At 41.2% G+C, this 72,089-nt stretch overlaps 1 long non-coding RNA gene across 1 annotated transcript; it reads right to left on the bottom strand.

Annotated features, from left to right (window-relative positions):
- Nucleotides 1-16,553: 16,553 nt before the first annotated feature.
- LOC133227409 (uncharacterized) lies at nt 16,554-40,598 on the bottom strand. Its single transcript, XR_009729808.1, has 3 exons — nt 40,450-40,598; nt 20,400-20,620; nt 16,554-17,484 (listed from the first exon to the last, which is right to left on the bottom strand). It is a non-coding gene; the product is annotated as an uncharacterized LOC133227409 (long non-coding RNA).
- Between the last annotated feature and the right edge of the window lie 31,491 nt (nt 40,599-72,089).

The raw sequence follows: 72,089 nt of genomic DNA, 5'->3' as shown, positions 1-72,089 counted from the left end.
ATTTCCTTCTCCAATGCTTGAAACTGAAAAGTGAAAGTGAAGTCACTCAGTTGTGTCCGACTCTTAGCGACCCCATGGACTGCAGCCCACTAGGCTCCTCCGTCCATGGGATTTTCCAGGCAAGACTACTGGAGTGGGGTGCCATTGCCTTCTCCAGTAATAGTAGGTGTGTGCTAATCAAAGCTTCTGATATGTTGAATTTAAATATTCCTTAGAAGGATGATTGAAAAATACATGGAACTTGGGGCTCCTAATCGCTTATAAGGAGAGCAAGATCATGCCGAGGTTGACTGAGACTCACACTGATGTTGCACACTGCAGTATTTTTTTTTTAATTTATAAGAATCTAACACTGAGTATCATGTATTTCAGAGGGTAATCAAATACAGAATGTTGTAAGATAGTTGATGAGATATTCTTCTGTTGGATTTTCTCAAATAAATAAAGTCTGTTGTTGATTCCATCAAGACAACTTTGCCTGTAGGACAATAACTAGCATGTGTTTTTATCTCTGTGAGCATATGTTTGTAATTGCACCCATGTACTTTCTGAGGAAGGGAAAGCTCGCTGGCCTCTGAAATGAGATCAGTACTTCCATAGCAGAGTCCAAAGCCGACAACATAGGAAACACGTATGGTCTTCTGAAAGGACCAGATTGGTGAATTAGTCAGGGATGGTGGCAAACACGGAGGCTCATAGAGTTGTCATAACTTCTTACAAATGTTCTCACCATCAGAAAGCATTAATGTGCTTTTGCTGTCGTGGTTAGATATCAGATATTACCAGAAACCTGTTATTGATAAAGGAGCTTAGAGTTTAAAAGGGGAACTTTTATTTATTTACTTTCCCAAACATTAAACTTTTTATTTTGTATTGGGGTATAGCTGATTAACAATATTGTGATAGTTTCAGGGGACCACTGAAGGGACTCAACCATACATATACATGTGTTCATTCTCCCCCAGCCCCCTTCCATCCAGGCTGGCATGTAAGGTTGAGCAGGGTTCCATGTGCTATACAATAGGTCCTTGTTGGCTATCCATTTTAAATATAGTAGTGTGGACATGACCTTCCTAAAGCCCCTAACTATCCCTTCCAAAAGGGGAACTTTTAAGTAAGTAAACAAATTAATAGATTTAACAATATACCAGTCCAACAATATTGAAGTACTGGAAAAATCTGAGTTTAAATGCTGGTTCTGTTAATGTGTGTGAATATAGGAATGTATTTTAATATTAAGGAACCTCAGTTTCCATATCGCTTAATAGCATCCAACCTTCCAGGTAAAAATCCGAAGGGTGATCCATTGTGCTTTGTTTTCCCCCATCCTTTTCCTCTGATTTACCAGCAAGCCCTATTGGCTCTACTGCAGATATAAGCCAGAATGATCCTTTAAGTATGCAGTGGATCACAGCACTTCCCTGCTCTAAACCCTCCACTTCTTTCCCACGCCACTGGGATACCATACAAACTCTTCTCCAGGTCTGTGCAGGCTCTTTGTGAGCTTGCCCCTGCCTACCTCATCCCCACCACATTTGACACTCCTTTCCCTCCACACTCTACTCACTCCCCTGTAGTCATCCAGTACCAGGAACTTGTTAAACTCATTTCTTCCCCTGGGAATGTTCTTACTCCATTTCCATATGCCTGGAATCTTCTTATGATATAAAATATATGTCTGGCTCAAATGCTACCATAAAAAGGACTTTCACCACCTTATCTAAACAGCAGCTGCCTTTGTCTCTCTCTCTCTCCTCTTGCTCTGTTTTCTTTTTTTAAGATTTTTTTTTAACGTGGACCATTTTTAAAAAGACTTTATTGAATTTGTTACAATATTGCTTCTGTTTTATGTTTTGACTTTTTCAGCTGTGAGGCATATAGGATCTTAGATCCGCGACCAGAGACCTGTATCCCCTCCATTGGAAGGTGAAGTTTTAACCACTGGACTGCCGGGGAAGTCTCCCTGTTTTATTTTCTTCATAACAATATGAAGAAACTTCATATTTCCATTTGAAACTTCATGAGTTTTAAATATATTTTTTTCCATTCTAGAAGTAAGTTCTATCAGGATGGACCTTGTCTTGGTCACTATTCTAAGCACATAATGAATACCCAATAAATATCTGTCAAATAAATAAATAGCTTTTAAATGAGGGTGATGATAAGATATTATATTTTAGGTACTATGATGAAAGAATAAGAGGACATATGCATATCTCTAAATCAAAGCTGTAGGTACTAAAATACTATTCAGAGACATAATATAACTAAAATGGTTGTAAGGTACACAAAGTGTTTGGACACAGTACTGTTAACTCTCTCCATGAGCTGAGACTTAGCTCTTATATTTAATTCTAATTTCTATCTTGAGAGGTAGTAAGTGACTTTCACTTTGTTGGACAAATACTCAGGACTTAACGCTTCGCAATTAGAATTCTGTATGCATTTTTGGTTGGTTGTAACAATTCCAGCAATAGCAAAATATTTTATCCCTCTGGGAGACTAGGGGAAGAGTGGAATGTTGTATCTGCAATAATGCTGCTTATTCGACAGCAGTGATTTCATCTTTTCCATCAGTTAAATGGGAGCAGCTTTTACTAATCATTTATTCTATGGGACTCAAATATGCACAAATTCTACACAGTCCTTAGTTCCCTTCCTACAGATTCTGATACCATGGTGCGACATTCTGTGAGTGTGGGATCAGCATGGAAGCAACAGGGTCATCTACCAATACAATGTTTGTAGCGCATTCCTTAGCTTTGCTCTCTAAATTCTCATCTTGTATGTCCCAAAGCAGAGATCAGTGTAAGTAGCTTTGCCAGATGTAGCAAATGGCAATGCAGAATGCCCAGTTTAATCAGAATTTCTGATGAACAAATGCTTCTCTGGTATGAGTATGTTGGGACATACTTATGGTGGAAAATTATAGGTTGCTTATTTGATATTCAAATTTAAATGGGCGTGCTGCATTTTATCTGGCAACTCTACATGTAGGATAAAAGCCAGAAATGCATTTCTTTTATTTTTTAAAATAATTTTAATTGGAGGATAATTGCTTTATATACAATGTTGTGTTGGTTTCTGTTGTACAACCATGTGAATCAGCCATATGTATACAAACAGAGGAATCATTTCTGACACCATCACTGGTCCTCTGACTCAGACCACAGTGTCCCTAGAATCAGTGAAGTGCAGTAAGATTGCTCAGATTACCGGATGTACTAAGGATTGTTGGGGTGGTCCTACACTATTGAATCCCAAGTAATAAGACTGTTTACTCTCTCTCTTTTCATCTAAGGGACTTTAAATGATGTCTGGCTAACTCTGAATGTCTCTCGTCTTTTTTGTGAACTCGATCACCAAGGATTAAGTCATCAGTTACTGCTCCCAAGGTTTTATCATCTGGTTCCGGGGTCAGAGGTGGACTTTCTGTGTATCTAGTGAAACTATAGCTTAAGGCCTTTACTTGCATAGGTCTTTTCTAAGACCCTATACCTCGTTTTGTGCACGTGTGTGTGTGCTCAGTCATGTCTGACTCTTTGCGACCCCATGGGCTGTAGCCTGCCAGGCCCCTCTGTTCATAAAATTTTCTAGGCAAGAATACTGGAGTGGGTTGCCATTTCCTCCTCCAGGGGATCTTCCCAAACCCAGGGATAGAAACTCTATCTCTTGCGTCTTCTGCACTGGCAGGCAGATTCTTTACCACTGAGCCACCTGGGAAGCCTAGTTTTGTCTTCTTTTCCTTTAAAAAGTACTCCCTCAACCAAACTGTACAAACTTCAGGCTCCATAAAAACCTAGATCTTCCTCCCTCAACCCCTAACCTGTCTAGGAATAAGAATAGCACCCTAGCTCTAGAGAATTGCTGCTTTGAATGATTCCCAGATAAAATGTCCAGATTGGCAAGTAAATGTTTTGCATTTAGACAAGTTTGGCTTATGTGTCTTAGGTTCCCAATAACCCAGTTCATTTCAGTTGTTGGCTTCTTTCCTTTTCCAGCAGTCACAGTTGTTATATAATGCTCTCAGGAAGATGGGGCAGGGGTCCAAACAGATCCTTATATGTCCATTTCACTGGGCAGCCCTAGTTCAAGCCAGTTATAGTTTATACCAATTTCAAAGCAAAATTCTGGCTGGCTAGGAGGGAGCAATAATGCCCTTTGACTGCAATGTTTGCATTATTGCTTTATTATCATGTCATTTAACAGCTGCTTTCTGTGCTTTGCTCCAGCTCTCAAACCCCAGGGAGGACTGTAGAAAACTACCATGACCTTGCAGGACACTAGCAACTTGGACATGAACCTGAAGGGGCCCCAGATTTCCTACAAAAGTATTTTCAACCCTACAAGTCCAGATGGCTTGGTTTTCCCTCTGGGGATATTTTCAGTTTCCTATAAGTAGGGCTGGTGAGAGATTATGTTGGAGTCACCCACGGCCCCATTCTTCAACCTCATCTCTATTTTTAGGTGCTCTCATCCCCTTGGTGATCTCATCTTTTGTCATAGTTTTAAAAAGAATCCTGATGCTGGCAGCTCCCTAGTTTATATCTGGGAAGTAATTGGAGGTTTTAGAGCAAAAAAAAAAAAAAAAAGATGGGATTCAATACAATCTTAAAGGATCAGCTCAGAATTTCTGCTCTGAACTCTAAACTTATTCACCTCCACAGCTAGACATTTGCAGGCATCTCGGCATGTCCAAAGCTGACCTCCTGGGCTCACCTCCCAATCTGCTCTCTCTGCCTTTTTCCGTATCTCAATCAATGGCAACACTATCCTTCCTCCTAGATACTTGGGCTGAAAATCTTGGAGCTATTTCAGATGCCCTTCTTAATCTCATATCATGTGCTCAAATTATCTAAACAATAATCTGTCTACTAAATACTTCTGGTCTCTGCCTTCCATGTATATCCAGAATCTGAGGATCTCTCATCATCTTCGCTGCAGAGTGCCTGGTCCAAACCACCTCATCTTTCACTTGGTTGAGTCATAACTTTCGTCCTGATCTTCTTGCTTCTGTCATCACCCAACTTGAGTTTGTACACAGCATACCAGCCAGGGTAGTCCTTTCAATAGATAACTATAGAAATGATAGAAACCCTGGGAGCAGTAACTATCTGAAGGATAGTGATAGCCTTCACTCAGAAACTTATAGGCGCTTCCCACCAAATCCTATAATGGCCCACAAGGTGGTACCCCTTGCTATTTCTCTGGCTTTATCTTAGAATGCTTTTCCCATCACTCACTCCACTCCAGCCACGTTGACCTCTATGCTGCTTTTCATGCAAGCCAGGGACATTCCCTGTTTAGTGCCTTCCATTTGCTATTCTGTCTGCCTGGATTTTTTTTTCCTTCAGATTTTTTTTTTTTTTAAAGCATGCTCCCCCAACTCCCTTTAGGTATTTTCTCAAATGTTACTTTCTCAGAGATTATCCTTGGGGTTCCCAGCTGGCGCTAGCAGTAAAGAATCCATCTGCCAATGCAGGAAATAGTAAGAGACATTAGTTGGATCCCTGGGTTGGGAAAATCCCCTGGAGGAGGAAAATGGCAACCCACTCCAGTATTCTTGCCTGGAAAATCCCATGGACAGAGGAGCCTGGCAGGCTACACTCCATGGGGTCACAAAGATTTGGACATCACTGAAGCAATTTAACACACACACCTTATTCTTATTCTCTGGTTTAATTTTTCTACATGTCATTCATTATCTGTAATGTGTAGTGTTTAATTTTTGTATTATATCTCCCTCCCTTAATTAAAATAGTAACTCCATGAAATCAGGGATTTTAATCTCTTTTGGTCACTGTTGTATTCCTAGCCCTTAGAATAGTGCCTGGCACAAGCCAGGGGCTCCATAAATACATATCGAATTAATAAAAAGAGATGAAAAACCTTAAACATTTGTGTAATGCGTCTACTCAGTAACTCTTAAAAGGTTCAAAAGCACTCAGTTTCTCTTTCTCTTCTTTTTTTTTTTTTTTCATTGCAGCTAAAATTTGGTATCTCTGAGTCAGGCCATTAAAGGAACTGTAGCTAGCTTTAGACAAATCTTGCATTGTATTTACTGAACTCCAAGAAGATGGTGTGTTCAGTACCAAGGATGGGATACAGCCAGTGGTGTTGATGGAGACTTGTCTAGGATGTGTGCTGACTCACATAGATTTTTGTTCACTGAATACATCTCTAAAGATATATTCATCAGAGTAGAATTTCAGTCTGGCATCAGCTAAATATATTGAAACATTAGTATTTATATTCCTCCAAAGTCTGGTCAAAGGCAACTTTGACACAAAATTTTAAAAAAGGAAAAAAAAAAAAAAAAGGCAAATTTGGCTAATTTGATTAGATTGACTGAAAACTCTAGGAAAACCATACCACTAAAACAATTTTTATCCACTGCTGGATAGTAGAATTTGCTGAAATTCACTACCTACTATCTTACCTAATAGGATCACTGAATCTGTATTATCATCTGTTTTTTATGGCCAAGAGAGGAATTAATACCCATGCCTCATGCTCAACTGAAAAATCCCCAGACCCCTGGCAAGTCGTCTATTGCATCCTGAATCTGGGGTTCAGTGTACTTACTACTCCTATTCAGAATTTATCTAATTCCCAAACATTCTAATTTTATCTTCCCCTCCAATACTGTGATGGGGTAAACATGTGAGGTATTGCAGAACTATCTTTTGTTTCTTAACATTTTATTGAATTTTAAGGTATATGCAGAAATATCTGCAGTATATTAACACATACAACTCAGTGAATTATCACAAAGTGGGCACATATGTAACGGTATTCAGGAAAGAATATTCCCAGCACTCAGAAATCCTCTGATGCCCTCTTCAAATCACTACTCCCTCCCTCCTCCTCTAAAGTAATTACTATGCTCATTTTTAACATGTAAGTCTATTGTCCCTCTTCTCCAACTTTACAGAAATCAAATCATTCTGTATGAATCTTAAATCTGACTTATTTCTCTCCATACTTGGAGAAATTTATCCATGTTGTTGACTATAGCTGTAGTTTAGTTACAGTTATTGATTTATTTATTTACTGCTCGACAGTATGAATTGACCACCATCTGTTGTTTCTAGAACTTTACTTCCTCAAATCATGATGCTCTGGATGTTCTAGTTCATTGAATCTGAAAGTCTTCAACTTTTCATAGGGGAACTGCAAACATTTATATTTATTGTCCTGATACTTGGCCTTATTTCTTGTTTTCAAAAACATTGTTACATTGTGTTTCTCTATTGAAGTGAAGTCCCAAACAGTACTTTTTAATTTCTCCTGTAATCTTGGAACATTCTTTGAACTGGCACATAGTAAAGACTCAATAAATAATTGTTGATTAAGTGATATGAACAGATGACTGGCTGGCTAGAATGGAATGGTACTGGTCTGCTGTAAGGGAGCAGATGCTTGTATTTCTGGTTGAGTCTTCACTCTATATTTTGAGCTAGATGTGCTCATGCACTCAAAGAGAGTTGGAATGCCTTCTTACTTACTTCTTTGCCAGCAAGACTGTTTTGTTCCCTTCCCCAAACATCCAGGTTTTCAAGTAAGATTCTTTACCTGAAAGATGCAGGTAAAGAATTGGGGAAATTTCCCTATTTCCCTCAATTCTTTTTCCTTCTCTACCCTCTGAGGACAGTTGTGTCTCTCAAGTGATTTTCTACAGCTCTGTGATGTCTAATAAGACTGTAGAGAATGAGATGGGGAATAAGTGACAGAAAGATTAGAGAAAAGAATTAACTAGTGAGGCCAAGTGGGGCTACTCAATAATGCAATATAGGAAAAAGAGAAGGATGGAGAATAAAAGCTGAATGGACAGAATGGAGAGGGAGAATTTGGGCTGAAAGTCAGCCAATTAGAGATTCCAGAAGCAATAGAGTTGAGAGTACTTAGAAGAGAAAAGCAGACGTAAAAAGAGTTGCATTGGCTCAAATGGGTACAAGCACTGGCTCAAATTGAATACCATTCTACTAAATGTAAAGAATGGAGTTCTATTTTCTTTTCCACAATGTTCCTTGAGAAGATCACCATTCAAGCCACAAGTCTCTGCTTTTGATAAGGTAGGAAAAACAGACCACTGCTATCTGCTCTGTTACTGTGAAAAAGTCCTCTAGGCATAATGACAAATTGCCAGCTGCTATGCTGAGTTTTCAATGTTGCATGCTTTCGTTTGCTATTATTGGTGCACAAATGTTCTAAAGGGAATTTTTTGAAGATGCCCATCGCTGACAGGAACTACTAGCATGATACCATTTTAACCAGTTTTATTTTGGAAGGGACGAATGTTAATGGATTGGAGGATGAGGAAGTGTAGCCCATAATGGAGAACCATCAGATGGAAACACTCAGAGGTAGGTAAACCTTGAAAAGAAGCCAAGGAGGCATGGATTTTAATTGCAACGGAGAGCAAATTATGGTATGTCAGTGTCCTAAAGTTAACATTTCAGTGAAGAAGGAAAATCCTGAAGAGTTGTGCTTTCTGGGTTCAGGAGAGTTAGAAGTTCTTTCCTCTAAGAGAGAGAGAGAGACACTTCTGTCAGAAGCACAGCAAGAGTCTCATTTCACTGTATTCTATAGCTCCTGTCTGGACATTTTGGGTTTCTTGTTTTCAGGGACCAATGGACAAGAAGTGGAGCCACCATCTTTTCAGAGTAACTGGCTCTGATTAGAATTGGAGGTAGAGTGACATGGACCTGGGTGTCTAATATACCTGCCCAATTGTGATAGCAAATGGACAAGTGTGGCACCCCTCACCTGATAAGGACATGGTGACCAGGGCCCCAGATGACTCAGAGATGAAGATCTAGCGTATGCCACTAGCTAAGCCATTAAACCAGCTGAGATGCTGCCTGAGGTGAGGAGAGTCTAGACTGGATAATGGAGAAGAGGGATGATGTGTATCAGTTGCAGCCCTAAGACCAGGTGTGGGAGCAGGGGCTGTGGTTCATTCCAGTGACTATCACCTCAGTTTTCCAGAGGATGAGATGCTTGGTTAGAACAATGGAAAGACTGCTCCTCAAATGTATGTGGAGTAGATTCAAGTGGCACAAGGAGTGGATTGGAATGGACATAGAGATTTGCACCCCAAAACTTCTTTCTGGAAAGGACATGCCTCTAGCTATTAATCTCAGCAGACAGTCTATAGTTCTCAGCCCCTTCAGGAACTGTCTCCACTGCAGAGACCTGCCTTGCCTAAAGTCATCCCCTCCTTCGAGCGAACCATGAACAGTGGTGGATGGAAGTAGCAGTATAAAAGCTCACTCATTTTAGCCCTGAGTGATTAACTCTGACAGGCTCTGGAGCTCCCTGTGGTGTTGGCTAAGCCTGTCAGGTCCATCCAGTCTGTATCACCATCTGCAACCATTCTGTTCCATCCTGCTCAACTTCCCGCCACACTCCCTTCCATTGGTGTTGATCCCAAGGGAACATGGTATATACTGCACGCTAAGCTCTATCTTGGGCTTCCCTGGTGGCTCAGAAGGTAAAGAATCCTAAAGAATCCTCCTGCAATGCAGGAGATGTAGGTTTGATCCTTGGAAGACTCCCTGGAGAAAGGAATGGTTACCCACTTCAGAATTCTTTCCCAGAGAATCCCATGAACAGAGGAGCCTGGCAGGCTGCAGTCCATGGGGTCTCAAAGAGTTGGACATGACTGAGTGGCTAACACATTTTAAGCTCCATCTCAGGTCTGCTGATGGACCACCCAACCTATAATAGTGCTGTGTGACCAAGGGGATTTTTGTAGGGTTAAAACTAGGAAAGAATATGAAAGCCTGGGACTTTATTATGTTTTACTTTATTTTTAGCAGATGCAGTATTCTGAGAAAGGGATTAACATGATTAAACATGGTGGCCAAGAAATATGATTCTTGTTGTTGTGTTGGAAGAGCTGGACATGTAAGAGACTAAAATATAAAACAGATCGGGAATCTGTTTTAGGAGTCTAAGAATGAAATCCACAGGCTAACACAGGGCTGTAGTTGGAGGGAAAGAATATACTTAAGTTATTTTTCAAAAGAGAATTGGAAAGATTTGGTGTCAACCTGGACGTGAGGAAGAAGACAAGCTGGCTAGAATAAATATTGATTTCAAAGCTGAGAGCAGAAGTTGTCTGAGAATGCCACTGATGGGAAAAGACAAGATGGAAAGGATTTGAAGAGGACAATACCCTCCAGTTTTAATATCTCTAATTTAAAATGTTGACAAGATAATTAAATATAAATTTCTTTATGTTTAGGTGCGATCTTAAGTATGTAGCCATATGGATGGACTTTTATACAGGGGTACAAGTAGATTCATTAAGCACAGCCATGTCAAACACTGCATGTGATACATCCAATATCTTGTTCAACTTGCTCAGAGCCTCACAGCTCGTATGTGATGGTATCAGAATTTGAACCCAGGTCTGTGTGGCCTCAAGTCACTTTTTCTAAGACCATGTAGATTTGAAGGATGGACTTAGGCTTCCTTCATGGTTAACTGGATGTGGCAGGGAGTAGGAGGCTGTGAGAAGGAGAGTGTTCTAGAATGATTTCCAGGTTTCTGATTTGGGTGGTCTGTTGGACAGTGAGTGATGCCTTACCCAGGACACCCTGGCTCCTAGAAATAATTCCAGCCTCTAATTAACATCAAGATCATTTTTAGGTTAAAAATGAGATTTTGGCCAGAGTTATGGGAATTATTTTAATTCTTTATTCAGATTTGCTTACAGCAGACTAGCTAAATGGTGAATGAGAGCCCTCCTATTAACTTGAAACTCTTCAACTCAAAACAGTCAAACGATTAAGCTAATGAATGAGCAGTGTTCCTGTTACCTCTCTGTTCATGCCCCCAGACTCTTTTTCCCAATGGTCACCGGATATCATGTTATGGCAGTGAAAGCTATTAGGCAGTGGTTACAGAAACTCTGAAAAGTAGAAAAGTCGAGCACACTGGAGGAGCCCTGACCGATTAAGGAGAGAGAAGTCTGGTTCTGATTACTGATAATTATAGATAAGCTGGAGCCGACAGTCATTTTCTGACCACAAACTCAAATCAATCAATTAGAAGCTGCATGTAGCTGTACCACGGCTAATCAGTCCCAGGCACTCAGGATGATCCATGACGTTCTACCTCTACCGTGTCATGGTTGCTGTATTCCATCTGCAACTCCAATAGTACATCAAATACACACCTCATTTTATATTCTCCGACTAATCAGGAAGGCTGTTAGCAGCGTCAGCCTTCCATCCACTTACTGAAATCACCCACCTTGTATAAGAAGCCTGGTGACTGAGTTATCTTTTCCTTTTTCTAAGCCGGGCATGCAGACCTAAGAAAAATAGTTACTAGTGAGAAGCAGTCATGGCTGAAGCATTTCACTCATGGTGTTACCCACTCATGAAAACAGACAAAGGAAGGACTCACAGAGGTGGGTGGCTATGACAGTGGGGGATACAGAAGTTAGGCTGTAGAAGCTGAAGCTGATGTTGCAGCTAAACAGTCTCAAAAAAAAGGGAGCTATTTGTGCTATTTACAGTAGCTGAGAATGGAAGCAATCTAAATATCCATGGACAGATGACTGGGTAAAGAAGATGTGGTACATATGTCTTATGGAATACTGCTGCTGCTGCTGCTGCTGCTAAGTCGCTTCAGTTGTGTCCGACTCTGTGCAACCCCATGGACTGCAGCCCACCAGGCTCCTCCGTCCATGGGATTCTCCAGGCGAGAACACTGGAGTGGGTTGCCATTACTACTTAGCCATAAAAAGAATGAAATAATGTCACTTGCAGCAACATGGATGGATCTATAGATTACCATACTGAGCAAAGTAATTCAGCAAAAGAAAGACAAATGTCTTATGACACAAATGAACACATCTACAAAACAGAAACAGACTCAGAGACACAGAGAACAGACTTATGGTTGGTTGCCAAAGGTGGGAGAGGGATGGATTGGGAGTTTGAATTGATAGATGTAAACAATTGTACATAGAACAGGTAGACAACAAGGTCCTATTGTAGAGCTCGGAGGACTATGTTCAATATTCTATGATAAACAAGAGTGGAAAAGAATATGAGGAAGAATGTATGTGCTCAATCACTAAGTTGTGTCTGATTCTTTTTGACCCCGTGGACAGTAGCACACCAGGCTTCTCTGTCCATGGGATTCTCCAGGCAAGAATACTGGAGTGGGTTGCCATTTCCTTCTCCAGTGAAAAAGAATATATATATATATATATATATATATATATATATATACATATATATATTCAGTATATATATATATTCAGTAGAAATTAACACAACATTGTAAATCAATTATACTTCAATAAAATACTTTTTTTCTAAAAGGGAGATGTTTGGGGAAAATGATGTCTAGCTTCAAAATAAGGCACGTTGGAAGAGAGAGAGTGATTCTTGATTACTCCTGGTGCATGGATTCCCAAAGAAACATGGGAAAAATAGAATGAAGAAGGTTTTTATTTCTGAGGTTGCACACTGGTAGCCCATAAGTTAAAAACTGCTAGCAGATGTGGGTTGTTGTACCCACAGAGAGTTTCAAACAAAACTGGAATTAGTTGCCAACATTTAAGGATCCAGGAGTGAGCCAAGATTTTAAATTTTGGCTTTTTTTTTTTTTTTTTTTTGAAAATTTGAAAGATTCAGCAACATGGAGACCAAAGTCCCCCTCCCCCTTGCTCCAGCTGGAGGCTGTTTCCTTTGGAAAGGGCTCGTGCTTTCCACCTCACCACATTCCCAACTACTTTCTTTGGACCTACATCAGCTTCCTTCACTCATGTATGTTGCTTCCTGGCTCTCGCAGCTCTTTTGTGCCTGTGACCCTTACTAAATACTGAAGCACCTCCTGGAGTGATGATCACTGCGCCTTTTGAAGTTTTTGAACACAGAGTTGGAAGAACACTTGCTAAAGATCGGCAGAACAGTGTACCCTTGGTTAAAAGTGATGGCCCCCTGTCCTGGGCACCATACTTCAGAAGGCCTGCATTGGTTCTTTTCCAATAGTGTTTTACCCATGGAAAGAGTGATCCATAGAGTCAAAGGAAGAAGTCCTCCTAGACCCTACTCTTCTGGACAATCACTGCTCACCCAAGGCCACCAGATGCGGCCCCATATTTGACCTCTTGAAAATGGAGTGTGCTATTGATGTACATACACCCAGGGGTGAGAGGTGAAAGAGGAGCTGTTAGGAAAAATGCATTTAGTGCATGGAGATGTGGCTTGTTGGGTCCATAGACATGCATGTGAGACCCCTTGCAATGCAGGACAAGATTGAGGGTGAGAAAGAAAGGGTGAGCTGGGGGCCTCTGTATTCCTTCCCAAAGCTTATATTTTTAAACTCTTGTGTGTTAGTCACTCAGTCGTGTTTGTCTCTATGCAGCCCCATGGACAGTAGGCCTCCAGGCTCCTCTATCCGTGAAATTCTCCAGGCAAGCATACTGGAGTGGGTAGCCATTCCCTTCTCCAGGGGCTCTTCCCCACCCAGGGATCAGACCTGGGTCTCCAGCATTGCAGGCAGATTCTTTACTGCATGTCCCTAAAACTCTCCCATGTCCCAGCAGTGGCATGAGTTCTATGCTTGGGAGAACACTGAGTAGAAGGTGTCCTCAAGAGATGTAAGTACACATCACTTCAGAAAACGATAGCTTTCCTTGGCAAGAAGAAGTGAAAGAAGAAACACTATGTTTTAGAACATCTCCAGGCCATTTTTATTAGGTCTTTACCCTGTTTATGAAGTTTTAAGTCACAGGCTATGATACTGCTCTGGCTGCTCGGAAACATATGGCCTTTTAACCCAGAGTGTGTGGTATTCTATCCTTTTTGAGCATGATTGCTTAGTTCGCATGGGTTTTCTCTATCTCATCGTGGGCACACAGACTGAGCATGCTTTCAGGGTTAGACTAACTCCCTTTCTGGGGTACCCTCACTATTATGATCAACTATATATATACTTTTAGGACTAGGAGAACTGTTTGCTAAGGCAGGTTGGGGTTTGCATGGTCCCCATTGCTTCTTGTCTCTAAAGAGGTAATCAGTCCCATCATCCCAGTTGTTTGCCAGACGTGAGTGGCTTTCCCATCTGAAGGTCGTCACAGAGCTACAGTGTCACCATAGTAAGCGCCTTCTCAATGAGAGAATTTAATTACGGTGACTTTTGCATTGTCTCTCGGGTTATACAAGAAACACGTGTGTGGTTGCTCAGTCACTCGGTTGTGTCCTACTCTGCAATCCCAAGCAGCCTGCCAGGCTTCTCTGTCCATGGAATTTTCCAGGCAAGAATACTGGAGTGGGTTCCCATTTCCCACTCCAGGGGATCTTCCTGACCCAGGGATAGAAACTGCATCTCCTGTGTCTCCAGCATTGCAAACAAATTCTTATCGCTGAGCCACCAGTGAGCCCCCATATGACAAACACATTATCCTTCAAGTGGGGAGACAAAACACACCAAAAATCTGGTCTACTGGGTGAATAGATTTGATTAAATTTGTTTTCATCAAAATTAACTTCAAGCAAATATGGGAGGTACAAATTAACCAGTTAGTAATTCAGTAAAATCCTGTCAAACTGGTTGGGCATATAAAGAAAGCCTCTGGCTATCAAGGTTACACCATTGTTTCTGGCAGCCAAAAAGGAGAGCCATGCTCCCACTGCTTCAAAAATGCCCCATTTCAACACTTTTCCTTTATCCCTGATCATGTTGGCTGTGCTTAAAATCACCACACCATCAAGTAAACTTGAATATTTGGCCACAAATCACAGGGTTGTAGAAACATTAACAGCAAATGGACTCTCATCACTTTCCATAATTAGAATAATAGAAAACAGATATGAATACGAGTCTTTGCTTTGCCAACTTATCCTTGCCATCTGAATTGACCTTAGGAAGAAAATACAATTCTGCCTATGACAGTATTGGCTTATTCATTTGCTGAAAGAATTGAAACTTACTACAAGCATACAATTTGTGTTTGGGCGTTTACTACAAGCCACTCCTGTGTCTTTCTATTTCTTTTCCACTCTTATTTTTTAAAAAAGATATTCTGCTATCATTTTCCTTGTTTGTTACTGTTCCATAAGTGATGTCTTTATAAAATAGGTTAGAAAACACTCCAAGTACCTTTGCCTTGTTTTGCAGAGCTAGGAAGTGATTCTCAAAAATCACAAAAGACAGAGCTTCCATCTCCCTTAGTGCTCAACATGGGCTGCATGTTGGAATCATCTGGGAAGTCTTTAAAAAAGACGCTTATCTCTGGGTTTCCAATCCCCAAAGTCTGATTTTATTAGTGTGGGTGTGGTGTGGGCACGAGTAGTTTTAAACGTTCCCCAGGTGATTCTAATGTTCAGCAACATTTGAGAAACACTGATGGAGCGTATGTAGCTTTATGTAGTCTGGTGCTTCTTAAACTTTAATGTACATACAGCTCTCCTGGAGGGATTATTAAAACTCAGATCCCTGCTCTGCACTCATGGAGATTCTGATTCTTCAGATCTGGGTGGGACTCAGAAATTTTCTTTTTGCACCAGATGCCATGCTTTTGGAGACGCTGCTGACAGTCAGGCTTTGAGTGGCACCGGTACAGCCCCTCATCTCTCTCTCTCCCGCACACAGAGCAAGCAGAGACCAGGGAGGAAAATGAATTGTCAAATGTGTTTACCAGCATCTTTTAAAGGACAAAATCCTATAAGGGAACACATCAGAAATGTTACATTGTATTGGAGGAGGTGCCAAACCAGTAAACAAACTCCTGAAACCCTGTGGGATTGTTCTAATGTCTGAAATGTCATCACAAAGCTTAATTAATGTAGGAAGAAACTAGGAATGCACAAAAATAGAAAATCTGAGCACATGCACTCTACATTTTCCAAACACTTTAGAATCCAATGAGAATGAGAAGCAGAGGAAGAAAATAGGACAAGACTATGAGGGACCATGGGGTCGCAAAGAGTCGGATACGACTGAACGACTGAATTGAACTTATGAGGGACATAAGAGGTAAATTTTTAGTATAAGAGCCTGTGTGAATTTTTCTGAGGCGTATTCACACTTGGATTCTGGATCTAGGAAGATTTCAGTTTGATTTTTGTTCTGAGATTATTTATGACCTGATAGGGTGACCAACCATCAGTTTGTCCAGGACATGCCTGGTTTGAGCATTGAGTGTCATACATCCTGGAAAACCCATCCCTCTCTTGCACACAGGAGTGGTTGGTCAACCCTAAAATGAGCAAGTAATTTCATTCCTCTGTAGCTCATTCTTTTTACCTGTAAAATATGGATCTGAATACTTATTCCAAAGAGTTGTTGAGAGGATTAAAGCAATAAAGTATGAACTATCCAGCACTTACCTGGCTCACTGGAGAAACTGAAAAATTTTGGCTGCAAGTAATAACTTTTTCCTGTCTGTGAGACTTCAGAATGGGATGAAGAACTGATAATTGCTTTAGGAAGTATCTATCTTGGTCTGAGGGACTATATGGTGATGACAAGGAATAATGGTTTTCTAGATTCAAGCACTAAGGAAAGATGGGAAAACAATGGAAACAGTGAGAGACTTTATTTTCTTGGGGTCCAAAATCACTGCAAATGGTGACTGCAGCTATGAAATTAAAATACATTTGGAAGGAAAGCTATGACCAACCTAGACAGCATATTAAGAAGCGAGACATTACTTTGCCGCCAAAGTCCATATAGTCAAAGCTATCGTTTTTAAAGTAGTCATTATGGATGTGAGAGTTGAACCATAAAGAAAGCTGAGCACGAAAGAATGGATGCTTTTGAACTGTGGTGTTGGAGAAGACTTGAGAATCCCTTGGACTGCAAGAAGATCAAACCAGTCAGTCCTAAAGGAAATCAATCCTGAATATTCATTGAAAGGACTGATGCTGAAGCTGAAACTCCAATACTTTGGCCACCTGATGTGAAGAGCTGATTCAGAAAAGACCTTGATGCTGTCAAAGACTGAAGGCAGGAGGAGAAGGGGGTGACAGAGGATGAGATGGTTGGATGGCATCACTGATTCAATGGACATGAGTTTGAGCAGGGGATGGTGAAGGACAGGAAGGTCTGGCGTGCTGCAGTCCATGGGGTTGCAAAGAGTTGGACACAACTGAGGGGCTGAACAGCAAGACTCAAGGATACTTCTGAGCAGTTGCTAGTTAATTCTTATAGTCTTCTAGACATGAATTTTAGGTCTTTTGCTTGAGATCATTCTGGTTCCTTTTATGTATGCACTTATCTGGTTTTCTCAGTTGTTGATCCACTTTTATACTTTGACTGATGCACTGGTGAGAGGTCTCCTGGGATCTATAGATCCCAAAGGATCAGTAACAACATGCTCTGAGTACATGCCAGTTGGGGATGTCCACAGTACTTCAGTGGACCCTGCAATGCCTTCTGCTGCTTCACCTTCAGTTGCTTCTCCTGTTGTTGGAACATTTTCATCAACCTCACTGTTTTCTGCTTCCTTTTCTACAAAATAAATAAAACATGCAAACTATGAAAAAAAAAGATGCTACAAAAAATTTAAGTTTATAGGAGTTCTCTGATAGGACTATGTACAGTTGCCTATTTTAAGACCTGGTGGGAGAATTTGCAGATATGTGGAATCTAGAAAAACAGTACAGATGAACCTATTTGCAAAGCAGAGGAAGTGTTTTATTTTTTTCTCATGCTGAAATGATTCAACATTTACATGTCTAGAGGATAAATGGAACCACAACTTTCTGCTCATAATTTGCACAGCTCCATTCTTTTACTGTTGACAGTTCTAGCAGATTTTTGGTGATAGTAAGTTTCCTGGCCACTCCCTTCCCTCTCTGTGAGAAGGGCATTCTAGGTAAGAAATGTGGTGAGAAAAGACAGGGAGATATGAGTGATAATTTCCAACATGTACTTATTATCATGCAATTTCACTCATCAAAACAATTTTGAGGACCTGTGGTGGAGGCTATAATGGGATTCTACCTGTATTTGATCCTGCCACCTCAAGTCAGCTGCTAATTAGACTGCGTATTTATCTTTTTCTAAGTGTCTATTGACACTGCAATGCCCACACACAAGAAGCCGATGCAAACAGCCTCTCTCAAGGCTCCTGTGCCTTCTGGTGGCTTTCCAGACCTCCCTCAAACAGTTTCCTTAATTATATCTTCCACCATCCCCAGCTGTACCATTGGAGCAGCTGCCACTAATCCTAAATAAATATTTCCTGTTCTCCTTAGAAACAATTAAACCCAGCCTTTACCAAACCTTTGGCATCAGAGGCTCCCGCTGATGGTGGTGCAACAGTTGCTTTTTGTCCTTAGGAGCTGAGTAGAGACCTATTCCAGTCTATTCTTACTAAAGTCCGTTGTCTTAAAACAAATAGCCTCAGCTGACATGTTTAAACTTTTGATGGCACAGAGTGAAATCAGCCCTTTTAGCAAATTGCTCCAAGGAGCATTCGGTTCCCCCCACCCTGGCCCTCCCCTGGCAACACAGAAACAGATGGGCTTTGTGCCAACAGATGTGTGTCAGCTCTGGGGTGAGGCATGCTGATGGCCTCAGCTGGCTTCCAGGGGCTTGGAGCCAATGAGGCCATGCAAAGCCTTCTTCCAACCTCTTTCATTCTGGTAGACCCTGACGGCCCAAAGTTCTGGTTCTCAAACTTGACTTCACTCAGGAATCACATGGAATGGTTTTGAAACTATGCTGATGGTTGGACCTGCTCCAAAAGATCTGACTTTTTTTAATTGATCATAGAGGTGACCGTGGCCATTCAGATGCTTACAAAGTTTCCAGGGGATTATAAGGGCAACAGTGTGAGATCTACCAGCCAAAATGAACTCCCATCACCTGTCTCCCTCTTGTCTCTTTGTCTGGTTGTAGTGTTTTCCTGTTTGCTGTTCCCTGATTGTCAGCAAGACCGAGGTGGAAGAGACTGGGCCTCAGACCTTGGCTGTTGGCTTGGCTCTGCTTCTAACATCAGAATTAGCCTAGAAGGAAGAATATGGAAATCTACGTCCCACCCCTCTCAGCATAAGCTCCACTTCCTTTCACTACTCAGACACCCGGTGCGTTTTGAGAACTTACCTATGAAGCATGTTTAGTTCAAAGGGCACTCCCAAGATGGCCAAGAAGGCAATGTTTCCCCAGCACCCGAGTGCAGCTGTCACTGTTTAAGCGGAAGCAGTTGCCAGGAAAGGGTACTGCTGGGTGGCAGCATCATTTCTACACATTTCTTAGATTTCTAAGCCTTGGTGTGACCCATCCAGGCCTTTTCTCTGCAGTCTCGCAGTCCCTTCTGGAAGGCCTTATTGTTGTGCTCTGAAGTCAACTGTCAGGGGCACTTTGAAAGTGAAAGTGAAGTCGCTCAGTCATGTCCGACTCTTTGCGACCCCATGGACTGTAGCCTACCAGGCTCCTCCATCCATGGGATTTTCCAGGCAAGAGTACTGGAGTAGGGTGCTATTTCCTTCTCCAGGGGATCTTCCCCACCCAGGGATTGAAACTGGGTTTCCCACATTGTAGGCAGACACTTTACTGTCTGAGCCACCAGGAAAGTCAACTGTCAGGGGCGCTTTACTCCCTGCCCCCCAATCAATATGGAGACAGTCAATCTAGGGAAGCGTGTAAATCCAGGCTGGGTGCAAGCACTGAGACACTGGTTTCCGGGAGTCTTGGGCAGCCTCTGTTCTACCACATCTCACAGGCCAACAGGCAGCCCTTGGAAAGTCCTCCCTAAGAGAGAGAGGGCCAGCGGTTGCAGAGTGGCAGTTCTCTCGGTGGCAGTTCATTCATCATTTTGACTTTGTTCCATTTACAATATGCACATTCAATTTCCATTTTAATTAAGAAGCTGAAAAGCACATGATGAGGCAGAAACCCAGCCCATGTGAGTTCTGGCTAAAATCTATGTGCCCTTAACAGCAACGGCAACTGGAGTATGTGGTTTTGCCTCGCTGCCCTGTGTGTGGAGTAAGGCAGTTGTTTTGGGAGTCACAGGTGGTAACTGTTGGATGTTGAGAGTTGTCCATCTCTCATGGAGTCTGAGCTATCAGTCAGTCAACAACATTTATTGAACTCCCACTTGCTGTGGAGCTGTGGAAAGCTTCAGAGTAAGTCAACAACACGTGCAGTCAGGTACAGCCTGATTCCCATGAGCGCGTGTGTGTAGGTGTGTGGGCGTGTGTTCTGCCTTAAACATATATGAGGTGATACTATAAGCCTCATGAATCCACTAATTCAGCTAACAGCTTTCGAGTCTCTACTAGTGCAAGTCACTGCGAGATTTGGAGGGAGAAACAGAAATGAACAAGACAGTCTTTATATCCACAGACTTTATATTATAGCAAAATGGGGGAAGGTTTGAAAAGGCAAGTCAAATTTAGCAAAAGCTTAGTACTTACCATGCCATGTTCTGGGCACTTTACATTCTTTAGTTCATTTAAATCTCACAGTAAGCCTTTGAACTGGATGTTTTCCATGCACCCCCTTCTTGAGCACTTGAGAGGTTTGAGGCTGAGAGGCTGAGCAACTTAATAGAGGTCACCAGCCTCAGAAGAGTTCCGGGGAAATGGGTCTGATCTCTCTTCTGTTAGTGCTTCAGCCCTGTGCTTCCTAGGGCATTCTAAGAGAGGCAGAGAAAAGAAGGGTGTGAAAAGGACAGTGGCGCTGATTTTAATTGCAGGAAGTTTTTTGCTTTTTTTTTTTAGGCTTTTATAGTTTGATATCTTCTGTTTAGATTTATGATCCATTCCAAGTTAATTATTATGTATTGTGTGAGGAAAGGGTCAAGGTTACTTTTGCATGAAAGTGAAAGTCACTCAGTAGTGTCTGACTCTTTGTGACCCCATGGACTATACAGTTCACAGAATTCTCCAGGCCAGAATGCTGGAGTGGGTAGCCTTTCCCTTCTCCAGGGGATCTTCCCAACCCAGGGATCGAACCCAGGTCTCCTGCATTGTGGGCAGATTCTTTACCAGCTGAGCTATAAGGGAAGCCCAAGAATCCTGGAGTGGGTAGCCTATCCCTTCTCCAGTGGATCTTCCTGACCAGGAATCAAACCAGGGTCTCCTGCATTGCAGGGGGATTCTTTACAAACTGAGCTATAAGGGAAGTCCTGTTGATTAGGTAACAATAGACAAGAGGAGTCTTAGAAAGAACAGAGGAAAAGAAACGAATGCAGAATTTGAGGGAAAGAGAATAAGAAATGAGACAGATATGGCAAGCTGCAAGCTGGCTGGCAGCATCTGCCACCTGTGTGCTCTTCCATTGAAGTTCCTTAGCATCCCAAGTGGATTTCCCCCTTACCCAGTAAAACCCACTCTTAATCTTTAGATCAGTTTACCAAACACTCTAATGATAAGGCTGCTGGTGAAACCTCTTTCCTGAGTATCCTGGAGGAGTTTGGGGGGTGTGTTTTGGATACCTGCTCCTTTTCAAATCTTTGAAGACAGAACCTAGGAATTCCCCACCAGGGAGACCCCCCACCCTGCCTTCAGGAACTCACAAAAATACCCCAGGACAAAGAAAGACCCCTAGAATTTCTCAGGATGAATTCATTACTACCCACTACTGCCATGTTGGTAAATGTGGAACCCCTTCTCGGTGCATTCTTCAGCTTGGCTTGGAGTCATGTCTTTTCATGATCCTTGCACAAGTTGAAAATTAAAACTGTACTTTGACTGGCAGGTTCCATGTTTGGGCTTCCTAGGTGGTGCCACTGGTAAAGAATCGCCTGCCAGTTCAGGAGACACAAAAGATGCAGGTTCAATCCCAGGGTCAGGAAGATCCCCTGGAGTAGGATATGGCAATCAGCTCCAGTATTCTTGCCTGGAAAATTCCATGGACAGAGGAGCCTGGTGGGCCACAGTCCATGGGATCTCAAAGACTTGGATACAACTGAGCACACATGCACACATTTATCTTTACCCAAGAAGTGTAAATCCTCCAGCATCTCCCTTTCCTCTTTCTTAGAGCAAAGCCAAGGCCTTTGCAATGGCTGACTTGCTCTGCATGCTTTGCATCCCTTCCCTAATCCCTTGCAGCACCACACCATCACCTTTTTGACCTCAGTTTGTATTGTTTTGCTCTGCTCTCCGATCCAGAAACACTGGCCTCGTATCCATTCTGTGCATATGCCAGGCATGCTCCTGCTTCAGGGCCTTTGCACTAGCTCTTCCCTCTCCTGGAATGTTTCTACTCCAGACATCTATGTGACTCCTTTAGTCCACTTACCTTCCTTAGGGGGGGCCCTCCTTGATTACTTCATTTAAAATTGCGATGTCCCTTCCCTTACTCCCTTTTTGGGTTTTCATCTTCAGATATACTCATCACCTTCTAATAAACTAATAATCTAATATTTTTCCTTTCATTTTCCACTTAAACTCCACCAAAATGTAACTTCATGAGGGAAAATAATGAATGTCTTAATCACGGCTGGGAGTTCAATACAGTTCTAAACACACAGTGAATGTTCAATAATATTTTACAAATTCTTCAACTGACATTAAATATAGAACCAAGTCAGCCCAGTAGCAACGAGGATGCCTAGCATTCTGAGCTTGGCTCCTGACATTATCCTCCAATAAAAAGAGCCAGGGCTATTTGGAGAAATGGCTGATTCTCAGGCTGGGTAGGAAATGCAGCTGGATCTTCGTTTCATCACTGATAATTCAATCAACTGCAGATTTGCAATTAATTGACTACTCAGATGCAGAACCCTCCAATATGGAGGGCCAACTATGCTAATCATTTTCTATAAAGGACTTAAATATCTGCCGATTTTGGCATCCAAGGGGTTGGAGAGTCCTGGGCCAATATCCCCTGGATACCTAGGGATGACTGTTTATAAGATGAGCCTGGAGCATCTTATAGTGCCAGAAAGTGAAGCAGTACTTAAAGCAACAACAAGAGTAACCAAAAAAAACAAAAACACCTCCTCAAACCCCCTACCTTGGTTGAAGGGACACTGAAAACATTTGGAACAATCGGAGCAACAAAATAAATAGAGTAGCATTGAATTACAACACAAAGGATAAAATAAATATACAGGAGTCCATATTGATACAAGTAATGATTGAAAAAGTAAATAGGAGGGAGAACTAAACCCCTGCAGAAAATCTCAAATCCTTTATATAGGTATTCTGCCCTCAAGGAGGAAGAACATGGCTCTCCACTCCTTAACTGTGGGCTTCACATAGTGATTTCCTTCCAAAGAGGACCGTATGGGGAGAGAAAGAGAAAAAGAAAAAGCATATAGTGGAAAAAACGGACTAAAAACCTGACAAGCACTACCTCCGCATGGTGTTCAAGGTTACCATCAACTGAGATACAGCATCATGATAGTGTGTGCCCTGTTCTGTGTGAAGAAAATGCCACCTGTCTCTCTAGTTTTCCTTTCCCAAATTCGTTTGTTGTTCAGTTGCTCAGTTGTGTCCAACTCTTTGTGACCCCATGGACTGCAGCATGCCAGGCTTCCCTGTCCTTCACCATCTCCCAAAGCTGGCTCAAACTTAGGTGCATTGAGTCAGTGATGCCATCCAACCATCTCATCCTCTGTAGTCCCCTTCTCCTCCTGCCTTCAGTTTTCCCAGCATCAGGGTCATTTCTACTGAGTCAGTTCTTCGAATCAGGTGGCCAAAGTATTGGAGCTTCAGCTTCAGCATCAGTCCTTCCAATGAACATTCAGGATTGATTTCCTTTAGGACTGGCTGGTTGGATCTCTGTTGCTACCCAAGGGACTCTCAAGAATCTTCTCCAGCACCATAGTTCCAAACCATCAAATCTTTGGCATTCAGCCTTCTTTATGGGCCAACTCTCACATCTGTACATGAGTATTGGAAAAACCATAGCTTTGACTATATGGACCTTTGTCAGCAAAATGATGTATCTGCTTTTTAATATTCTGTGTAGGTTTGTCATAGCTTTTCTTCCAAGGAGCACAACCTAATCATGAGGAAACATCGGACAAATCCTGACTGAGGGACAGTCTATAAAATACTTGACCAGTACTCTTTGAAACTGTCAAGGTCCTTAAAAATAAGGAAAGTCAGAGAAACTGTCACTGCCAAGAAGAGCCTAAGAAGATATGACAACTAAATGTAACGTGGTGTCCTGGATGAGATCCTGGAACAGAAAAAGACTTTAGGGAAAACTAAGGAAATGTGAATCAACAATGGACTTAGTTAATAACACTGTACTGACATTGGTCACAAATTACAACAAATGTACCATATATTGTATGACACCAGTAATAGGGGAAATTGGGTGTGGGAAGCATGGAAACTCTCTGCGCTGTCTTTTCAATTTTTCTGAAAATCTAAAACTGTTCTAAAAAAAATGAAGGCTATTAAAAAAAATAGAGCCAAGTTCAAATTAGTTAGGAAGCCAGAAAACCATTATTATATCTTGAATGTGTCAGTTCCAGTTGGAAATTTGCCAGCTTTCTGAGTACGATCACACTGACAGCTCTATTAATCTCCTGATACCAAACTCCTTTTAAATTTAGAAATGGTCATTTTTCCTCCCACCATCTTTTTTCCTTTCCTTTTGGTATTGTAGCCTTGAGGTACTCTTTAACAGCACACTGAGTTTCCAAAGACTGCAATAATTAATAATAATTCTGCATCTTATTTCTTAAACTTACTTTTAGTTACTTTCCTCCAATAATTTTTATTTTATCAATAATTTATTCTAATTTATTTTTTTTGTCTCTTGGGTGTAAAATTGGAGAGTGGTCTTAGTCTTTTGGAAGGGCAAGTTGCCTCTAATACAATCCACAATCTATACCTAACGTGTTTGAAAAAAATTGTCTATAATCTCTCCCTAGGTGAAATTTGTTCTTTTAGAGAATAATAAGACAATGACGTGATGTTTTACATTTTTGCTACAATGCACATTTTCATCTGGAACAAAATTCGTCAATTGAAAAACCAGAATTGAATAAAAATTAATAATTAGTTTGTTATGTTTTAGATGCTGACCAAAGTCCCATCCAAAAAAAGCCTTTGGCTTTGGTTTCTCAACATGTGGCTGTGACTCAACTGTTCTCCTTTGATCTCCTACCCTTTAGTACTTTGTTTCTCTGGGAGAAAAAAAATGCATAACAATATTGGCTTGCATGAGGTTGAGTCTCTTTTTAACCATCTATTTTAACTACACCTGTAAATGACAGCTTTGAGCTTGCTTGGCTTTTCCAGGGTGTGTAAACATTGTAAAATAAAAAATACTGAATTCAAGTGCAACACCCAGTGTGAACCCCATGCCCCCCACTCTTCAACTGTATAACCCTAGTCAGGAGATTGCACCGCTTCGAACCTTGATTCCTTCACTTGCAAAATGGCGACTGTGCTATCTTTCTTGCCCACTTTTCATATTTGGATGGGAGGGTCAAATAAGGGATGCAAACATTTTGTGTAAACCACAAGGCACAAAATAATCTGAAGTAGAAATGTTTTCGGTGATGAATACCTTATTTTTTCTTACATTAAAAAAAATAACTTTTGGAGGATTTTTAGCTATGTTTAACTCATCTAGAACACTTCTATCTGCTATGCCCCAGCTTTTATTTCAGCTTCCCAATCACTGTTGGTCTTTCTCAAACCTCCACCTTGCTTATCCTTTCAGATTTTCTTCTCCCTGTTTATTTCCCTGCCCTCCTATTCTTTCCATTCTGCAGACACGGTAAGGACATTTCTTTCTGGGTTTAGATTTAATTTCACCTTTCTGAGCTCCAGCTTCCTTATTCATCAAATGGGGATGATAATAAAGCAATAAAACAACACTGGATTGTTTGGGGGATTAACTGAGATGATACATTGGAGGTGATAGTTTCGTAGGAAACTTACATAATAGGAACTCAGCAAGTATTTGTAGAATGAATACATTTCCTTCAGTGGATTTCCAGGTTCATTGTGCCCTCTGGGCAGCTTGTTGTCCTAGGTCTGATGGTGAACCTGGTTCTTTACCAACGAAAAAGAGCCCATGAACAGAGCCTACAGCTGTGAGGTGCCATGCTATGCCTGTGTGCTCTGTCATATCTGACTCTTTGTGACCACACAGAGGATTTTCCAGGTGAGAATATTGGAGCAGTTTCCATTTTCTCCTCCAGAGAATCTTCCTGACCTAGGGATTGAACTTGTGTCTCTTGCATTGGCAGGTGGATTCTTTACCACTGAGCGACCTGGGAAACTTAAGAAAGGAATAAGGAATGGTGAAGAAACATTTTCTGAGTGTGTGATACAAACCAAACACTAGACTCGGTCCTCCCAACCTGTTACTTTCAAGCCTGTCCTTGGCATCTAAGCCCTCAGTTCTATCTTGCCTGGATTGTGCCTTTGATTTTCTCATGCTTTACCTCTAACTCCTTACCTACAGGAATATGGGAGCAGGGTCTTTCAGGCTGTTGTGATGTTTTTCCCTGAAGCCTCTACTGAGGCAAAGCATAGAGCACTTATAAGGGTCTTGTAAACCCTTGAGGACACGGGGAGTATGCTCAGCCCATGCATGTAATTCAGCGCTCTGATTCTATGGAGTCCGTCTGTACTCTCTTGGGGCAATGGGATCTCAAAATGTTGATGCTTCCTTTTAAGAATCTATTCATGGTAGGGGAAATCTCTGGGGCTCCTAGGAAATTCTTCTGGAGGGAAGACTCTTCAGTGTGGGCTCTTTTCACTAGTTCTGCCTTGTCTAGGGTGAGAGGAAGAACTCTTGTTCACTGAGCTCTTTAGAAGCCTCATATGTGAAGGTGGAAGCTTTACGCTCCATCTCACTATAGCTTGGTGACCCACGACTTTGGTCAATTCTTAGTCTCCAACATCTCTTCATATTGCCAAAGTTAATGGGCACCCATGTGACTATTTTTAGATTTTCCTGAGGTGGGGAGCCTCTGTGACATGCATCACTACCTGCATGGTATTTGTGTTACTTGTACGTTTAATTTATTTCTCTGGAAAACTCCATGCTTATCCAACCAGGAACAATAAATCTCTTCCCAAATGTCATAGCTTGGGTTAAGTTCAGGGCTATGAGACTCTAAGGACTGTGTTAGCTCCATCAGACTCTGTATTTGTTGCTTCTGTGCCATCCCAGCCAGGAGTGCAGTGCAACTTAAAAATGTACCCTGCCTTTCAATGTTGTCTTGGTTTTTCTGGCTACATCTTTGGTACTCTGGGAAGTGATAGGGAGCAATAAATAGCTCACGTCAACCTCTTCGGAAGTATTTGAATGGGCAAAGCATGAGGTAGTCTAACAAGGCTGATTTCAAAAAGGATGAGACCCAGAGATACCTGGAAAAGAGCTTTTAGAAGTATTTCTGAATTAGATTGCAAAGCTCACGATTCACTAAGCCAAAAATAATTTTTTCTTTAAACAGAGAGACTGTCAAACCATCCAATAGCCAAAAGGTGGCACTCCCCATCCACGATTCATTTCCTTCCAAAGTGAGCCCATCCCTATGTGTTCCTGTTCCTTCTATTAGTCGTTTCATAATAAAATGTTATACCTCCATCCTCTCCTGGTAGAACATAGCAATAAAACAGATCTTATTATTTGGGTTGATCTGTGTGTTGATATATGCCAGTCCTTGTCCCTCTGGGTGGACAATGCATAAACTGTTTGTATTTTCAGTAGACTTGGCTTATAGTTCTGTGTGTATCATAGACTATACCATATAACTGAGCACCTTTATTATAAAATCATCCCTGACCAGATCCAACATTTTAATTTGTCTCTAGAGTTTGCCTTTCTCAGTTTCATAAACCGTGAAAACACAGCTGGAGCAATTTACAGACTGTGGAAAAACTCTTGAGTATTTTTGCTGAAGTACTAATTCAAGGATCATGCTTTGTTATTTCCTGTTTCATTGTTGTTTCTAAAACTAGTTAACGGGCAATGGGCTGTTTCAAATTTGCCTGGCCCCACCATGCTGTCCATGCACCTCCTGTCAGGGCTCAGCATGAATTGGGTCCATGCATGAGAGCAAAATGGTACTGATGGGGGAATGAATTTGAGAACACATCACTGAGCCTGAAATCAGAGCAACAATCTGGAAAGATCTAGGTTAGTATTCTTGAGTTATATGAATGTGAGGCCTGAGGCTTTAAAAAAATCAGATCCCACTCAGTTATAACTTTCCACCAACCCCAAATATTTTTCAGATACAATTTCAGAATCGGCACTGGGCTGGTGTCACTACAGAGGAAGGGAAACTTTCACAGCTTCCTGACTTATGGATCATTAGCAGCAAAGACATAGAATGTGATGGAGAGCAGTGTGTCAGCTGAGGGGACAAGTATTAAGCAAGAAGATTAACTCCAGGAATGCCACAATAACCTAGATTTTGGAAATGTAGAAACTTCAGTCATTTTGAACACAGACACAAAATTGTATATAAGTTAGAAGAGATTCTGAGCAGCATGGAAGATTGTTATCATAAAATCCAAGCACTGTAGGAATAAAACCTTTAAGAGTTTTAGGACCTGGAATAATGTAGGGTGGACTTCTCTGGTGGCTCAGCAGTTAAGAATCCACCTGCCAATGCAGGAGACACGAGTTTGATCCCTAGGGGATCCAGGGGAAGGTCCCCTGGAGAAGGAAATGACAACACACTTCAGTATTTTGCTTGGGAAATCCCAAGGACAGAGGAGCCTGGGAGGCCATGGTCCACGGGGTCACAAATAATCAGACATGACTTAGCGACTAAACAACACAGCAACAAAAGTACGAGGCAGGTGCTCAATAAATATTTATGAAATAGATGGATGATGAGTGGAGAGAGGCAGAACCCTGAGAGAGGCAGCCTCCTGGATTCAATGTTATGAAAGGATGAAAGGATGTTATGAACAGACCATCCAGCATAGGAGAAAATGGTCTTGTACTGCCTAAGAATCTCTAAAGTCATCACCACAATAGCATGATTCAACGATGGAGGCTTTCCATGTAAACTTCACTTGTTGACAAAACATGGAATTACATTTAGAATGTCCTATTCCTTAAGATGTACGTGCCAAGAATGGTTAAGATTCAAAACAACTTATGCTGTTAAAAGGACAAAGCCTGAATTATTTACTTTGAACATTTACTACTAGTCAAGAACTGAACTTGATTCTAGAATATAGTGGTAAACAAGTTATCTGAAATGTTCACTTAGATCACATATTTTGAACTTTTATGGTGTCCAAAAAAGAGACATTAATACATTTTATTGTATATATATAAAGAACAAGTGCTTTTGAGCAGAACTGATCCAGAAGACTTATAGCTCTAGTTCAAGTCCTCTGTAAAGCAGAGATCAGAAGAAGATAATCAGTGCTACATTGGTTGATTTTAATTTTTAAAAAATATAGTTGGTTTATAGCATTGTGTTAGTTTTAGGTATACAGTAAAGTGATTCAGTTAAACATATATACATATATCTTTTTAAAATTCTTTCCCACTATAGATTATTACAAAATATTGAATATCGTTCCTTGTGCTGTACAGTAGAATCTTGTTGCTTATCTGTTTTAGACATAGTAGTTTGTATCTGTTAATCCCAAACTCCTAATTTATTGCTGCACCCCATCACTGCTGCCTCTTTGTTAACCATAAGATTATTTTCTATGTCTGAGAGTTAATTTCTACTTTATAAACAAGTTCATTTGTATCATTTTTTTAGACTTCACAAATAAGTAATATCATATTGTAATTATCTGCTTCTTTCTGACTTACTTCACTTAATATGATAATCTCTAGGTCCACCTATGTTCGGAGAAGGCAATGGCACCCCACTCCAGTCCTCCTGCCTGGAAAATCCCATGGATGGAGGAGCCTGGTAGGCTGCAGTCCATGGGGTCGCTAAGAGTCAGACATGACTGAAGTGACTTAGCAGCAGCAGCAGCAGCCACCTATGTTGCTACAAATGGCATTATTTCATTCTTTTTTATGAGTAATATTCCATTGTGTGTGTATATATACACACCACAGCTTCTTTTTCTGTTCCTCTGTCAAGAGACACTTAGATTACTTCCATGTCATGACTATTTTAAATAGTGCTTGAAGTTTGATCTATTATGTGGATTTTTCCTATATTGACAGCACTTTTTAGGACTTTCTTAGTGGGTGTGTTACCCACTAAGACAACACAATGAAATTAGGCAAATTACTAAGAAGCCATGCCCGTCATCTCTCTTACAGCATAGAAGAATTGTGTTGTAGAAACTATCTGGTTTTCACTTAGTTTGTGGTGCCACCAGATACTGTGGCCTCTGATGCTTTCAAGGTGGTGGTAGAAAATCGCATGCTACCCGATGTGTAGAGGATGAAGTGCCATTGACTGAAGTAAAGAAACGAGGTGCCTTTAGTTCTCCTAACCCAAAATATTTCCTCACCAAGATCTAGGAAATGTTTCTGGAAAGGTTCATCTGGTTAGGTTGGAACCAGAGTTTAGTAGTTTGTTTGAAATATGTGGGAACAAGATAATCAAATCGTGTTTTCATTTTATTCTTCAGGAAGTGCTCAGCCACCAATTTCCCCAGTCATTTGAGCAAGACTCTTCCCACATTTGTAGTGTTCTTTGTTGTTATATTCCCATTGACTTTTAGAGGTAAAATTAAGTTGTAGCTCAAAGAATTTGCATGTTCAGCTTCAGGCCACACAGAATCATAGACCAAGCCTGGGATAATGTGTGTCTTAGATCTTTCATAGCGAATGCACAGCTCTTCTGCAAAATCTACACAGTTTCTAATGCTAATTTCACATTTTCCAAACTGGAAGATGCTCTTTGGTGCACTGGGTTGGGTTTTTAAATGTAGATTTTTTTTTTTTTTTGTCTTTATAGTCTGATGTTTTCCGAGTGTACTTTAAGTGGAAAAAACTTGTTGGGTTTCTCCAACAACAACTCATTCTAGTGTTGTATAAATGAAAGAGCCCATTGCTTTTCTGATTTTTCACTTTCTAATCAGTTTTCATGCTGATTCGAAGATCTAACCTAATCTCAGGACAACTCTTATAGATAAGGAATTAGCTGTTCCTGTATTGCAGCGCAAGGTCATGCCTCATTTCTAGCAGTTCCAACTCAGTGAGATTCAAAAAAGAAATGGCCCCATTCATGCCACCAAACTAAACTCATGAGTACAATTCATTTTCTCTCTACAAAGGTTTTTTTTTTTTCCCCCTTATTGACTACGCTCAGTTCAGTTCAGTTCAGTTGCTCAGTCATGTCCGACTCTTTGAGACCCCATGGACTGCAGCACGCCAGGCCTCTCTGTCAATCACCAACTCCTGGAGTTTACTCAAACTCATGTCCATTAGTTGGTGATGCCATTCAACCATCTCATCCTCTGTCATCCCCTTCTCTCACCCTCAATCTTTCCCAGCATCAGGGTCTTTTCAAATGAGTCAGTTCTTCGAATCAGGTGGCCAAAGTACTGGAGTTTCAGCTTCAACATCAGTCCTTCCAATGAACACTCAGGACTGATCTCCTTTAGGATGGACCGGTTGGATCTCCTTACAGTCCAAGAGACTCTCAAAAGTCTTCTCCAACACCACAGTTCAAAACCATCAATTCTTTGGTGCTCAGTTTTCTTTATAGTCCAATTGACTATGCTAGGTTTAGTCAAACACAAAGGTCATTCTGACTTCTATTTTGAATGTACATTCAGTTCAGTTCAGTTCAGTTGCTCAGTTGTGTCCGACTCTTTGCGACCCCATGAATTGCAGCACGCCAGGCTTTCCTGTCCATCACCAACTCCCGGAGTTCACTCAAACTCATGTCCATCAAGTTGGTGATGCCATCCAGCCATCTCATCCTCTGTCGTCCCCTTCTCCTCCTGCTCCCAATCTCTCCCAGCATCAGAGTCTTTTCCAATGAGTCAACTCTTGGCATGAGGTGGCCAAAGTACTGGAGTTTCAGCTTTAGCATCATTCCTTATTCCTCCCCAAAGATGAATGAAATGCCAAACCTAAGACAATCCTAAGCCAAACTTGGTTAAAATAAGTCTACTAAAATTTTCACATATTGATTTGAAAACCTAAATAGAAAATTATTCCTGGATTACTTATTCTGTTGGTTGGATTTTATTGGTGGGATAATTAACAGGGCTTCCCTGGTGGTTCAGATGAGAAAGAGTCTGGCTGCAAGTCTCTTGCAGAACACTTGCAGGTTCGATACCTGGGTCAAGAAGATCCCCTGGAGAAGGAAATGGCAACCCACTCCAGTATTCTTACCTGGGAAATCCCATGGACAGAGGAGTCTGGTGGGCTACACCCCATGGAGTCACAAAGAGTTGGACATGGCTGAGCAACTAACTGGAGAAGGCAATGGCACCCCACTCCAGTACTCTTGCCTGGAAAATCCCATGGACGGAGGAGCCTGGAAGGTTGCAGTCCATGGGGTCACTGAGGGTCGGACACAGCTGAGGGACTTCACTTTCACTTTTCACTTTCATGCACTGGAGAAGGAAATGGCAACCCACTCCAGTGTTCTTGCCTAGAGAATTCCAGGGGCGGCGGAGCCTGGTGGGCTGCCGTCTATGGGGTCGCACAGAGTTGGACACAACTCAAGCAACTTAGCAGCAGCAGCAGCAGAGCAACTAACACACATATGTATTTTTTCAAACCACTAGTCTGCCCACACTGTCCGGATTGTTTTTAAAACTATTGGAAATTTCCATCCAGGTTGCATTTTCTTTGTTTGCTTCCATCAACATTTCTTTGCCCAAAGAGTTTCTTTTGTGGTTCAATTTTCCCATCTTTTTAATATAGAGGGCTGATCCAGCTATAATTGTGCATGGTTATATACTGACAACCCACATAAACAAACATCAACAAACACAGCTCTTTGATAGGGTGATGTCATCACAATTGGAGTTTAAAAAGCAAATACAAGTGGGTAACTTGGACACCTGTGTCAGCTCTCCTTAGTCCTTCCTCCTATCGCCCTTGATGATGAAAGAATTATCTTTACTGAAGGTGGAACGCTCTGTTGACACCAGCTCCCCAAGTCCCAACCCTGGAAGATCAATTTCACGTCAGCTTGTTTAGATTGATAGTGAGGCCACCTGGGCCTCAGCTGTCAGGAAACCCAGTGCTTTGCTTAAACAGCAGGCAGCTATCAAAATAGGGGAGAGAGAGAGGCTATCAGGCTTAATACTGGCACACATTAGAGTCTAGAGGACTCTCGCAGGTCAGCTAATGTTGCCATTACCATTTGTCAGGTGTACAATCACCTGGAGAATAAGGATAATGGGGCCTTTGTAGGATTTTGAATCAACACCCCAAACAATTCAACCACTGTTCACAGGTTAGAGCTGTAATTCACTGACCCTTCTTCCCTCTCTTCCCAAATAAACCCCTACTCTTCCCACCTCCCAGGAACAATACATCAATTGGTACGTTTACTATTCCCCAATATGACAGCTGGTTAAGTGACACCGTGAGATTCCCTTCCTAAGAGCTGCTGTATAGAAACAGCTGTTGGGGTGATTTTTCGTGTTGTTCAACCTTGTTTCCAGCATCAGAGGATTTAGAATTTGTGCCTTCTTGGAGAGAATTTCTCTTTTGTTTTAAATGCATTTAATAGAAAAACTGAATGCTATTCATGGTTTAAAAAAAAATAGCGAGGGGAATCATTTGCTCTCGAGGTTTATAAAATAGTCTTTTTCTTCACTTTCATTTCAGCACTAAAAATTGTATGAGTGGAACTTTCCTGGTGGTCTGGTGGTGTAGACTCTGAGCTTCAATGCAGGGGCTGCGGATTTGATCCTGGGATGTGAGAACTAAGATCTCACATGCCATGTGGTGTGGCCAAATTAAAGCAAAGCAAAACAAAACAATCACATGTACGTCTGTGATGAAATGCACAGAGAGCAAATTCAGGGTCACTGTGACATGTTACCTGGGCTGATCTCCACTGTGGGCTTGCCCAGTGTGCTCAGTTTGGTGGCATTTATTCATTCCATTCCACCTCCCACCCTGGCTCCATCTTCCCTTTCCTTGCGCTTCTCACAAGTCCTTTTCCTCCTTTTAAAACCATGAAGCCAGTTCTAGAACTCCCCTGAAAGAATTTGTTTTCCTGTTAACTCTGGGAAGAAAATGGAAAAAAAAAAAAAAAACGCAAAAAACTAAAATAGTAATATCAAATAAAGAAGTGAAAATCTACCTTCTTGCTCACTGTAGCCAAGTCTCTCAAATGGGAAGTCCAGTGATGTGATTATAGATTTCCAAAGCTAAAAGATCGGAACTAACATCGGGATGACAAATGGACGGTAGACACCAAATTACGTCCTTCAGTTATTCTGTATTGTGGCCCAGGAAGAATTTTCCAGAGCCCTCAAACACTTGTTTGGAAAAGACATGTAATATGGTTGAAGTTTTTCCAACACCAAGAACAGATGACTTCTTGGCAGGGCTGCATTTCCAGAATGCTTAGTTTTGCCTCCTTCTGGGCTGACGCTCCTGTCTTTTGCAGAGGAGACTGGTTCATTCAAGAGAGGAAAACATGATGTAGGTTTTCAACAATGCTACTTCCCTGGCCTTTCATTAGTGCTTAGAACATTTATAGAGAGAAGGTTGATTGAAGTCTTTTCTTACACATTTTGACATCATTTACCAACAACTAGTATCTTAAGAAGGTACCTCATTGACTTCAACTCACATCCTGGCAGAGAGTATATGTGTCTAAGAGAAGAGAGAAAACTTGGAGGGGCTGGATCTCAAAGGATGTGTTGTGTATATGTGTGGCTTTTGTCTAAGTCCAGCACTGTTTTGGTTCAAAGACAAATATTCCTAGTGAAATAAAGATTTTTGTGATCGTAATTATTACATCATGGAACGATACTTTGGACTCATTTCTGGGAGGCTCAAAGCAATGTATCTTGGGATTTCCCTGGTGGTCGTGTAGCTAAAACACCATGCTCCTAATACAGGAGGCTTGGGTTTGATCCCTGGTTGGGAAACTAGATCTCACATGCTGTAACTAAGAGTTTGCATGCTGCAACCAAAAAACATCCTGCATGCTACAGCTAAGACCCAGCACAGCTAAATAAATAAATATGTATTTTTAAAAGCAATGTATTCCACTGGAGAACACTTCACCACACACATTTAACAGTAGTTTCCAGCAGCAAATTATTATTTTTTCTTTTTTTCACAAAGGAATTGGCCAGTATAGCCAATTAGGTCTCTCAATGCAGTCACTGGTGGCTCAGGCAGTAAAGAATCTGCCCGCAATGCAGGTGACCTGGATTTGATTCCTGGGTCAGGAAGATCCCCTGTAGAAGGAAATGGAAACCTGCTTCAGTATTCCTGCCTGAAGAACTTGGGCAGAGGAACCTGGCGGGCTACAGTCCATGGGGTCTCAAAGAGTCAGACAAGACTGAGTGACTAACACTTTCACCTTCAGTGCAGTCATATTGTGTAATGTGCAAATTATCAACCTGGTGCTGAACCCAGGAACAAAGCAGGTAAGAAACCCAGTCTTCAATATACCCACACGGTCACTTCATGGACACATCTGCTGAATGCAAATCGTATTTATTTAACAATGGGAAAAATGACTCATAAATGAGAAATCTAATTTTTGTTTTGTTTTATAGTAAGCCCTAGTTCTAGGGTATGGGATGTGTGGAATTCGTTTTGCTTTTTCAAGTATTAGTTGCTGCATGAGAAAGAGGACAAAAAATAGAGCACTTCTTTGGATACTTGCTCACCATGCACATATGAGTAGCCAGAAGGGCAAGAGATAGGGAGATGGAGAGGGGAAGACTGCGGAATGGGTGGGGAAGGAGGGGGAGGGAAAGACTGGTTCCTTATTCAGCTCCTTGGGAGTCCCTTGGTGGTTAATTTGTTGTGAGGAGCCAGAAAACAAATCCATTCTAAACTTTTTCTTCCTGGCAGATTTTTGAAAGCTGAGGTTTCTCTGCTGACTGTGCATGTCCTTTTATCATGTGCTTGGTTTTTCAACATCAAGCCATTGCACCAAGATGAGAACAGTTACTTTCAATTAATAAACTGTCTTGCAATCACCCTTTGTTCATAACCACGTGAAGGCTTCTGTATGTGCAGATGAGAGCTTACCCATTCAACATCTCTCTCCATTAGCGGTCTCCACTTCTCACTATATTTTCCATTCTGCCTTCTCCCCTGACACTAAGGGTTTGCCTGCTTACTGCCAGCTCTGCAGAGAGGCAGCCGCACACATGCTATAGTTCATGCTCACTTATAAACTGAGAATAAAGATCTTTATTTCCAATGCCCTGTGAAGATTGTCAACTTTTGTCTGTAAATCAGGTGACTTATTTTTCCTAGTCTTAAGGGCTGTCCCTTGTATAAAATAGAATTATGCCTCAAAAAGGATTCATTGATTTCAGTGCAATGAGTGGTTATTTTGAAAACAGTTGGTCCTCTGCTAATCCTCTTGGTCCATGTCAATCTGTGTTTGGAAGCTTCTGGACTGTCTGGACAGAAAATGAATTGTAAGTTCCTTGAGGGCAGCATTGGATCTTGCTCATTTTTGTATTTCCCATGATCGCAAACATTCAGAAACATGCTAGGGTATACAGGTATGGTGTGAATAAAGAGATAACATAGGGAACCATGTTTAAGCTGGGCGCCACCACCGACAGAGAACGTGTATGCTCCGCTTTCCTTTGTCAACTTCCTCTGACTCCTTTCCATTCATTGAACCCAACAAGTTTCTTTCTTTTCTACTATCCTGGGGAAAATGGTTAAGAACTAAACTAATAGAAAACACACATAGAAGTCAACCTGGATGCTTACTGAAAGCAAGACTCAGACTCTTAAGAAGCTCTGCCAATGACTTAACTGGTTTGCTAAGTTAAATATTAAATAATCCTCTGGGTTGTCCAAAGGTCCTTCTGCTTAAATGGGAGGAGACAGACATTTTCTCCAGCACAACTTAACTGACAAAATTCCCAACAGAAACAATTTTTGATTATTATAAAAAGTCCAACAAATATAGAAATGCATAAATATAAAGGCAAAAATTACCCATGCGCCAGCCATACATGAATCACCTCCGTGCTGCGTCTCATTCCAGGATTATTCCGCAAATAAACAGGGCTATCTAACTATCCATCCTTTGTCAACATCTATCTAGAATACTATGCATATGTTTTTTTATTTTATTTTATTTTTAAACTTTACAATATTGTATTAGTTTTGCCAAATATCGAAATGAATCCGCCACAGGTATACCTGTGTTCCCCATCCTGAACCCTCCTCCCTCCTCCCTCCCCATACCCTCCCTCTGGGTCGTCCCAGTGCACCAGCCCCAAGCATCCAGCATCGTGCATCGAACCTGGACTGGCGACTCGTTTCATACATGATATTATACATGTTTCAATGCCATTCTCCCAAATCTTCCCCACCCTCTCCCTCTCCCACAGAGTCCATAAGACTGATCTATACATCAGTGTCTCTTTTGCTGTCTTGTACACAGTATGCATATGTTTTTTTACTTCATTTTTCCCTCTTAAACATTATATACATTTGCCTCACCATTTTAATAGGTTTCTAAGTAGTTGAGTAAATGAACATATGTAATTAACTTAACCAATCCCCTATTGTGGATACCTGGATGGTTTCCAATACTAATACACTTTTAATACTTGTTTCAAACATTGAAAGTGACATTGGTTTTTCAAGTTGCAAATGGTAGTTCATAAATTTTGCAGTAAATATAACACAAAATGAAAGTGTAAAAAGTAAAACTGAACATCTCAGGGTCACCCTACATGGTTGGGAGGGTTGTGCACTGCACAAGGGCACCACAGCTAATAGAAGTCCAATCATATTGCAGACAGTGAAGGGTTTTCTATTTATTACAACAATTTTCTATCAGATGGCTATATATTATAAGAATATCCTGGCAGATGGAAATAAAGCATCTTGAGTAAAGGGCATCTTTCTCCAATGGACAGCATCTCTGGTTTTCCCCAAACTCATGTCTCCCTCTTACATTGCTCAATCAGTACTATCTTGTGAAAATTTTCGCAGTCAATTGATATAGTTCTGTCATTCTTTTTAATGGGTGATTAATATCTCTTATCGTGGAGAAGGCAATGGCACCCCACTCCAGTACTCTTGCCTGGAGAATCCCATGGATGGAGGAGCCTGGTAGGCTGCAGTCCATGCTAAAGGTCGGACATGACTGAGCGACTTCACTTTCACTTTTCCCTTTCATGCATTGGAGAAGGAAATGGCAACCCACTCCAGCGTTCTTGCCTGGAGAATCCCAGGGACGGGGGACCCTGGTGGGCTGCCGTCTATGGCGTCGCACAGAGTCGGACATGACTGAAGTGACTTAGTAGTAATATCTCTTATACAACTTAGATGATACAGTTGAAAGGCATAATGGGCTAGAGTAGCTCCTGATAATTGATATTTCAAACAACCACATATATGAAATCATCAGAATTTTAATTTTTGCCATACAAGTTGGTTGGCTATTTCTGTACTTGATTCCTATTCCTAACAGAAAGAGATATTGTGGCTTCCTAAAATACTTTTTAAACCCTCCAAGAAAGACTAAATTGTATTTAAGATTGTTGTAATATTGAGTACTCTTTCCATGTTCTTTGAAACATTCATTTATTGGTTATATGTGATGCTTCTTTATCATAGTCAATTAAACACCATCTTCATACAGGGCTTTACAGCTTCCAGAACAATTTCCCATAATTTTGGTATTTGATCTTTGAAACTGAGATATTGTGAAGCAGGAGGTGTTAGTCTCTCAATTTTCCTGTCGAGGAAGTAGTGGCTTAGGAAGGGCAGATGTCTTGCTCAAGACCCTGAGGTCTTAAAGATTTAAAGTCAGGGTGGGTACTCAGTTAATGGTCTGTACAAGGCCCCATTGCTCTCGAAAGTAAGATTAATTAGAATCCACCACTTTTTGCTCGCTACAGTTAAAGTTTTTTGCTCTGCTTCGGGTACCATATATCAGTACAGCTTTGGGGTCAGTGTTCTTTCCTTTGTAAGAATGGTCCCTTTGTTGCGCATTTCCCTGGATACATTTTTCACTTTCTTCCGCCAGTTTTCTCAGATGCTGTAGGAACACATTTGTTCCCACTTTTCACCCCAGGCAACAAATCTCCTTCCCTAACACACACACACACTCACACACACACACACACACACGGAAAGGCTAAATGAGTCTACCTATGACATTAGCTATCAAAATGCAACCTAGTGGCAAGATAGACTCTTGTTAGCATTCATCAAAAATGTACCTTGCTTCTTCAGATCTTTCCATTGTGTATCTTTTGTTTAGATCAAGTTTATAGTTACAGTGCTCCATAGCTATGAGCACGCTACAGTTTAAAGAAAATAAAATTTTCTTCGCTAACATTTAAAATTAATTCCCTATTGTTGGATTGGGTGGACACATCTTTATTAAAGAAGCTACAGGATTTCTGTTTCCTGGGGTAAGAAGGGGGAATGCATAGAATCAAACCATTTCTTTAAGATGGTTTTTTCAGGTCACGTTATTTTGCACACATCTCAAAGATAACACCACCACCAAACAGCAAAGCATTCCTCCTTTTACATGAAATAATGAACAGCTGGATTGCTTTGTCAGGAGCTGGTAGGTTAAGTAACAGCGCTTATTTACGTTTTAGCATGACAAGCAAAAAAACTAATTAACTGGTGAGACCATATGCAGTGGACCATGGCAGTCTGCGAGGATTAATGAATTAATTAGTCATTTCCATCCATTACAGTTTTATTCTTTTCCTTGGAAACGCGTGGACTATTTATTTCAGTCTTTAAAATTTCCAGAGCAGGGGTGTTCATTCAGCTTTCTGAATGGTTGAATAGAACAATAAGATTGTGTAACCACTGGGACGAGTCTGTGCCTCCGACAAGGGGATAATGTAGCTATAGAAAGCTCTTTTCATCTTTTAGCAAGGGCCCATTATTCCTATGTATCTCTCTTCTATGCTTTATGAAAAGGTTTGTACAGTAAATAATGACTGACTATGTAGTAGTTCTTTCTTCTTTTGCCAAGCTCTTTTTAGCTTTGGCAGCAATTTTGTTTTCCCTGTCATCATCTAATGTCTATTTATTTTACATTGCTACAAAGCCAGTGAAATTCCCTTATAAATCCCAGGTCATGAAGATGAAGCAGCAACCCGATTCCTTTTATTAAATGTCTCCAGTGTCCTCTGCTTTTTCTAATTAGGTTCAAAGTGGTCAGTGGCTTGAAAAGACTCTGGGCAGGAATCGAATCTGTTTGAACAATGCATTCCTAGAGGCCGTGCATATTAGATGTTTGGATTTAATTAGAAGACAGGTATCAAAAGTCAGATACTCTCTGGAGGCACTGGGGTCATCATCACGAGGTCCTCTTCCTACCCAGGCTATTCAACCAAATTCTCCCCCTCCCTCCTGTCGCCCCTCCCACACACACATACAATAGGCATTAGGTATTCAGAGCCTGGGGCTGTTACTCACCACTGGTTTTCCAGAACTGAAGTTTTCTTCTGTCAGCACTGCCACAGCATGAAGGTGAGAACAAGAAACTCTGAAACTGAAGGGGAAAGATAAAAGGAAAAGTGCGCAGAAGAAAAGAGAGGCTCTTTAACTGCTCTGTCAACCCAATTTTTCTCCCTGCTCAGCCGTAGGCGTGTTCTGAAGATGGATGGGCATAGGTACAGCTGGTACCAGAGAACAGCTGTGATTTCCATCTGGGTACCATTTAGTAGCAGATAGATTTTTTCAGGCCAAAGTCTTCTCCAATTGTTGCGGTTAGAGAGGGAAAGTGAGAGGCCCGTTGTGTTTTCTTCCACTTCAGATGCTCTTGTTCCAAACCCTTGCCTCTCCCTGTGTTGGCACGTTATCAAAGAGAGAGGAATTATGATTGTGGGTGAATGGGTGGGGGAGTTAGCTGATGAGAGCTGGTGGAGCTCAGACACAAAGCATCTCATGGAACACATTAAGTATTAGATCTATCCAACACATACTTCTCATAGTGTCTGTCATTACCTTCCTTCCAAACTATGGGGCCATCAGGCAAGATGGTGCTCCTCTAAGGAGTGATGTCAACGTTTATGTCTGCACAGTGCTAAAACAACGGGTTGAAATGTGAAAAATTCAATATGTTGACGACAGCTCTTGTTCAGTTGTGCTGGGAAACCAGTTTGAATCATTACTTTTTACCTCTAGGATAGAACTGACCTGAGATGCCAGGGAAACCACCTCAGCCAATAGAATTCTTCCAGAAGAAATAATTTTTTAAAAAATCTGCATATCTGAAAAGGTTTTCTGAAGTGGATTATTTGATAAAAATGTCTTCAAAATCCAGTTTGCTAATATATTTTTTTAATTGGAGGATAATTGCTTTACAACGTTGTGTTGGCTTCTGCCATACAACAAAGTGATAACCATATATATCAGCCCTATATATATATATGCTGCTAAGTCGCTTCAGTCGTGTCTGACTCTGTGCGGCACCACAGATGGCAGCCCACCAGGCTCTGCCGCCCCTGGGATTCTCCAGGCAAGAACACTGGAGTGGGTTGCCATTTCCTTCTCCAGTGCATGAAAGTGAAAAGTGAAAGTGAAGTCGCTCAGTCGTGTCCGACTCTAGAGACCCCATGGACTGCAGCCTACCAGGCTCCTCCATCCATGGGATTCTCCAGGCAAGAGTACTGGAGTGGGTTGCCATTGCCTTCTCCATATATATACACATATATATGTATATGTATATGTATATGTATATGTATATATATATATATATCCCCTCCTTCTTGAGCCTCCCTCCAGCCCCTCCTCTTTGCTAATATTTTAAAAATTGAACATTGATGTTGTTCAACTAGCTGTATCAGTGCGGCACGGACACTAATTGAATTAAATTATTATTTTGAATACTCTGTTCTGTATATTCTGTTGTTCTCAACTCTTCCACTCGTGTCAGGGGCATCTACAAGAATCAAACTAGAGGCTGTTTTAATGCTTTTAGAAGATTTGGGGGGCTGAAAGCTGGTGATTTTTCATGGCATGAGTGCTTCTTTTCAAGGAGGCGGCACCTATAGCATGCTCCTGGGTCCCAGTTCTTTTATATTATTCAGATTTGAGACCAGAGATGTTTCATAAGCATTCACAAGGATTAGCAAACGTGACCCAGGGACAGATTGCAATATCTTTTCTGGCAAACCAAGATTCTTTTTTTCTTGCCAACGCGGATGTCTTCCAAGGTTGGCCCCAGCTCTTTAGCTCTCCTAATGTACTCAAGGTCAATGTTTCTCTCCCTGAGGAGAAACCATTGCTGAGAGGCATGGTCAAAGTTGATTTTATTTTGTGTTTTAGTTTATTGCCCTTTTAGCTTCCAAAGCCCAGAGTAAGTTTAAAAACATGTTGCTAAATATGATGAAAGCATACTTGATTCTCACCTTGGGTTTCAAAGGACGAATTCAATGGATGGGATGAGGTGTGTGAGGCCCATACATATGGATCATCTGGAGCACTACTGCCCAATGGAAATAAATAAAAAAATAAAAAAAAATAAAATGTCATTTTACATTGTTTTTAGTAGCCATGCTAAAGCAGTAAAAAGAAACTTGTATAATTAATTTTAATAATTTATTTAACTTAATATATTAAAAATAGCATTTGGACAAGTCATTACCATAAAAATTATTGATGAGATATTTTATCTTCTTTTCTCAATGTTCTAAATCTTCAAAATCTAGTGTATTTTACATTTACAGAGTATCTGAACTTCAAATTGCCATGCTTCAAGTGTTGTATAGCCCTGTGAGGTTAATGATTGCTGTGTTGGACAGAGAGTGGATTTGAAAGAAATTGATAAAGAGGATAAAGAGGGAACTGGTGTATATTGCACATTTCTATATGTAAGACACTGTGGTAGCAATGAATATACCTCATGGCTAGCCTGAGAGGTGACAATTATTTTAACTGAAGAATGAAGTGTCCATTAATTCAGTGTTCAAACAGTAACCTTTTTGAAGTGATAGGGTAGCTTTTATTAATCACCCAAGGACAGAAGGTATACTTTAGGACTGTCATGGGGAAACGGGCATGCATAGATGACCTAGATGGGGAAACAAGGTAGAATAGGTTAACTGACTTGCCCAGCATCACACATGGAAGCATGAGTTAAGGTTTTTAAAGTCAGATCTGTTTGTCTCGAAAGCCCACACTTGGAATGTGCTTCTGGTATTTCTTCTGGAATCCTCCCTTGATAGTTTGGTTAACCATTCTAAGTTGGAAGCACTGGTCTCAAAATCTGTTGGCAGCATGGTTCTCTATTAAGCAAAAAAGACTCAGCTTGTCTCTGTTCTTAGAAAGGCCCTTCTAAGGAAGCAGAACATACACAGAGGCTGACTACATACCCTTTAATTTTAGATGTATATGAATTGCTATCACAATTAATAATTAGATGAGTGGATAGCTTAGACTCCTTAGCTATGTCCGTGTGGTGCTAAGTGGAGGGAAAGGGGTTGCAGATCTCTAGCAATTTTCTCTGCAATGCTCTAATTTTTTAAGCTTCTTTCCCTATTGGGAAACATATCATTGGAATCTGTTCACAGACATGAAAGAGGGCCAGAAATGAAAACATTTTACTTGACTTTCTCCAGCTCCCTTTAGACTTTCAGAAAAATGGAACTTTGTCTCCAGTGTAAGTGATTGGGTTCTCTGATCCTTGATTCAGTTCAGTTCAGTCGCTCAGTCGTGTCGGACTCTTTGCGACCCCATGAATTGCAGCACGCCAGGCCTCCCTGTCTATCACCAACTCCTGGAGTTCACCCAAACTCATGTCCATTGAGTCGGTGATGCCATCCAGCCATCTCATCCTCTGTTGTCCCCTTCTCCTCCTGCCCCCAATCCCTCCCAGCATCAGAGGCTTTTCCAATGAGTCAACTCTTCTCATGAGGTGGCCAAAGTATTGGAGTTTCAGCCTTAGCATCAGTCCTTCCCAAGAACACCCAGGACTGATCTCCTTTAGAATGTACTGGTTGGATTAGTGTTTCTCTTATTTGCTTGTCTGCTCCTGACATAACCTGTTTCTCAGAAATATATACATTCCCCCCTTTAGGTGATAGCTAGAACAAATGATGGCTGCAGAAAATCAAAACACAGCAGGAGAAAGGTTTCAGCATATTGCTAGTAATAGCTAGCATTTTTTAAGAGATTACTATGGGGCAGACCCTGCTTGGATTGCTTTCTATCTATTAATTAATTTAATCCTAATAATGAGACTATGAGATACATACCATAATTATCCTCTTTTTGCAGATAAGGGAATCCCACAGAGACTTGTCCAAAGTCACATAGCTACTTAGTGCCAGAGCTTGATCTCAAACCTAGGTCTGGTGGATTAAAAATCACTTACATTAAATAAAAATCAATCCTACCTGAATTACTAAGACCATTATTTGGAAATAATTCATATTGTGCATTTATCAAGTTGTTATATTAAACCTCTTGTCCTGAGAGTCCCCAAAAAACATTTTATTAGAAGACTGAATGAAAAAGTGATGTTTTGGTTTGTGTTTCCTGTAACGACACAAGTTTTTGATAGACATTATATGAATATTCTGGATGTTGATAAATATTTTTCTGTCCTGCAGGCTGAGTAGTGTCTGGCTCACATCTCAGCATGGATGTAATCTCATTTAGGAGGGAAGATTAACTCCCTTTCTCTGTATTTCTTCCTAATTTTTCATGACTTGAAACTTTTAGAGGTTGGTTAGCAGTGCCATTTTTTTTTTTCTCATTTACATTCTTCTAGTGAAAAGATAAATCATTTAAGTTGTATAATTATATGTGTTTACCATGGAATTCAATAAGCTCTTACTAGGTGGAAATGTGGTCCTGCACTTTAAAAAAAAATTTCTCCTGAATTTGCTCTCATGCTGTAGGAGGATGCCCAGATGAAACTGAACAACACAGCATTCTCTCTTATCCTGTTGTGGAATAATACCTTATTGGAGCCTCTGAAACACAAAGGAGAGATTTGAGCAGAATGTCATAAACCAGGGTTATTGTTTATATTGGACATATTTCAGAACTGCTTGTGACTTTAATATGAGTGGTTTGGTATCAAGTTTTATATTCTAATTGGCATTTTTTAAAAAGCAAAACAAAACATTGGTCTTTCCCTAAGGCTGAAACAGCCAAGATCTTATCTGTTCTTTGTGTTAATTGTTGATAATGAGCATAAGATCATTATGACCAAACTCACAGATTGTCCCCAGATACAGAAGGGCTGGGTCTTCATAAAAAGTAGAAGGTTAGATCCATTGACAAGCAGCAGCTAGCAGGGCGTTTCCAACTTATGCTTCTAAATAGCACAAGGTGGGTCTGCAAAATGTTATTGCCAAGTACCCCCCTGGAAAATAAATGAAATAATCTTCCCCATGTTCAATCTTTGTAGGAACCTTAGGGCTGGGGAAAAAATAAAATAAAATAAAAATTGCATTTATAGGTCTGGAAAAAACAGGGGAGGATTATCTCCCTCATAAAACCAACTTCTAAATCTGAAATTGCATTTTTTCCAGACTAATATTTTACTTTATCTTTGATCATTATAAATTATTCTTTTTTATTTCTTTCTTTTTAAAGTCCTGGTTGAAAAAGTAGCTTGGCAGACTGTTCCACTGGAGCTTAAATGGACTTATTTATTGAAAAATACTCAAAAGTAAAAATTTGAAAGTGCTTCCCATTATACTCATTGGAGCCCCCCAAGTTTGCTGCGTGTAACTGTCTGTGTAGAATTATGGGCAAAGTCAAGTAACCACCTCCTGGCTTCAGGCTCAGCTTTCCACATCTTTCAGTGCCAAATACATATGCTTACTCAGATTTTTGATTGAATCATATATATATATATTTTTAATTTTGGGGTATTCCCAATTTGTGAAATAGTTGGAGAACTTTAGGTGAAGGATCTGAGAAAAGCCCATACGTTTGAGGGGAGAGAGGAAGGTGGTCTGTTAGTCCTGAAGTCTTTCTTTCAGGCATGGAGAGGTGGTCTTTTCACAGTAGGATTGCTAGAGACAAACCTCAACAGTAAGTGTTCTTTCACAATAGGGATACATGGCTGTATTATCATTGATAAGGAAAAATCATTTCAGCAATGGAAAATTAGAGTTGGCAAGGGTGCTGGGGCGGGGGGGGCGCGGTCTTTGTAAATACAACTTCTCTCAGAGACTGGCTCAGCAATGGATTACCTTTTCCCCTTGTTTTTTCAGCAGCTTTTCATGCCATACCTTTTTGAGGCATCGTAGCCTCAGTTGAAACTCTAAGCAGGAAGCTTGGTGAGTCATTATTAGTAGTAACAATACTAATAAATAAATTACTAACAATAATAAGACAGTCGTTAACACTTAGGATTTTATGGTTTTCTCATTCATTATCTCATCTGAGCTAATGATGATTCTGTCACGCTTGGCTGCTCTGGAGACCTCTTTCAGACCACTCCTTCTCAGATCAAAGGTGGGGCTTTCCCAGCCCCTGGGAGTGGTGATGAAGTGAATCTCCAAGGGTATCAGCCTGGCCACCCCAGAGAGCACAGAAGGAAAGAGGAAAGAATCAGAGGCTGCGCAGAGGATTGGATGCCATGATGTGGAGGCGCTTTGTTTCTCCCCCATATATTTTTAACGGAACCCTTGGGACTTGGGGAGGTGGTTGGATGACCACATGCTCTTTGAATGCTGTATTGTGCTTGAAACATAAAGCTGCTCCATAAAAAGTTTGTATTGTGAAATGTCAAGTTTTTGGCATGTATCATATTTGTCAAATGAGGTTATGTAAGCTGAGCTTTCCAGCATGGCCTCCTCTTATCCAGCATTGGAGAAAAAAGTTTCACAGAGGAAAGCCCAAGCCATCTGAAGCCACATTGTGCTTGGCTTCCAATATTGTAAAAAAAAAAAAAAAAAAAAACACCAAAAGAAATATTTGAAAAGAGAAATGGCTGGATCCTAGAAAACATAAGACATATGGTAAGTTTTTGTGCTTTGGGACCATCAGGAAGAGGAAGAATAAATGATCATAAATTATAATAAATCCAGGTAGAGAACAGTCAACCTCTTCATATATCTTAAAGATGGAGCATCAGTTAATTAACTGCATTCTTTTTAGGCCCTGCCCTCCAGCACTCCAACCCTAAAGTCATTCAAATATTTGTTGAATAAATAAATCTCCTAGCCAAAGCTTTGGTGGTGAATTAGGGAATGGAATCACTGATGTAGAATCTCAAACTGAAAATAAAAGTTGATAGTGATTTGGGGACCAAGCACCTGCCGGCTGGCTTGTATTGAGTTGAATGAGAACAGGATTATAATAAAGTGAGAAAAGTCACAGACAGGCTTCTGTAAGAGACCACAGCCTGTGTTTCCTCATTTGCCACGTGAAAATAAAATTAAGTTACTCTTGGTTGCATAGCTCCTGGAGTTGCATGGAGTAGAGATGAGCTCTGGTGATTGTTCCCTCAGTTAAGTCCACCTACCTCCATCGGTCAAAATGATCTGAGAACCACATAAAAGGGTGAGATGCAATCTTCTATTTAATTGCAGAAACTGTAATTGCAGTAACCTTTCCTTAAATCTGACTCTATTTTGAATCTGACCATCCGAGGTACCAGCCTAGCTGCTCATTCTTCTTTTTTCATCTTCATTCTTCGGGCTTCACCACTGGTAGTAACCCCACTAATGGGTAATTCCCATTACCACCCCACCCCCACCTTCAGGATGTGCTTTTATCTCTGGGTCTCAGTGGGAACTTGAACTCCACTACTCCAAATCCAAGATTTCGGTCCCTTTGTCCCCTCCTTCCATTATAATGGAAAAGAGAGGAAAAAAGAAAGAAAACATCCATTTCTAGGTGTTAGGGGAAAAAAAAGTTATAATTTAAAAAAACATCTTTCTGGATGCAGATTTTCAGTCTGTTTATTGCTGGAATAATAATAAACAAGGGCTAGTTAATTTGTCATGATGACAGGACCATGTTTTGGGAGGTACTTAGTCAAAAATGAAGTCAGGCCCAATCTGCTAGATAGAAGAGAGTCAACATATTCAGTAAAAAATTAGGCATGAGATAGATAAATACAAAAACCACAGCAATGAATACTGAGAAAGGTGGCTTCAGGTTACCACTAGTGGGTTGGAGCAGGATCAACAGAAATGAAAAAATGCTTCCCAGCAGATGACCAACTTGAGACGTGTTTTAGAAGGAGTGGTGTGATTTGGCGAGTACAAAGTCTCGTGCACCATCTAAAAATCGATTCTACATTCTCAGTGCCTTTTACAGGGTGTTTGCACTAAAAGTGGTAGAGGGTATTTATTTTCGGGTAAAATTCAATTTAAAAGCAGGAATAATTGAAAACATCATTTTGAATGACGTGGTTCTAAAAACTGAATTAAAAAAAAAATGTTGACAATCCTTCTGAGCCCTCACCCCTCCTTTACTGCTAAAGTAACTTTCAAGACTAAAATTTCTTTTGTTATCTGACACTATAATTCCTTTTAAAAGAGTGCATATATGTTGAACTAAGCCAATAAACCAATCAGTCAATAAATTCTTGATTCTGCCTTCTAAATGCCTACAGTTAATTTGTACCATGATGAGGACATACCCATCAAGAAACCGACCTGTGATGCACTTACTGAATATCTAGCTGCCCCACCTTTCATGGTATCAGGGGACACATAAAAACACCACCTTGTCCTAGTTCCAGAAAGGACTTACACTGCCCTAACCACTCTTCTTGGGAAGGAAAAATTTCTGGGTAAAGTTTTGGCTCAGTGGATCTAAGACATAAATTAAGTTTCTGCCTGTATAAATAATTTCCTCTCCTACATCCTGACAAGCTTTGAGATGCTCCTGAACTCCTTACCTACATTCTCTCCCTTCTAGAAGATACTCATGAATTTTGCAATTGCCCATCCAGTAAAGAAGCCTGACTCAACTATGGCTTCTTTTCCTCTTAAGTTCACCCCCGCCAAAATTGAGCCCTGCTTGTACTCCCTTCTTGTTGGCTCTTCAATTCATCCTTCTTTTCATGTGCACTGACATCGTGATCTTTTCTTACCTGGGTATTCAGATTACCTTCAAAGGGGATTCTTTCCTCTTTCAAATCCATTATCCGCTCTGCTGTCCAAGTTTAAAACGTCAATCTGATTAAAAGCCATCAGGGACTCCTATTGCCTTCAGAATGAATATCAAACTCTTCAACAAAGAGGGTAAGTTCCTTTATGGTTTGATCTTTCCCGATTCTCAAGTCTAATTTGGTCATGTATCTTCATGTTCTTGTTTTTGAAGCCAGATGACAGTAAGGTGCTTGTCCCTAAGAGGGCCATATTCTTAAATTTCTATGTCTTTAATTCAACTGTTTCCCCTAAAATGCCTCTTCCTCTGTCCCCTGCCCATCTTGTCTGTTTAATTACTCCTAATTGTCCTTTTGGTTTCTCTAGTGGTTCAGTTGGTAAAGAACCCAACTATAATGCAGAAGACCTGGGTTCGATCCCTGGACCAGGAAGATCCCCTGGGGAAGTAAATGACAAACCACTCCAATATTTTTACATGAGAAATCCCGTGGACAGAGGAATCTGGCAGGCTACAATCCATGCTGTCACAAGAGTTGAACAGGACATAGCGACCAAACCACCACTGCCACCAATTGTCCGAATCAACTCAAGCCTGTCTTCCTCTAGGGACATGAACATCCCTGAGAAGAGTGGGTGTTCATCTTCTTTACTCTCCCTTGTACTCACTCACTGGTCTGCCTGCCACCTGGTATAACATTCCATGCTGTTATTATTTGTCCATTCCTTATCTGTGTCTTCTAGGTACTTGAACTGGCTTATAGAGAGAGCCTGGGTACTGTTCGTCTCTATCCACAGTGTCTACTGAGCACACAGCCCAGTAATGTGTGCTGTTGTGGACAAGTAGATCATTTGTAGGGTAAGGCTTTGCCAATTTTCATGAAAGGGGGAGTTTCTCTATGTTTACACCTTTTACTGGATGAACTCAAACCTCCTCTGGTATTTGTTTTGGGAACAGGTCACGGGAGCTGGGTTCTCATAATCCTTTCCTGGTTTGAAGGGCTGGATCCAGAATGTAAGGCCCTGTTTTCAGCCCATACCAACCTTGGAATTTCCACAAACTTCAAAGATTTTCACTGAAGATGACCAATTACTTGATTAGTGCTTTACAATTTTCAAAATAACATCTTTCATAAATAATTTCTCTCTTTCGTTCTCTCTTCCAACATATGAGAGCAATTGAACCGATATGTTTGTAATTCAAATTTTGGAGATGATCAAGTGAAGACTCAGAGAGTTATTTAACCTGCTCAAGGCCATAGAGTTGTAGCTGAGGACAGAGGGCCACTCAGCCGGGATGATATATATTTGTTTTCCATTGCTTTATAATAAATGCCACAAGCTGAGCCACTTAAAATGGTGTATGTTTATTATCTCACAGTTTCCATGGGTCAGAAGTCTACGTATGGTTTCACTGAATCTGCTGCTTAGGGTCTCATAAGGCTGAATTCAAGGTGTCATCTGAGCTGTGTTATCTCTGAACCTCAGAGTTCCTTTCCAAACTCATTCACGCTGTTGGCAGAATTCTTTTCCTTGTGATTATAAGAAATGAGGTCCCACTTTCTTGCTGTCGGTTGAAGGTTTTGTTGGTGACTAGAAGCCAGCCTCAGGTTCTAGCCATGTGACTTTCTTAGCACAAGGTAGTGAACTTCTTTAAAGTCAACAGGAAAAATCTCCCTTTAGTCTTACAATGGAGTCATATAGAATGCTATCTACTCAATGGAGTGACCATCACTAGATATTCACAGATACTGCCCCACTCGAGGGAAAGGGATTAAAAGATTATACTGAATATATACACTGAGGGATAGGAACCTTGGGGCGCCATTTAGAAGTCTGCCTACTACACACCTCATTTCATCATTATATTAAAATAATAAAAATCATTATATTAAAAGTCTCCTTTGAGACTCCAAGAACTATAAGTATTGTAGTCATAGGAAATGTCACCAAGACAGTGTCATCTGCTCTGTGGTTTCAAATTGGATTATTTATGCTGAAAGAAGGATCACTGTGTGTGTTGTGGGCAGTGATTTTGTTTTTCCTGCGCTGGGCAAAGTGGAATGCATGACCTGTGAAGTGGACATAGCCAGAAACCATTTTAACTCTTCTGCATCTAAAAATACCTCAACTGGATGCCCCAGACAGTTCCTGAGAATTGATGTCCAGGAACAGGCAAAGATGGAAGCTCATCTTTTCAGTTTTCTTTATGCAGATTTTAGCTGAGGAAACACAGGTGGTCACTTCAGGGCTCCTCTCTGGAATGGAGACCACTGCTAGACTGTCAATTAAGGATGTTAATCCTAAACTGAGTTATATCACCCAATGAGTCTGAGTTTGGTCCAGAGTCCTCCAACTATCTAAAGTTTCTAGTTCTTTGGTCTTGCATTCTGGATGGGAGCTGATTGGGCATTTCCCATTTGCCTCTGGGCAATATGTGCCTTTGGGTTGTGGGTAAAAAGTGTCTACAGCTTGCTTTTCAGAAGTCATTTTTTAAGAGCCCCTCTCAGTGTATGTTTTTTCTTTTCTGGCTTGGTGAAGAGAAAGAGCAGTCACAGAGACCTTTGGGTGAGTTCACCTTGGTCCGACCTTATAGACTCATGAATATGGAAGAGAGTGAGAACGGCTTCTCTTTCTGGAGTTCAACTATAACACATCTTTGCTTACAAAAAGCCAGAGCAGCTATTGTTTAATTTCTTTCATTAGGAAACTCACCAAATGTTTGGCCTTAAATTCTCTTCTCCTCCAAGCCAGCTGGAAATCACTGCGAATTGCAAGGCAACACTAACCCACTAAATTAGTCACACACAGAAATCTGTGTACGAAGTCTCTCTGACCCAGTTCTTTCTATTTGTCCCTTTGATTCCACCTTAATGGAGGCTTTATTTATTTTCTTAGAAAAACAGAGTTTTTTGAGAATTGGTTTTAGTTTATACCCACTGGATCACACCAAGAGACACTGATGCATGCTGAATGCCCAAGCGTCTGATTTGTACATGATACTGTGTCCAGTATGAAGGTTCTTCAGTATAATAAAGTTCAAGATCATGTAGTGCAACTCTGGAAATCTGGAATTGCAATGTTTCTGACCTAGAGTGTGTTATCTATCTAGGCACCATCGACTAAGAAACAGCTTACTGAGAAAATCAAAGATGATTGCAAATAAGATAAATAGTTAATATTTAATATTTATTGTTTACTAACTCAGCTAGAAGATCTGCCCTGAAGTTTTTACACATGACTTCATTTAAACCTCATGGCCTCTATGAAGTAAGGACTATTGTTTCCCAATTTTTTATTTATTTTTTTTGTTAAAAGTTACTGCTTGTATGACCTAAGGGAATAAGCTTTTAAAGTATGCACATGTCCTTGAAAAGTCAAACACATTTCTGGTGTGATATTTATAAAATATTCTTATCTACTCATTATAGAAGATCTTTGAAGGTTTTATTAGCTACAATGTACACTATGAGCTACAGAATCACTCCATAGTTGGCTGGAACATTTTGCTAATGAGTCCGTTTTTAATTCCTATGTTGATTAGTTAGTCTGATCCTTTCCAAACCCATCTAATGTTCTCCTGTTCACAACCAACCATCAGAGGGATTTCTGTAGTCACAGGTGTGGAGAGCTAGGAGGGATTCAGGGTTTAGGTCAGCATTGCTTGGAAGAATGCCTGCCGGAAGTATCTGAACAAATGGTCATTCAACCTCCATTGAAATCACAGTGTGTTGGTGTTTTTCAGTCGCTCAGTCGTGTCTGACTCTTTGTGACCCCATGGACTACAGTATGCCAGGATTCCCTGTCCTTCACTATCTCCCAGAGTTTGCTCAAACTCATGTCCACTGAGTCAGTGATGCCATCCAACCATCTCATCCTCTGTCGTCCCCTTCTCCTCCTGCCTTCAGCCTTTCCCAGCATCAGGGTCTTTTCCAGTGAGTCTGTTCTTCACATCAGGTGGCCAAAGTATTGGAGCTTCAGCTTCAGCATCAGTCCTTCCAATGAATATTCAGGGTTGATTTCCTTTAGGATGTACTGGTTGGATCTCCTTGCTGTCCAAGGGACTCTCAAGAGTCTTCTCCAACACCACAGTTTGAAAGCATCAGTTCTTCAGTGATCAGCATTTTTGATGGTCTAATTCTCACATTCATACATGACTACTGGAAAAATCATAGCTTTGACTATATGGACCTTTGTTGAAATAACAGTGTATGAGTTTATTTCATTAGAGAATCCTTCTTTGCCTTGAATTGAAATTTCCCCTTCTATATAGCAGGCACGGATGTCTTTATAGTCCTGGGATTGCCTTTTGTTTTTCTATTACTAGATATTTTAAGGATAGACACCATTCCACCTGCTCTCCACTATGCTACCCATCCAGTTTCAATTGTCCAGAGCATCCTTGTCACTAAGAAAACATCTCAAAGCTCCAGTTCCTCTGATGGCTGGTCAATGACAGCCATGTTCATACAAAGTTGTGCAGATTGCCTCATGTAAACCCCATTAAAAATTTTAGAATGAAGGAATTTTTTTTTTTACCATTTCACTTTGGCCTTTAGCAGTCAGTGAGTGCAATTTGTCTTGAAGTGAAGGATGGAAACAAAAACAGAAGTGTGTGTCAGATGATGGGATCAGAAATTGAAGATGTGGGTGGGGGATGACAGTGCTCAGGAGGTGAAGCGCTGGAACCCAAGGGCTTAGGGATCTGTTGTGTGACTTAGAGGAAGTCAACTGAACCCCAGATTTTGACAAAACATACAGCTATTTCCCATTCACGGGTGACAACAGCAGAATTGCTTCAACATATGAACCTACCGGGAAGTGAGTCCAGCCCCACAGCTTTTTGCTCCCCTACAGGGCTGCCTCACACAGCTGGATTTGTGTTGTGCAACTGTTTGGTAAATTCAGAGCAAAGGAAATGGGCGAATTCCATTAGGAGTTTCCCAAAGGTCACATTCAGGCATATGTAATAGCTGGGAGTGCCATACTGTCATTTACATAGTATTTGTATTCAGTTTGCAAGCTTTGGGTTGTCAAAACATATTCCCTGTTATTTCTTGCCAACCCATCCTAACTAAGGAAGAATTCGTATTTCACAAGCATATAACAGAAGTGTAAGTGTATGTGTGCATTTGGGGTGGGGCATGTAATGGTGGGATGGGGAGTAGAGGATGAAGGAGATGGGTACACAAAAAGATGGGAAATTATAGCGCCCACCAAAAATCAAGAAACAAGTTTAGTGGAAGTAAAAATGGGGAGTAGATGTGGAATTTAGGCCCTGCTCCTCTAGTGATTAGCTAAAAGTTCTCTGTAAAACCACTTTACTTCTCTGAATCATAATTTATTTGTAAAATGTGAGGGTTGAAACTAGGAAGTTTCTAAGGTTCTTCCAGTGGTTACAAGTTAGAGATAACAAGTTTTTTTTGAATGGACCACAAGGTCTGGGAAATTCAGATGATTCATATAACTCATCCCTACCCCTAAACCCAAGGTATGAATTATATGAAATCCAGATAATTCATATAACTTATCCCTCCCCCTAAACCTGAGGTTCAAGCCCTTGCCATGAACCTTGTTCATGGCATGTTCATGATCCCTGAACATGCCTTGTTCGGGGATTCTGAATTTTGGAAGCTGTTAACTCCTTAATATCAGTAGAACTTTCTTATTTCTCACCTTCCTTCATTTTTCTATTTCTTCTTGCTACTTTTTAACTTTCTTTTACCTGTCTGTCTCTCTCACACTATGGTGTTAACAGATACACTTGGCATTTATGTGATCAAGGTTGAAAGTAAAAGTCGCTCAGTCATGTCTGACTTTTTGTGACCCCACAGACTATACTGTTCATGGAATTCTCCAGGCCTGAATACTGGAGTGGGTAGCCTTTTCCTTCTCCAGGGAATCTTCCCAACCCAGGGATCAAACCCACGTCTCCCACATTGCAGGCGGATTCTTTACCAGCTGATCCACAAGGGAAGCCCAAGAATATTGGAGCGGGTAGCCTATCCCTTCTCCAGCGGATCTTCCTGACCCAGGAATTGAACCAGGATCTCCTGCATTGCAGATGGATTCTTTACCAACTGAGCTCTGAGGGAAGCCCTGTGATCAAGGTTGTTGGGGGTAAAATTCATTAGAAAATTCATAAGTCTCTACTTTGCCTTCATTGAAGTTTATATGTTTTATTTCTAACTTAAGCTGCTTCCCTTTTTCTCATATTTATATTAGTAGAAGCATAATTCAATGAGAAGCCACCCTGCCTTACCTTTTTGAATGTAAAAATTTTATATTAGAAGAAAAAAATTAGCATATCTAAGAGCAACAGAGCTTCCAAGAGTGAAATCATCATCTCACCAAACAAAGCCAATTGGGTGTGTTTGTATGCATAGCACTGGTGCCTATGAATTTCTTCAGTTCATGTGTGGGTGAGAACTACACAGGTGTTTTACTATGGCTATTTATATATATTTTAAAATCCATCAAAATTTCACCATACTAATAAACCCAAGGCAGACATACTATAGAACTTGTGAGCTCATGAATAGTCTTTGAAAAGCCTCATCCTGTTTTGCAGGCAGACCATGGTGGTCAAAAGTTGTCCAGCTCTCATCTGTGAGAATACTGCTTTCGATGCACCAAACTTTGATCCGAGGAAGATCAGACCAGCTTACTGGATGATTAATGTTCAGTCCCAGGAAGGAGAGAATTCCAGCCCAGATGCATCACTTTATTACTTGCTGGACTGAAATTTTAAAAAGGAGAGATCCTTTTGTCTGATAATATAATTGCCTTGTGTATACCACGATATGAAGCCTTCAAGGAATCTAAGGAGTTAGACAAAGAAAATTATGAGCCTCAGAGTATTGGGAATTTTTTAACTAAACAAAAAATGTGCAGCTCTTACTCATCTTTTAAGGATTAATGTATGGCTTCCCCGGTGGCTCAGATGGTAAAGCGTCTGCCTTACAATGTGGGAGACCTGGGTTCAATCCCTGAGTTGGGAAGATCTCCTGGAGAAGGAAATGGCAACCCACTCCAGTATTCTTGCCTGGAAAATCCCATGGATGGAGGAGCCTGGTAGGCTACAGTTCATGGGGTCGCAAAGAGTCGGACACAACTGAGCGACTTCACTCACTCACTCACTCATGAAAATCCTTATGCAAGGAAGAGCCCGTATAACATTTCCTAGCTGCTGGTTGTAGAACGTAAGAACCTAGGCTTAGACCGGCCCAATACTAGGTCTTAATGTAGTGAATTCAGAGCTTCTTCACATTCTCTCAATACGTTGTCATGTATTTTTAATTAATTGTTTGATATGCATAGATACTATCTTGGCAAGGCTGTAAGGTGAGCACAAGGTTTATTCTTCTCATTTCCCCAATTTTACAGCTGTTGATGTGGCCATCCCTGGGCACTGAGGATTTTGGTATCAAGAAGTTAGGGCGGTTTCCCAGACCTCGGCAGGTATATGCTAACTATGGCTAGTGACTGGCGGTGGACATTCTGAAGACAGTGGACATTTCCTTGAAACAAGGAAGATTGGAGTAGAATGATGACTTTCCAATAAGGTACTTTTATTCTGGTGGACTGTGGATATTAAAGAAAAAAATCCTAAAACAAGAGAAAGGAAGGGAGAAAAGAAAAGACATGCATTCATGATTGGGAAGGAGGTATTTTTCGTGCTTCTATTTTCCTGAGAACTAGGGAGCATGATTTCTGTTTAAAATATTTCTATCCCATTTGACTGGCCCCTGTTCTTCACCATTTTCCAGAAGCACACCCCAGTGGAAAATGACAAACAAACCTTGGGGTTAAAAGTAGCTCTTTTTTTCTCTCCAGGAGAGAAGGAACCCCCTGGGGGTGGGGGCAACATAAGCTTGTCCTGAAACCCACTTCTGCCAGGACCTTGTCTGCCAGCAGCTTGAATAGTATTTGAAACTCAACCATTTATATACAGAACAGACACCAGGAACTCTTTTTTCCTTTCTGAAAATAGCAAATATTTGGAATAGAATCGCAGCCTCCAGTGTAAGCAGTACAGAAGCAATTAGATGCTGCCCAAGGAAAAACAGAGAGTACTGGAAACGCATGGCCTCCACGGACCCCTCTGACCTTCTCCTGTTCCCTGGATTGCTTGCTTTCATATGAATAATGAGTGAATTTGAGACCACTATCCACCAGGGCATAGATCTTTCTGCTTTTTATGTTCTTCATTTGCTACTTCCATATGGTAGAGTAATTCTCCAAGCATTTAGCCCTGGAATATTAACTGGCCATTCTGGGTGGGAAGGGAATGTTAGGCTTATAAAACAGCCGATAAAAGAGTCTTGCACTGGGCTTAAACACAGCCTACTCTTCCCAGACAAGTGAATAGGATAGCTTGATGCTGTCATTTAAAACTAAAGCCCGCCTAATCACGGAAGCTGGGAGTAGGATTCCGTGGATGAATACACTGTAGAATGGAGACCATGCTCATTATTAATTTGAGTGTAAACTGTTCACATACTTTCTTATCCTGTAAAGAGTAAGAACTGCCTAATGCTCCTTCAAAGTGAGTTGGGTGAGACCCTCAGGCTTCTGTGATTTAACAGCCCCAGAGCAAAAAGGTTAGTTTCCCCAGATCCCAGACCCCCAGCAGAAGCCAACTCTACAGCTATGACAGAATCAGATAAGATAGAAACAATCAGCTTTTCTCACTGCAACCAAACTGCTTAGCATCATGGGCATAAATGATTATCCCTATGATCCAAAAGCCTCTTCCTGTAAATTCAATTTACTGATATTTTCAGTACTGTTAATGTCCCCAAATGGCAGGACACTGATCTTTTCTATTGCTCTGCAGAAAATGAAAAAATAGTGATTCTGGTATATTGGCATACTGGTCAATTATCCCATGAAATAACTTTGCCATGGTAGTTTTCATGCCATCATGCAAACAGAATAAAACCATCGGGGGGTAGATATTATTTTCATCTGTCAGGAAGTTGGTTTTGCCACTGTATTAGTCAAATGCATTTAATTATTAAGGTTTTTTTGGCTCATGACAAGGGCTGGGGTTTAGGGCAGAACAATCTAGCTAGGGTCAGATTCTGTCCTCCTAAAACTTAGTGTCTCAGTATTTTTATGCTATTTTATGAAGGGATTAACCTCTCCAGGGTTGGAATTTGCCTGCTTTGGATAAACTAACATTTCCAAAGGGTTTTCATAATTTACTGAAAGCTCTTCCCTGGAAATATGGAGAGCTCTGTGTTGACAATCCAGGCTGGCTACTTATGTTTTAAAAGAACAGAGATTGGAATGGTTGAATGACTAGTCCAAAGCCAGGGAATAAATCTACCATTGAGATGATAAGAGAAACCAGGCTTTCCAAGTTTTCCATTTTGTCAAATACTGAAGTGATTGAATAGAGCGGGAGGAGGTGGGACCAGAGGGTAGATAGCAAAGAGATGCCAGCAGGGCAGCAGGCTGTGCTTTGGATCAGGAAAACAGTAATAGAGCTGAGTAGCAAGATCCCTCTAGGCTTTATATAAAAGGGCAACCAAGGATTGTTCTGAAAGGCTCCAGAAATCTAAGTCTGAGGGGAAAGACAAGCAAAGCTGTCTTGGGAACTTACTCTTCAGAGCTAGGAGAAGGAGATCAGTCTTGCTCGGCACAAGTTTTATTCACTGCTGTTCTTGCTGATGTGACTGACTTAAGTTAACTCAGCCAGCCTTGTGGTGACCTGGAACCAGGGCACACTGAGGGGGTTACAGAAGTCTCTAACCAAATCCTACTAAGATGGACTTCCTGTGTGCTTCCGAATGAAGATTGTTTTGGTTCACTATAAAACAGCTAGGCAGATAAAAGCTGCCAAGGACTTCCCTGGTGGTCCAGTGGTTTAAGAATCCCCTGCCAATGCAGGGGACATGGGTTCAATCCCTGGTCTGGGAATATTCCACATGCTCCAGGACAACTAAGCCCGTGTGTGGCAACTACTGAGCTCATGTGTACCTAAAGCCCATGCTCCGCAACAAGAGAAGCCACCTCAATGAGAAGCCCACCACCGCAGCTAGAGTGGCCCCTGCTCACTGCAGCTAGATAGAGCCCCCATACAGCAACAGAGACCCAGCATAGCTAGAAATACATGAAGAGGAAAAAAAAAAGCTGGCCAAACCTGAAGATTCTGATTGCAGTTAGGTTGAGGAAGAGTTTTTGCTCTCAACATCTTGGTAGAACCAAATACATAAGGGCAAGGAACATCCTTTGTAAGTTTTTTCCAGTTTCTTTGTCGTTGGGACCACAATTTTGTTGGAAGCTCTTCTGATCTGGTAAGAGTATATGTGGACAGCCTGAGAGATCATTTTGCCTTCTTAGGTTGAAATAGTTAATTACTAAGCTATGATATGATACTTCGGAGAAGGCAATGGCACCCCACTCCAGTACTCTTGCCTGGAGAATCCCATGGACGGAGGAGCCTGGTAGGCTGCAGTCCATGGGGTTGCGAAGAGTCAGACACGACTGAGTGACTTCACTTTCACTTTTCACATTGATGCATTGGAGAAGGAAATGGCAACCCACTCCAGTGTTCTTGCCTGGAGAATCCCAGGGACGGGGGAGCCTGGTGGGCTGCCGTCTATGGGGTCACACAGAGTCGGACACGACTGAAGTGACTTAGCAGAGTAGCAGAGATGTGATACTTAATAGTAACTGGTGAGTTGGGTAGGTCCCTTTCATTTCCTCTGACTTGTGTTTTTCCCATCTTCACTAAAGGACATTTAGGGTTCAGTTTATGGTCTTAAATCTGGTGCTCGGGATGGGCAGATTTCTCTTTTCTGATAATTCTACCTGACTCAGGTTGGAACTAATAATCCAAGAAATATTTCCCATGCATTCATTTGAGATGATTCTGTAAATGATATGTGTTTGCTCAGTCCTCTCTGACTCTTTGTAACCCCATGGACTGTAGGCTGCCAGGCTCCTCTGTCCATGGGGTTTCCCAGGCAAGAATACCAGGTTGCCATTTCCTTCTACAGCAGATCTTCTGGATCCAGGGATCGAACCCAACCCCTTCCGAGTCTCTTGCATCTCTTGCATTGGAAGGCGACTCAGGAAGGAGCTGAAAGATATTTTAGGCTTCTATGGATAAGAAATCAAGCCAAGGAGATAATATTTTATATTTTGTTTATTTTGATCCCTACAGTAAACACACAGTTTCTGGATCAGAGGAGGACGGATCTGAGGGGGGCTGATTTGTTTTCTTATGCCCCATCTCACCCTCGGGATTCTATGATAAAGGCAGCCGCCATGGGCTTGTATGGAAGGGAAGGGTGACTAGACTGCAGAAGAAGAACCCTGAAATTATGAATCTTGGCGCTCATATAGGAACAATTGTACAGGTGTCTTTATTCCCTCCCGAGAGAAGGACAGAAAGTTTGCTCTTTAGTATAAACACATCTTCTCTGTGGAGAGAAGGGAAAGATCCTGAGGGTGTTACAAGTCTTTGGAATGTGAACAAATAGCTCCAGGAGAGAGAAATCTGTAAATCTCTCCTGGGTAATTTATTATTCTGGATAATCCAAGCCTTGTTTGCTATTCACTCATCCTTTAACCCAGATTACTCAGAAAGCCTTAAACATGCAGAAACATGAACATTTTCATGTCGTTTTCTGACACTAGGGAACTAGACTAAGGAAGCAACAAGTGCCGTAGATTTAAAGAGTCAAGTAGAAATTCAGAATCAGAGTCCGAAGGGAAAGCACTGACGGACCCTGATGCCAAAGGAAAGGTTATTCTCTCTCTCTGTCGGTTGGGTGTTGGTGGCTCTGGGACAGGAGATACTAAGTGGTAGCTTGCTGGAAAATATACTACTCCATACTGGGAAGATAAGGAGAATAGAATTATCTGGTAGCTATTAATAGTTCCAGTGATAGTAGAGGTAGCCTGGTTAGTTAGTAGAAAAGCTATGGGATGAGCAAATAAAAGAGAGGGGAAGAGAAGTAGGATTTATTTCTACCAACAACATGCTAGGCATTGCATTAGATACACAGTCTCCTGTTTGATCACACAGGCTTCCCTTGTGGCTCAGCTGGTAAAAGAATCTGCCTGCAATGCGGGAGACCTGGGTTCGATCTGCTGGAGAAAGGAAAGGCTACCCACTCCAGTATTTTGGCCTGGAGAATTCCATGGACTGTATAGTCCATGGGGTTGCAAAGAGTCAGACACGCCTGAGCGACTTTCACTTTCCCTTGATCACAGACTCAACATCCTGTTTTGCTGATAAGAAAACTGAGGTCCATACTGATGAACAACCTTCAAAAGATACAGTGATGGAAGACGGCGGACCTAATATTCAAAGCCAAACCTGCCTGGATCCAAACACCACGCTGGTTTTGAGTCTGTGCTCTGTCACATACTACCTCTGTAGAAGTGAAGTCGCTCAGTCGTGTTCTTTGCGACCCCATGGACTGTAACCTACCACGCTCCTCTGTCCATGGGATTTTCCAGGCAATAATACTGGAGTGGGTTGCTATTTCCTTCTCCAGGGGATCTTTCCAATCCAGGGATCGAATCTGGGTCTCCTGCATTGCAGGCAGACGCTTTACTCTCTGATCCAGAAGGGAAGCCTGAAACAAAGCATCTAACCTATCTGAGCCTTCGTTTCCTCATCTGTGAAATATAATTGCATGCTTAAGTCACTTCAGTCATGTCCAACTCTGTGCAACCCTATGGACTGTAGTCTGCCAGGCTCCTCTGTCCATGGGATTTTCTAGGCAAGAGTATTGGAGTGGATTGCCATGCCCTTCTCCAGGGGATCTTCCCAACCCATGTCTCAAACCCATGTCTCTTAGATCTCCTGCACTGGGGAAATAAATAAACCATAAATTGGTCTTTGTTTTTTTGTTAGGTTGCTTACAAATGGGGCGATATACTTGCAAATGTTTTATAAAGTAATATGCTCTACAAATTCTAGTTGTTTTTATTATTAATGAAATCCAGTAAACTATTATTAATGATTTCAGCATTTTGAAAGTTAACTTGCTTCTAATTTTTCACCATTACATTTCCATGTTCCAGTGAGCATCTTAATTCATAGTGCTGTTCATAGTTCTTAGTACTGTCTTTGTCCTCCCATTTCATTATTTTCTTATACATGGACTAACTGAAATGCAGGGAGAATAAAGGATGGCTATGATCCCACAGTAGGTTCATTTTCCCACATTATTTAAAGTCATACCCTGACTGTAGGATTAATCTGTATTCTGTTTAGTAGAGCTTGGGGGATATTCCAAAGATCTCATCTGTGAGTGGGTAGCTTCACTTTAGCTATTGCTCTGCATCTTTAACTTTCAGGTAAATGGATAGGATGAATTGTATTTCAAAATTGGAGTGGGTGAATATTATTTAGAACCATGTTGGGATAAGGAGGAAAGGAATTCCTAAGGGAAATCCATCTGAACCAAGGAACACTGATGGTGATCTTTGTCTTGTTGTCTTGTACCCTTGGCTATGGAGGAAAAAATTAATTCTTAAATGATGCAGTTAAGTGGACTGGGAAGCCCCAAGGGAGATGGGTGTGGAACAAGCAAGGGAGAAGTTTTCATAAATTAAAAAAGAGAGAGAATATTTCATCACATGGTGGGTTTTCTATTAGGCCCACTGCATAATTTGTTTCAGCTCACTTTTCTGGCATCCACTAGACTCTTCCTCCCTATCTCTAGGGGCTGGAAAGGATTACGGTTTCCAAAAGTCATGCGTACTCTCTTCAGAGCCATCCCAAGAACCTAGCAAAAAAAAAAAAAAAAAAAATCTGGACTAGTTTTCTTATTGGTTTTAAACAATGAAGAAACCCAACGTTTTCAAAGTGCTTAACTTCAGCTGCGGTCTGAAATGAGGAGCCTGGGACATAGTATGGCAGGGACTTATTTTCTTGTTTGTGGAAATAGATTTTGCAGGAGCAGATGGCAATGGGCCATGCAAGTGCCTGAGGGCACACCGTCCGCTTTCTATAGGTAAAACCCCATGAGACAAAGGCTACACACCTTCAGTGTGTATGTGAGTGTATGTATGGACTTTAAGGAATTTTAATATCTTTAACATTCTACTTAGTTATAATGTCATATATGATCACTAAATCTCTGCATTCTTGCTGATTAAGAAAGAAAAAGGAAGAACCATGTAGGAGTAGTTCTGATTCTGTCAAAAAATGTTTAACACGTGGTTGGAAATAGAATAGTGTTGATGGTAATGAAATTCACATTCCTTATCATGACTCACAAGGGTCTTGGTGGTCTGGGCCCTGCGTGTGTGTGATGTCACTACCCATCACTTCCCCACATCCCTTCTCCTCACTGTCCACCACCAGCCTCTTTACTGTTGCTCATATTCTCTGCACTTCCCACCTTTGGGATTCTCTTCTCTATGCCTTTTTCTTGCTAACCAAGAAGGTCATTGTTCAATAAGGTCTTCTTTAGAGAGACTTCCCTTTCTATCTTATCACCTTGACCCAACCTCTTCCAGTTACTCTCTGTCCCATCACCCTGCTTTATTTTATTTCTAGTATGACTTTATTTTATGCCTCTGTTTCATGTTTATCAACTGTCTTTTCTACCAGAATGAGGACAGGGCCTCTCTTTTACTCACTGCTATACCTACAGTGTCTAAAACTGTCCCTGGCACACAGTAGATGCATAAGAAATCCATGTTGAATAAAAGAAAAGTAAAAAGAAAGAAGAGACAGGAAGATGTTGAAGGAGAAACTGGTCATCGCTATTTTCAGTGACATTATTTAATGACTATTTTATTGCACTGATAAAAGTGATTCTCATTAGCATAATTGATTAGTTTCTTTTCCTCTTGATTGCTAAAACAATTGAATCAATTCCAACTCCATTTTTTTTTTTTTTTTTTACCATTAGACTGAACCAATCAACCCAAAGAAAGGAGTGTTTCATTTTCTCTAACAGCACTAGTCTGTTTTTTATAAATGTTGGTTTATTTACTTATTTTGCATTTTTACTTTTTATTAGATTGTATGTTTTTAAACAAACTCCTTAATCTATCTTGGATCTGTTGGCATTGGCATCAAAGTCAACACGTGTGTGGGTTTGAACATATAAGTTTAGGAGAGATTGCTAGGGAGAGCTGAATTGTTATGGATAATATGTGAAACTCAGAGAAGGAGGACCAGTGAGTTGGAGAGATGGCTTTGGCAATGTGACTCTTTCCTAAGCTTTTTGCTATGACCCCCAAATTTCTGTAGAGCCTATTTATGCTCATGGAAGCTTGTGTGAAAATGGAGAAAGAAACTGAGTGTCTGTATTTATTTTAATGTTGTATTAAAGGGAAGCACCAAAACATGCCTGGAAAAAGAGATGACTGGGATTCTGCATAGACGTACTGGACTTCCACAGGACATGGAATGTGAGTCTCAGTGATCCATAACAATGATCCATGGATCCACATGATCCATGACATCAGGGCCATGTGAGCTACATATCTCTGAGTGTGAAAAAGTGAAAGTGAAAGCCCCTGAGTCGTGTCTGACTCTTTGCAACGCCATGGACTATATAGTCCATGGAATCCTCCAGGCCAGAATACTGGAGTGGGTAGCCATTCCCTTCTCCAGGGAATCTTCCCAACTGAGGGATCGAACTCAGGTCTCCCACATTGCAGGCAGATTCTTTATCAGGTGAACCACCAGAGAAGCCCAACTCCAAGTGTAGGTCAATATAAAACAACAAAAAGAGACTAAAGCTTATGCTATCACTTTAAGAGCTCCAAGTACCATCTTTAGAACCTTGTAAATGGGTGAAGAGGTTACTGCTAAGGCTTTTTTAGGTACAGTATGTGCATTCTGGTGGATCCTGTTGTCTTGGCATGGTTGGATAGAACATAAAAGGGGTCTTATGTTTAGTCTGACTTGCTTTTTGCCTTTATGTTACTCTAACCATGAGAAGAGGCTTCCCTCATGGCTCAGTGGTAGAGAATCCACCTGCCAATGTGGGAGACTAGGGTTTGATTTCTAGGTCAAGAAGATCCCCTGGAGACAGAAATGGCAACCCACTCCAGTATTCTTGCCTGGGAAATCTCATGGACAGAGGAGCCTGGCAGGCTTACAGTCCATGGGGTTGCAAAAGAGTCAGACATGACTTAGTGACTAACAACAACATTTCATGGGGCTTCTTCCCTTGTGGCTTGGGTGGTAAAGAATCTGCCTACAATGCAAGAGATGTGAGTTCAATCCCTGGGTTAGGTATACCCCCTGGAGTAGGAAATGGCAACCCATTCCAGTATTCTTGCTTGGGAAATCCCATGGACAGAGGAGCCTGGTGGGCTACTGTCCATGGGGTCACCAAAGAGTCAGACACAACATAGCAACTAAACAGCAAACAAACAAGAGCTCTGAAAAAAAAAGTATGTTTGTCCTTTGCTGCCTGTCTGGGGAATTCAGATCTATTCTCTACTGTGGCATAGCAGGCCATAGTCCCCAACACAAGCTGCTAGATCCAGTTCAGTGTCCTCAGTTTGGACCATGAACAGCCATCTCCCTCAGGAATTATTATCTGCTCTGGGTTTTGTTATCAGGTCACCTGGATCTTGTTACAGACTGAATAGTGTCTCCTGAGTTCATATGTTGAAGCTCCAACCCCTAGTGTGAATTCATTTGAAGATATGAACTTTGTGAACTGAGTTAAATGAGGTCATAAGGTGGGGGTGGGGACCCATATCTGATAGAATTGGTGTTCTTATAAAAAGAAGACAAGAATCAAGAGCCCTTTCTCTCTCTGCATGCACATGCAGGAAAGAAAGACTATGTGTGGAAATAGCGAGAAGGCTATTCTTTCCTACAAGACAGAATGAGAACTCTCACCAGGAACCAAATTGGCTGGCATCTTAATCTGTAACTTTTGGCCTCCAGAACCATGAGAAAATAGATTTCCGTTGTTTAAGCCACTCAATTTATGGTATTCGTTATGACAGCTTGAGTTGAATAATACAGACTTTTCCTAGTTTTTCTCTCACTAAGTCATGTACTACTGTTTGCAATTCCATGGACGGCAGCCCACCAGGCTTTCCTATCCTTCATTATCTGCCTGAGTTTGCTCAAACTCATGTCCATTGAATCTGTGGTGTCATCCAACCATCTCATCCTGTCACCCCACCATCTCATCCTGTCACCCCCTTCTCCTCTTGCCTACTATATTTCCCAGCATCAGGATCTTTACCAGTGAGTTGACTCTTTGCATCAGGTGGCGAAAGTATTGGAGCTTCAGCTTCAGCATCAGTCTTTCCAATGAATATTCAGGGTTGATTTCCTTTCGGGTTGATTGTTTTGATGTTCATGCTGTCGAAGGGACTCTCAAGTTTCTTCAGCACCACAATTTGAAAGCATTAATTCTTTAGTGCCCAGGCTTCTTTATGGTCCAACGCTCACATCCATACATGACTGCTGGAAAAACCATAGCTTTGACTATATGGATGGGCTTTTGTTGGCAAAGTGATGTCTGTGCTTTGTAATACACTATATAGATTTGTCATGGCTTTTCTTCCAAGGAGCAAGCATCTTTTAATTTTGTGGCTGCAGTCACTGTCCACAGTGATTTTGGAGCCCAAGAAAGTAGAGTCAATAGAGGAACATTTCCAGATCCCAATTTCCATTTTGTTGCTCCTCTTTCACTGTTCCTTCCTGATGGGTAGCTCTTGTAATCTCAGTGCTGCTACCCAGAGTTTCATTGCTGACTAAAAGTATACTAGGACATGGGGCCGTTTTTAGGGTTTGCTTTTCACCTTCGTATTTCTAGTGATGAGGAAAATGTGGGTCTAAGCAGGTACCGCCACATCACCTGATGATGAATAAAGGGACAAAAGAAGGGGAAGAATCGCAGGTTATCAAGTGCCTCCATTTTATAGACCAAGAAACTGAGGCTCTAGGGTTCAAACTCAAATACACCTTAATCATTCCCTCCATTTTGTCTTTTGTGTACATTGTCTCAATTCATTTAATCAGCAGTCATATACCCTCTCTGAAATCTTAGTTTCTACCCTGGAAAATGAGGAGAATTGGACTGGATGGAGGCTGTGTAAACACTCTTCTAATTCTAAAACTTAGAGACTGTAGCTCCTAACCTTGTGGTTGATCTTTCCCTGATGACCACACGTCTTTTCCATGTTGGTCAGAGTAGAGCACAGGAAGCAAAATCACTCTGGGTGTTTTAAACAGAAAGTGATTTAAAATTAGTGGAAGCAGTGAAGGACTGGGAGTCAAGGGCCTGGCACGGGAGTATGCGTGGTTGTGGCCAAGGCATCAGAGAGTTTACTGCTCTTACACCGTTGTAGTCCCTTCTGCTGTCACAATAACTGACTCCTGATAGCCAGGAGACACGCTATCCATCACTGGACTGCTGCATATGCCAGCAAAGGGGACTCAAGAATTCCGTCTCTGTGACCTGGTTTGCCAGCAAGACATTGGCTTCTTTTTCATGTTTGGCTCGGAAGTTTGCATACACGCTTGCTGTCACTTCAGTTATGTCCAACTCTTGACAACACTATGGACTGTAGCCCTCCAGGTTCCTCTGTCCATAAGATTCTCCAGGCAAGAATACTGGAGTAGGTTGCCATTTCCTTCTCCAGGGGATCTTCCTGACCCAGGGATCGAACCCATGTCTCCTGTGTTTCCTGCATTGGCAGGCTGGCTCTTTACCACTGTGCCACCTGGGAAGCCTGGCTAAATCTCAGACAAATGCGTGTTTCTCAATGTAGAACCTATTTTGTATCCCCAATCTTTGCTGCTAAGGAGTCTGGAAAATGTAGATTTCAGTTCACTTACATTGGCAGGACAAAAAGGGTTGAATGGAGGCTGAGAAAACAAAACCACGGTGCCCACCACACTCCCTTGACTTGTAAAAGTTCTCTGCTTTCCTACTCCTCAGCTTCCAGCAGCCCATCTCTGAGGCTCTGGTTCACTGTAGGATGCCTGCCCTATTGGTCTCGAATTTCCTACAAATTTACCTTAGCAGAGAGGATGTTTTTTTTCTCTGAAGGAGTAACATGGTCCCTGATGCATGAACAGAAAATTTAGGTAATGGGAGAGATGTGGGAATCTCATCATGTCCCCAGAATAGCAGAAAATATATTTGGAATGTGATCATTCATAAATATAGTTGGTCCTATTAGCTGGTTTAAAGCTTCTAAAAATCCACGTGTTTTTCCCTTTGGACTGACCTGAGAGAGAGAAAAAGTTTTGTGAAAGCTACCTTTACTGAGGAAGAGAATCTGAAAGTAGGTTTTCTTCTTGGAACTTGGAATTCAGAAATATGCCATTCTGATGTGGACATGCGGCAAATATTCTACCGCAAGGTTGCTCTGTCCTCCCTGAAAAAAAACCAAAACGCTGATTCTGCAGTTGAGTGTGGCCTGAAAGAGCTTGTCCATGTGGAAGACACAAGCCTAGTGCTTAACCACTTTTCCCTTTCCACAGCCTTATTCTGCAGGAGGCCACAAGTACAGCATGTTAATTCAAACTTTTCAAAACCATGAAACCACTGAATATCTCAATATCCGCGTGTGGACTCTCATTTGCCTACTCTGTGTTAACAGAGAAACATTTGGTTTTAAACAAGACTTTATTTAAGGGGAAAAAGTGTATAGGATTACATTTGAAAATGTAATTACTGAAAAGATAAACCATATGTCGTAAGTCTTTGTTTTACCTCCTTTTCACTGAGGCCCTCCTTAAAGAGTTCACTTGGAGGTATATGGAGATTCGAATTCTTCTGGAAGCAAGCTGGAGAAGCCAAACGTAGCTGACTCACCAGTCTTTGTGTTTACGTTTTGATGGAGTTGCTGCCAAAATATCTTATAGTCCAGTGCTGTATCTTATTGAAAAAGAGCACAAAATGTTGGCTCAGAGATACAGAGCCTGAGGATCCACACCTGCCTCTCAACCCTTCCCATCGCTGCCTCCTCAGGACACTGGCTAAAGGGAGGTTGTGACAAGGATATAGAGACTAGGGGGTGACAGTGGGGGGCACGGTGGGAATGGATAAAGAATAAAGACTGTGTTTTCTGGTTCATCTTACTTTAGTTGAGGAGGTCATGTCCATGTCACACAACAACTAGAAACAAAGGGTAAATAGCCAGCCTTGGCCCTCACTGATGCTAAAATCCATTCACTCAGTAGTGGCTAACTCTGTGAGACCCCATGGACTATAGCCTGCCAGCTTCCTCTGCCCATAGGGTTCTCCAGGCAAAAATACTGGAGTGGGTTGCCATTTCCTTCTCCAGAGGATCTTCCCAACCCAGGGATCGAACTTGTGTCTCCTGCTTCTCCTGCATTGGCAGGTGGGTTCTTTACCACTGAACCACTGGGGAAGCCCAAAGGAAAGGTAGCCATGCTTTACAGACTCAAAAATAAACCTGTTACTACATCTCTTACAGGATATAGTATAACAATTATAGGTCAGTCAAAATCTTTTACAGAGGATAATTCTGAGTATCGGTAAGCAAAATTAATAACCCTCTCCTAAAGGAAAAAAAAAAAAAAAGGCTAACCCCGATACCAATTTCTGCCTGTTGTGAAGGTATCTAAGTTCATTTGGATATGCACAGCTCTTGGATGGTTTTTGGTAGGTAAAGGCAATAACCCAAAATGTCTGAGGTTGATGAAAGTTGAAAAGTGAAACGTAAAGTCGCTCAGTCTTGTCTGACATTTGTGACGCCATGGACTACACAGTCCATGGAATTCTCCAGGCCAGAATACTGGAGTGGGTAGCCTTTCTCTTCTCTAGGGGATCTTCCCACCCCAGGGGTCGAACCCAGGTCTCCCACATCGCAGGCAGATTCTTTACCAGCTGAGCCACAAGGGAAGCCCAAGAATACTGGAGTGGGTAGCCTATCCCTTCTCCAGCGGATCTTCCTGACTCAGGAATCAAACCGGGGTCTCCTGCATTGCAGGTGGATTCTTTACCAACTGAGGTACCAGGTTAGCCTTCTCCCAAATTCCTGCCACAAGGTTATAATGAAAGTAAGCTCCTAACAAATTTCATCATAGATACATTTTTAAACCAACTTTTATGAGCAAGTGAACACAATATAGCACTTCCCCAGTGGCTCAGCAGTAAGAATCTGCCTGCAATGTAGGAGATACAGGTTCAATCTCTAGGTTGGGAAGATCCCCTGGAGGAAGGTGTGGCAACCCATTCCAGTATTCTTGCCTGGAGAATTCCATGGACAGAGGAGACTGGCAGTCTACAGTCCTTCGGGTCACCAAGAGTGAGACACAACTGAAGCGAGTGAGCACACACACATGAGCACAATATAGTCTGTTCTGTAAGTTCAATGTGGTCAAATTCTCTTTGTTTAGTTACTTTAGTTACTTCCAATGTCTTGGAAGATATTAATAGTTTATAGTCCAAAGAAAAGTAGACAGCATTTGGCAGCAACCAGAAATCCTTGTAAACCGGTAGTTGGAGATAGGTCTATTAAAAGGAAAATTGTGAAAGACTTCTAGACAGACCAAATGATTATTAGATTCTTTTTTAATGACAAATCACATTTTACTACTCTCCGCATTATACACTGCACACTATTTTTTTAATTTTAAGGACATTTCACCCTCCAAAAGATAAACAAAAATACATTTAAATACATAGAGGCCCAAATAATGAAACTAACAATGCAAACATTTATTAATGTACTCATCCTACAGACTTACAGTTCAACATGACTTGAATGTTGCACACAATGTTTCAATAATATTCCCTCCATGAAGTTCTCAAATTTGAAAAAAAATTAAGGCATCCTAAGTTTTCCAATTTATAATAATGTATACAAGATAGATGACAATATTTGATGTTTTTAGTATGGAGATCTATGTTGTTCAGAGCATACACTTTTTTGGTTATTTGATTCTATGGAGTTTCTGTCTTTCATTGTATTTGAGCTATATTGCAATTCTATATATCTAAGTTAACCTGTGGAAAATTGATGGTAATGCAAATAATGCTTTTCTTTACACATGCAAATACATTCTGTCTAGTGGGAGGTTCAGTTGACTTTGCTTTGTTATAGTCAGTCAGTTCAGTCACTCAGTCATGTCTGACTCTCTGCAACCCCATGGACTGCAGCATGCCAGGCTTCCCTGTCCAACACCAATTCCTGTAGCTTGCTCAAACTCATGTCCATCGAGTCAGTGATGCCATCCAACCATCTCATCCTCTGTCACCCCTTCTCCTCCTGCCTACAATATTTCCCAGAATCAGGGTCTTTTCAAATGAATCAGTTCGCATCAGGTGGCCAAAGTGTTGGTTTCAGCTTCAATATCAGTCCTTCCAATGGATATTCAGGACTGATTTTCTTTAGGACAGACTGTTTGGATCTCCTTGCAGTCCAAGGGACTCTCAAGAGTCTTCTCCAACACTACAGTTCAAAAGCATCAATTCTTTGGTGCTCAGCTTTCTTTATGGTCCAACTCTCACATCCATGCATGACTACTGAAAAAGTCATAGCTTTGACTAGATGGACCTTTGTTGGTAAAGTAATGTCTCTGCTTTTTAATACACTGTCTAGGTTGGTCATAACTTTTCTTCCAAGGATCATGCGTCTTTTAATTTCATGGCTGCAGTTACCATCTGCAGTGATTTTGAGCCCAAGAAGATAAAGTCTTTCACTGTTCCATTGTTTCCCCATCTATTAGTCATGAAGTGATGGGACTGGGTGCCATGATCTTCATTTTTTGAATGTTGAGTTTTAACCCAGCTTTTTCACCTCCTCTTTCATTTTCATCAAGAGGCTCTTTTGTTCTTCACTTTCTGCCATATGGGTGGTGTCATCTGCAGATCTGAGGTTATTGATATTTCTCCCAGCAATCTTGATTCCAGCTTGTGTTTCATCCAGCTTAGCATTTTGCATGATGTACCTCTGTGTAGAAGTTAAATAAGCAGGGTGACAATATATATCCTTGACGTACTCCTTTTTAAATTTTGAACCAGTCCATTGTTCCATGTCTGGTTCTAACTGTTGCTTCTTGACCTGCTTACAGATTTCTGAGGAGGCAGG

Source organism: Bos javanicus, chromosome 16, assembly GCF_032452875.1.
Source record: "Bos javanicus breed banteng chromosome 16, ARS-OSU_banteng_1.0, whole genome shotgun sequence".
Classification (NCBI taxonomy): domain Eukaryota; kingdom Metazoa; phylum Chordata; class Mammalia; order Artiodactyla; family Bovidae; genus Bos; species Bos javanicus.
Note: the sequence above shows the minus strand (reverse complement) of the source record. Positions and strands in the feature narration are given on the sequence as shown.